The sequence below is a fragment of the Eleutherodactylus coqui genome, chromosome 8 (genome assembly GCF_035609145.1).
Source record: "Eleutherodactylus coqui strain aEleCoq1 chromosome 8, aEleCoq1.hap1, whole genome shotgun sequence".
Lineage (NCBI taxonomy): Eukaryota > Metazoa > Chordata > Amphibia > Anura > Eleutherodactylidae > Eleutherodactylus > Eleutherodactylus coqui.
In genome coordinates, this window is record NC_089844.1 from 121,932,382 (window position 1) to 121,993,329 (window position 60,948).

Below are 60,948 nucleotides of genomic sequence, written 5' to 3' on the forward strand. Positions count from 1 at the left end.
TAGAGCATGCCGCAATTTTTTTCTCTCGCAAGAGAGCATAAGCGAAAACCGCTAATGTGAAGTAACTCATTGGAAAGCATCAGCTTCACATACATGTGTTGTCTCACGCTATCGCTTTGCGGCAAAATCGTGCAATTTTGTCACCCATGTTAAAGCGGCCTTAAGTGAATAGGACTGAGCTGCAGTATCAGATACATCTACACTCACAAAGAAGGGGAAAGTCGCTGGCACTGGAGAGCCGTGCTACTTTTATTCTCCACCATTCTATATGCTAACATGTATGCGTGTGTCATAAATACATTAAGCCCTTAGTGACCAGCCCATAGTGTTTTTACGTCCTGGCCTGCTGGGCTTAATTCCATGAGGACATAAAAACATGCAGCCTCTGGGAATGAAGGCCCTGCAGGCTCAGGACGTGACAGCACCATGCTGCCGGTTACCGGAGGTAGCCGACAGCATGGAGCCGTCATCCCGGGCCGCGGGACCCTAGTCCCCGTCATGCGATCGCCGGTATCCACCGGATACCGGCGATCGCGTTGAAGTCTATGGGCAGTTAAAAAAAGTAACGTTTCAGCTCCCCTTACAGATCCCCACGTGCATGCGCAGAGAGTTGGGAGGCCTGGAACATTTAAAAACTCCCTGCTCCCGGCTAGTATGAGTAGCCAAGAGCAGGGAGCTGACACCGAGAGCCGCTGTATGTGGTTCCCGGTCACATGATCGCTGTTATCCAATAGATAACAGCGATCATGTAAAAGTTTTTAAAAAGTTTTTTAAAAGTGTAAAAAAAACAAACAAAAAAAATGTTTGTTTCATCTCCCCTCATGGATCATATCCGTGAGGGGAGATGAAATTAGGTACCTAAGGCCCCAGATTTAACCGCAGACATTATCCCAGCTTCTGCACATGTGTCCGTCGCCAAAATGGCGGACGCAGGCGCAAAAGCTGCAGATTGCGGGGGTAATTTAAAATCTCCCCGCATCTGACTACTAAATGCAGCCAAGAGCCTGGAGATTTCATGGGGGGGCCATGGTACGCGGTCCCCAGTCACTTGATTGCCGTTATCCATTGGATAACGGCGATAGCGTAAAAGTTAAAAAAAAAGCTAAAGTTTCACCTCCCGTCATGGGTCCGATCCATGAGGGCAGGTGCAATTACTGAATTAAGGCCACCGGCAATGTTCCCCGACAGGATCTTTAACCGTGGACCTTTCCTCAGCTTTGGCGCATGCGCCCGTTGCCAAAGCTGCGGAGGGCAAGGGGAAATTTAAAATCTCCTTGCTCCTGGCTACTAAAGGTAGCCGAGAGCTTGGAGATGTCACAGGGGGCCGCAGTGATTGTTCCTTGGTCATGTGATCGCCATTATCCATTGATAATGGCAATCACATAAAAGTTAAAAGACAGTTAAAATTTGATGTGCCGTTCAGTTTGGGCCCCGTTGCGCATCCAGACAGAAGATTAGGGCCACAATGGGTATGTCTCTGAACACGGGACAAACGGGGGTATCCATTTTGGGGTTAAAGTCTTCATTCCTATGTGTGTTGTACTAAAAAAAAACTTTTTAAAATGACAAAATTGCCAAAAAAACTAAAATCGTAATTTTCTCCTTCTGCTTACTTTTGAAAATGGGGTCATTTGTGGGGTTCTATATTGTTTTGGCCTCTCAAGGGCTCTACAAGTGTGCTATGGGGCCTAAAACGCCTTCAGGCAAAATGTCTGTCCTGAAAACCACTGACTGCTCCTTTCAGTTTGGGCCCCGTTGTTCATACGGACAGAAGATTAGGGCCAGAATGGGTATATTTCTAAACACAGGACAAATGGGGGTACCCATTTTGGGGTCTAAATCCTCCTGTTCATGGGCACTATAGAAAAAAATCCTGTGTTTAAAGTTACATATTTGCAAAAATATGACATTTTATTTTTTCTCGTCTAAATTGCATTAATTCCTGAAAAGAAACTGTGGGTCAAAATACTGCCCCCCCCCCTCAGTGAATAAATTAAGGGGTGCAGTTTTCAAAATGGGGTCATTTGTGGGGATATCATTCTGACACCTATGAACGTTTACAATCTTGGCTCGGTGCAGGAAAATAAAGTGTTCCTCAAAATGTTAATAATTAGAGATGAGCGAACGTGCTCTTCCACGCCCCTTTTTCGCCCGAATACCGCGATTTTCGAGTACTTCCGTACTCGGGCGAAAAAATTCGGGGGTCGCTGTGGCGGCGCGGGGGATTGCAGCGGGGAGTGGGGGGGAGAGGGAGAGAGAGAGGGCTCCCCCCTGTTCCCCGCTGCTACCCCCCACGCCGCCACGGCGACCCCCGCCCCCCGGCGCACCCGAGTACTTTTCACCCGAGTAGTGAAGTACTCGAAAATCGCGGTGCTCGATTGCGAAATCGCCCTTACCGAGTACGTTCGCTCATCTCTATTAATAATCAATGTTAAATTTGTATGTCTCCTAAAAGGTTAAAAAGAAAAACGAAAGTTTTTCCAATCTGCGCCCAAAATAAAGTGAACAGTGGAAATTTATATCTTATCAAAAATTTCTATATTATGTTTGCACATATTTGAGATATTACAGTTGGAAATGTGAAAAAATGATGATTTTTTTCAAAATTTTCCTAATTTTGGCACTTTTAATAAATATACACAAATTCTATTGGTCTATTTTTTCCGCCTAAATGAAGTACAACATGTGGCGAAAAAACAATGTCAGAATCGCTTGGATATGCAAAACCTTTACGGTGTTAATCCATCTTAAAGTGACACATGTCAGATTTACAAAATTTGGCCTGGTCATTAAAGAGGTTGTCCCGCGCCAAAACGGGTTTTTTTTTTTTTTTGCATAGGCCCCCCGTTCAGCGCAGGACAAACCCAAGGGATGTGTTGCAATTTAAAAAAAAAAATTTTACTTAGCCGAATCCCCTCACTGCAACTTCTTCCTTCTTTTCCTCCAAGATGGCCGCCGGGATCTTCACCCACGATGCACCGCGGGTCTTCTCCCATGGTGCACTGTGGGCTCTGTGCGGTCCATTGCCGATTCCAGCCTCCTGATTGGCTGGAATCGGCACACGTGACGGGGCGGAGCTACGTGATGATGCGTAGAAGGGGGCGGAGCCAGAACGCCGCTCGTGCCCGGACCAACCAGAAGGGAGAAGACCCTTCTGCGCAAGCGCGTCTAATCGGGCGATTAGACGCTGAAATTAGACGGCACCATGGAGACGGGGACGCCAGCAACGGACTGGGTAAGTGAATAACTTCTGTATGGCTCATATTTAATGCACGATGTATATTATAAAGTGCATTAAAGGGGTTGTCCCGCGCCAAAACTGTTTTTTTTTTTTCAATAGGCCTCCCGTTCGGCGCGAGACAAACCCAATGCATGTGTTAAAAAAAAAAAAACGTTAAGTACTTACCCGAATCCCCGCGCTGCGGCGACTTCTTCCTTACCTTACTAAGATGGCCGCCGGGATCTGCACCCCCGATGCACCACGGGTCTTCTCCCATGGTGCACCGTGGGCTCTGTGCGGTCCATTGCCGATTCCAGCCTCCTGATTGGCTGGAATCGGCACACGTGATGGGGCGGAGCTACGAGGACCAGCTCTCCGGCACAAGCGACCCCATTCACCAGGGAGAAGACCGGACTGCGCAAGCGCGTCTAATCGGGCGATTAGACGCTGAAATTAGACGGCTCCATGGAGACGAGGACGCCAGCAACGGAACAGGTAAGTGAATAACTTCTGTATGGCTCATAATTAATGCACGATGTACATTACAAAGTGCATTAATATGGCCATACAGAAGTGTATAACCCCACTTGCTTTCGCGGGACAACCCCTTTAATATGGCCATACAGAAGTGCTTAACCTCACTTGCTTTCGCGAGACAACCCCTTTAAGGCGCAAACAGGCTAGATCACTAAGGGGTTAATATTAGTATTCTGTACATCCCAGTACCACTGTACTAAGCACTGTCAACAGCTTATGTCGCAGTAAGTCCCAGGAGAAAAAAAAAATCTACCTGTATGTAAATGTCTAACTCTCCCTCCCTAGATTCAGGAAATAGAGAGATTTCATTGAGATATGAATGATATAAATGCTACAGCTCACCCACTCAAGAGTTCACAAAAATATAGCAATTCTCACGGTGAGGAACATCCTGCTGGCAGGTACTCACATTACTGCATGTTTCTTTACCAAGTTTTTAATTAGTATTATTTTTTTAATATTTCAATTTGACATTTTTGTTGGATTTTACATTTTCAAGCAAAATAATATTTCTACATAATTCTAATAGTTTACTTTCTTAACTTTGTAATTTGCCAGATTGAAGCTATAGTTTCTTTTTTTGTAGATATAATGTTTTGTTTACGCCAAAAGATTGCAAGTATTTTTTTGTAATATTTTAGTGTTTTACTACGTCTTAACTTTTATTATTAACTTCATTTATTATTGTATCTATTATTATTATTGCTTTATATTACATTAATATTACATGAATTTCCTATTAGGCTCTTTCCACACTGCACTCTTCTATCTAGCGCAGGCTCTATCCTGATTTTCCTTATATGCAGAAAACTGCATGGGAATGGACAGAAAGATGGTGTCATGTCATGATTGTATGTGCTCCTGGGTCTTGTAGTTGTAAGCACATCAGGAGCACAGCGGTGCACGTGTGGGCTGATTTGGCTGGCTGGAGCAATCCACACAATCAACTGGGGTCTGTGCACATAAATACCAGCCCCTCTTCCTTGAGGGTGTTGGTTATTATACAGTGTCTATCTGTACTCAGCTGGTAGGATGCATGCTGTGCGGATCTTTGCTTGTGGTCTGCATGCATATGGTTCTGCTCAGTTTATGTTTATTGTGTCTGAACTCTGTCAGATATAGTGTTGGAAATTTGAATTCCCCTCCATCTGCAGTCAGTGTGAACTATGTTTTGCTTTTCCATGTCGGAATCCCTTGATTCAAGTCCTGCTTAGTTCATGTCTGAATCCCTTGAACAGAGTCCTGCTTGGTTCATGCCTGAATCCCTTAAACCAAGTCCTGCTTGGTTCATGCCTGAATCCCTTGAACCAAGTCCTGCTTGGTTCATGCCTGAATCCCTTGAACAGAGTCTTGCTTGGTTCATGCCTGAATCCCTTGAACAGAGTCTTGCTTGGTTCATGCCTGAATCCCTTGAACAGAGTCTTGCTTGGTTCATGCCTGAATCCTTTAAACCGAGTCCTGCTTGGTTCATGCCTGAATTCCTTGAACCAAGTCCTGCTTGGTTCATGCCTGAATTCCTTGAACCAAGTCCTGCTTGGTTCATGCCTGAATTCCTTGAACCAAGTCCTGCTTGGTTCATGCCTGAATCCGTTGAACCAAGTCCTGCTTGGTTCATGCCTGAATCCCTTGAACCAAGTCCTGCTTGGTTCATGCCTGAATTCCTTGAACCAAGTCCTGCTTGGTTCATGCCTAAATCCTTTGAACCGAGTCCTGCTTGGTTCATGCCTGTATTCCTTGAAGCGAGTCCTGCTTGGTTCATGCCTGAATCCCTTAAACCGAGTCCTGCTTGGTTCATGCCTGAATCCCTTGAACCGAGTCCTGCTTGGTTCATGCCTGAGTCACTTGAACCAAGTCCTGCTTGGTTCATGCCTGAATCCCTTGAACCGAGTCCTGCTTGATTCATGCCTGAATCCCTTGAACCGAGTCCTGCTTGGTTCATGCCTGAATCCCTTGAACCGAGTCCTGCTTGGTTCATGCCTGAATCCCTTGAACCGAGTCCTGCTTGGTTCATGCCTGAATCCCTTGAACCGAGTCCTGCTTGGTTCATGCCTGAATCCCTTGAACCGAGTCCTGCTTGGTTCATGCCTGAATCCCTTGAACCGAGTCCTGCTTGGTTCATGCCTGAATCCCTTGAACCGAGTCCTGCTTGGTTCATGCCTGAATCCCTTGAACCGAGTCCTGCTTGGTTCATGCCTGAATCCCTTGAACCGAGTCCTGCTTGGTTCATGCCTGAATCCCTTGAACCGAGTCCTGCTTGGTTCATGCCTGAATCCCTTGAACCGAGTCCTGCTTGGTTCATGCCTGAATCCCTTGAACCGAGTCCTGCTTGGTTCATGACTGAATCCCTTGAACCGAGTCCTGCTTGGTTCATGCCTGAATCCCTTAAACCGAGTCCTGCTTGGTTCATGCCTGAATCCCTTGAACCGAGTCCTGCTTGGTTCATGCCTGACTCACTTGAACCGAGTCCTGCTTGGTTCATGCCTGTATTCCTTGAAGCGAGTCCTGCTTGGTTCATGCCTGAATCTCTTAAAGCGGGTCCTGCTTGGTTCATGCCTGAATCCCTTGAACTGAGTCCTGCTTGGTTCATGCCTGACTCATTTGAACCGAGTCCTGCTTGGTTCATGCCTGACTCACTTGAACCGAGTCCTGCTTGGTTCATGCCTGACTTACTTGAACCGAGTCCTGCTTGGTTCATGCCTGAATCCCTTGAACCGAGTCCTGCTTGGTTCATGCCTGAATCCCTTGAACCGAGTCCTGCTTGGTTCATGCCTGAATCCCTTGAACCGAGTCCTGCTTGGTTCATGCCTGAATCCCTTGAACCGAGTCCTGCTTGGTTCATGCCTGAATCCCTTAAACCGAGTCCTGCTTGGTTCATGCCTGAATCCCTTGAACCGAGTCCTGCTTGGTTCATGCCTGAATCCCTTGAACCGAGTCCTGCTTGGTTCATGCCTGAATCCCTTGAACCGAGTCCTGTTTGGTTCATGCCTGAATCCTTTGAACCGAGTCCTGCTTGGTTCATGCCTGTATTCCTTGAAGCGAGTCCTGCTTGGTTCATGCCTGAATCCCTTAAACCGGGTCCTGCTTGGTTCATGCCTGAATCCCTTGAACCGAGTCCTGCTTGGTTCATGCCTGACTCACTTGAACCGAGTCCTGCTTGGTTCATGCCTGACTCACTTGAACCGAGTCCTGCTTGGTTCATGCCTGACTCACTTGAACCGAGTCCTGCTTGGTTCATGCCTGACTCACTTGAACCGAGTCCTGCTTGGTTCATGCCTGACTCACTTGAAGCGAGTCCTGCTTGGTTCATGCCTGACTCACTTGAACCGAGTCCTGCTTGGTTCATGCCTGACTCACTTGAACCGAGTCCTGCTTGGTTCATGCCTGACTCACTTGAACCGAGTCCTGCTTGGTTCATGCCTGACTCACTTGAACCGAGTCCTGCTTGGTTCATGCCTGACTCACTTGAACCGAGTCCTGCTTGGTTCATGCCTGACTCACTTGAACCGAGTCCTGCTTGGTTCATGCCTGACTCACTTGAACCGAGTCCTGCTTGGTTCATGCCTGACTCACTTGAACCGAGTCCTGCTTGGTTCATGCCTGACTCACTTGAACCGAGTCCTGCTTGGTTCATGCCTGACTCACTTGAACCGAGTCCTGCTTGGTTCATGCCTGAATCCCTTGAACCGAGTCCTGCTTGGTTCATGCCTGAATCCCTTGAACTGAGTCCTGCTTGGTTCATGCCTGAATCCCCACCATTCGCATGTGTGTGGATGCCTATTTCTGAACTACATCCTGTTTGTAGTTTGCTGTGTCTGAATCTGCTCTGATCCTATCTGGTGTCCCCTGCCTGATATGGGTCTTCTGCCTTTTCCCCTAATTCCACCCAGCGTGAGTCAGGTTAACACTAGATTCCTCTGTGGGGCTGTCCTTATTGGGATGATCGCCCTGCTCTTAGGCAAGATTCCCGTACTTCTATGATGTAGGGTCAGATTTCCCCCTTCCTCTTACTTTGTTTCATGTTTGGTGATCTCTGTGTCCATTCTTGAGTATATATTCATCCATCTAGCTATAAATGTATTAAAATCATGTAGGTCGATGTTCACATGTCCTTCACAAATGTAACAGATGGAAGCTAGATAGAAGCACAGCATTCAATATGTCATATGGATACCTCTTCGGTCTCCATTCCATATTGTTTCTGTCTCAGCCTTTATTTTTAACCAAGGAAATCTTGATAAATGAAGAACAAAGAGCCTGCATTGGAGAGAAGAGTGCAATGAGAAAAGAGCCTCATCTATCACATATGATCGTTGAGCCAATAAAAAAATAATTTCTACTTTTTAAATGACTAATTGCCAGTCAGAACTTTTTCAATTAGAATAAAGTTGAAATTGTTATAGCTATGTCAAAAGTCATCAAGTTTTACTGCTGTTAGGCTAGGAACACACAGTGACTCTGGTCGTATGGTAGCAAGTTTAAGGCAGGTCGCATGACCAAAAACATTTATGTGACTTTGTGTGACTGTGGTGCCCTCCACAAGGAGAAACAATACTCACCTGGACTCACATTGATGGCTTCTCACCCAGCCAGAAACCTACTATGCACCGCTATGGTACAAGAACCTGAAACAGACTTACGTGCATGAATATTCTGCTTTGACATTTTTTCCTAGTCGTGGTGCAAGGTCTGTTAAAAGGTCAGATATTGACTCATAGGGTAGCGACCTTCCAATGACCGGCACAGTGGAGAAATTATTTCACCTCTCATTTGCATTTGGTAAAGACCATTATTCATAATTTCATCAGTGATGGCAAGACAACATCTCCCATGGGTAACTAAAACGCCCAAACTAAGCTTTAGCCCCTGTGTATGGAGAGCTTGGGAGCCGAGCCTGCTCCATACTTGGTGGGAATCAGTTGTCTTTCACAGCAGACACCTGACCACAAGAGCCATAATCAGAGTTAATTCCAATTGCAGCTGTTAACCATTTAAATGCCATTGCTGTCAATTCTGACAGTGGAATTTAAAAGTCCTGGACACCCCACCACTATTAGAACGCAGGGTGTCATGGCATCGCTGGGCCTTGTGAAGACCCCCTCTACTACCATGGATATGTGCAGATTAAAACATGACTCTGGTACATCTTTATGCAATAAATACTAAATACTGAACATTGCAGTATGTTGTAGGAGCAATCATACAATTGCAAGCCCAATTTTCCTCAGGGAAAAGAAAAAAGTGTCAATAAGTGAAAAAAAAAAAATCAGATTATTCTAAAAGATGAAGAATATTAAGTTTAAAAAAAACAACTTTTCCCCATAGCTATAAATCAAACAAAAAAACATATTTGGAATCACCACGCATCACTGCAATTGCTTTTTTCCCCATTTAACTCCACTTAGCAATTTTTAAAAGATTTTCTGTACATGATAAACAGTACCATAATAATATACAACTTGCCCCGTAAAAGAAAGCCCTCAGATAGCTACATTGATGAAAAAATAAAGTTAGGATTTTTTTTAAAGTGAGGGGAAACAAAAAATGAAGAAACAATGGCTGCATCCTCAAGGGGTTAAAGTTGGGATGAGGAATTCTAGCTTTTGGACAAACATAATATTTCATATTCCAACCAAAAGTTTAATTTTATCTTACCTTAACACAAAAAATTCTTCTGTTCGACTCATCTGTATAGAAAACTATGTATATTCTGCTGTTTCTTTGCTACCCTCCCATGTTCATTGTTCTGTATCTCTGTCTGCCCCGTTAAAATGAATTGAGCCACAGCTGCGTATGCTCCCTGCCGCTTTATTGATTTCACTGTGGCAGACAGAGATAGCCAAGCATGGTGCTACATTGCTCCATCCGATCCAATGAGCTGATGAAAACAGAAATGAATGGAACCACTGCCATGCATGGGTGACTGGTGGCCCAATTGTCTCTTCACTAGGGACAATAGGCAGAATCCATCCTGCATAAGGAAATGGGGGGGGGGCACGGATCCCCCGTTTTCAGGATTGGTCGGGGTGCCAACCATCTGACCCACATCGATCTATTAGTTTTCACCTATCTGATAAGTGGAAACATTTAATTGCATCAACTAACCGGATAACCCTTTTAAGTGTTTCTGTTTTTTCCCTATTGATTTTAATGGGATTTCAAACAAATAAATTGCCTTCAGTTTGATTCCGCTTCATCTTCTAAACATACAAAATAGCACAGTTTGCAGCACTTTTTGTTCCATTAAATAAAAATGGAGCCATAACAGAAAGCATTTTTTTTTTCTAAAAAAAAATGAATTAAAATCAATGGAGAAAAAAAAATGGAAACACTCAATTGCATTTGAATTGTTTTTTCTGTTCCAAAAATGGAACAAAGAGATGGAATTCAAACAGAAATCACGATCACGGATGTGAAGAACCCTTGGGCTTCCATCTTGAACTTTTTCCCCAACCCTTGAAGCCTATTCCTGGAGTGCTGGATGTGTACCATGCTGAAGGTTCGGCTCTGTATTCCATACTGTAAGGTCGGTTCTGCTATTAATGAGTTATTCCATGATGTGGCACATACTGTCTTGTGCTACAGAACCCAATCAGATGTTTTGAGATTGCAATTCAGTTTTATCGCTTGTGCTGTGACTCATTTTTGCAATAAATAGGACTAATATTGAAGCTTTGTTGTCTGCCTCACCTACTGGACTCCTTACCCACAACCAATATTCTTACAACAGGACTATTGGTTAAACCAATACACATGCCCATACCCACCCACCCCCAATTAAGAAATGAGGAATCCCTATTAATGAGGCAGGTGGATGGGGGGGCATAGTTTCTATTCCCAAGATAAAGTTAAGTGTTCTGTTTTTGGTTTGAGTGACAGCAAACATACTTTGGACAAAGTTGCGTCATTTCCACTAAAATGTCTATGTTTCAGGTATAATTACAGAATGAAAAGACGTGTAGTGCTCCTCAATATGTTGCTTTACATGAATCTGGTGCTATACAGTAAAACCGATGATTGCATAGAAGGTAAGAAGCAAAATCTGCATCGAATGTTTCAAAAGACTATTACAACACATACAGTATTAGGAAATTGGCTAGTTCACAAAAACATTGTTCTATTTACTATGATGACCAATGTGATGCTCTCTAAACTTGCAAGGAAATTTTATATACTTTTCTATTATTCCAGTAATCCAACATTCCTTATAGCCGGCGCCCACGCTGAATGAAAGGAATTTTACTGTATATGCTGTAAACTTTTGTATATTGTATTGATATGTGTATATAGAGAAAGACAACATATGTACAAATCAGCTTCTTTGAGGTCAGTAAGGGCTAGAAAACAACTAAAATTGGAATTAGCTAGAAATATTATTGAATTACAGCCCTACAAAACTAAAGTAAATATCAAGTCCAACTCTCAGGACTATGGGACAGTTCTGTGGCAGTCATGGAAAGATATATAATGTCTATTTTGGATGATCTAAGACAAGGGTATACATACTATGGAGGTTCATCATGCAGTTGTTATGAAGATGGGGCCCAGTCTTTGGTGGTTCCATTTCCTTGCTATTGGATAGTGAAAATTAGTGCAGACACCCTTCTCTACAGAAATTGTATTGTTAACAAACAAAGGGGAAAAATTGGTCCAAGGGTCGTAGCAAAAGTATGGAAGGGGATAACAACACCAGATCCTTTTATCCTGAGTAACAAGACCCAACACTATAATGGTGCACCATTTCTGTATTTGGTATGCAGCCATCTTTTATGTGCAACACTGTTTAAAGCAAGCGATGCCAATAGGTGGGTATTGAGCGGCTAAGGCCTAATAAGTAGATAACTGAATAGGGTGTAGTATCACAGGTTACTGATCCAGCAAGAGACCTCCTGTAAACTGAGTGTTCTGCCAGATCATATCGAACATCTCCTATCAGACAGATCTTATGTTCTTTTGCTCTTTTACCAAAACCAGGAAGCAGCAAAGGGTGGCACTGATGTTTTTATGGTCTCTACTCTATCGGTTTTGCCAAACGATAAAAATCATGGCAGAAAAAAATTTGCAAGTTCAGCCATTTAAATACATCTAATATATATGCATGTATGTGTGTGTATTCCTATCCTCTATCCCATACCTTGTTGAACTTGATGGCCCTCCAATAAGTTCAGTGGCTGTATTTGAGTCCTACAATGGGACCAGTTGACCACCATTGGTCAAAAGGCAGATTTCAGGATGGTTATTTATATCTTCACTCCTGTTAAGTTGTTTAGATGTATTTTAATTTTTCATTCATGCCCCACTCACAAGTATGTGCAGATAAAAGATGGCTATTGAAGTGGCTAAAGTCTCTCTTATGGGGTGGTTTTAAGGATTCATGGTCTATGAACATACGTTAATGATAGTGTTTAATCTAGACGAGACAAAGTTACTCAACTTTGGTGTATAATGAACTATGTAAGACGGGACTCCGAATGAATCCCAGACTGTTGCAGGTGGATAACACAGTTTTTGTTCAATTCCTTGTTGAATAGGGGGTTACATGTTTGTAGGAAACCAACTTAACTTGTAAGAGTAGTAAAGGCAGCAATACAGTTTAAAGTTCAACACCAATAAATGATTGCTTACAAACCACAGGCCAATACTTGAACTTGCACTTTATTACGCAGGAGGAAGGAGGATTCACTTTTCCTCGAACTTGTCTTCCAATCACTCAGTTGGAATATTCTTGGCCTTCTTTGCCCATCAGTCCACTAATTAAACAGGAACAATGATCCGCGCCACCATATGATAAAAATGCAGTAACTCACCTGGTTCGTAACGGGGTTCCCGTGGAGTGAGCTGGGACACCCCGTCCGCACCCGTGGTCCAGGTTAACTCGTAATACAAGTAAAAGTCCCCAGGAATCCTTCAGCAAGAGGGAGAGCCGCAGACGGAAAAAAACGCAAAGGAGAATGACCAGTGGGTTAAAATCAGAGGTTTTTGTAAAAAAAATTCCTTTCCGCGCTCCTACTGTGGACTTTGAAACGAATCCACTGTCATGGCAGACAGTATTTTAGCAGATTCAATTTATTCACGAAAGAAATATATGTAACACAAAATTGCATACAAGTGTCATCACTTTGTAGCACATAGACATGCAACGCGTTTCGGCGTTTCGAGAACGCCCTTTTCAAGCATAACCTTCATCTGAACATTTACCTTTTAAATAGTGTGTCCTACCTTGTGGAGGTGGGAGTCCCTTGTGTGGCGCCGCCATGCCGTGTCGCTCTGACGTAATCTCTAGGTGTCCCGCAGCTTGTCCAGGGATCCTTCATTTGCGCATGCGTACGTCGAGCTTCAACGTATTTTACGTAGTAGGGAAGGAGAGTACGCTTTATGCGTAACTCTCGACGTAGCGGCTGCCTCCGGGACTCCGATGTCCATAGGGAAGATTTCAATCGCCGTTCATTCGGCTCATTCACATGATGTTATATGCATTATCATGTGGTTTTGTGTTCGAACATACAGTAATGTATAACCTATGTTTTTAAAATTCATTTTTCTACGTATATATTAAAATTAACTATATGGCTTTATATCTAAAAAATATTCTATATACACAATCAAATTTATATTAAATCAATGCCTATAATTTATCTAATATATGGCTTTATATCTAAAAAGTCTTTTATATGCATAACCAAATTTATATTAAATCAATGCTTATAATTTATCAATTCATATATATATGGCAAAGAGGACCCCAAAAAAGAGAATTTTGGGTCCTATTTGCCAAAATTTTTTACAAAGTCCATTAATTAAAGATAGTTTGGGTCAATAAGGCTTTATCAGGGCTCAGGGCAGCCAATCTCTTACTGCTGGTAACTCCATATCTGGGCTAGTACCTCCACAGCCCAAATCAACCCAGCAATAGCTCCAAAAGTCTCTCAATCTCCATTAGATCATTAGTTTGTCTCACTGAGCACCACCAGGCCAGCTCCTCAGGACTAAGGATCTTTAGATCCAGCTCACCGTCTTCTCTCATGGTGGCTACACTTTGGCTTTGCTGCACAGCTCCCACATCACATTTCCTCCGCATCAATGCATCACATGATGATCACTCAGGCGTATTTGCTAAACGCGCCCTCACTAGGCCCCTATGGTAACATATGCCTTTACTATGCACAGTGACTACTGGCGCCAGACTGTCCCTTTTATCAACCCTCTTGTTCCCTAATCTCATTATACTAGCACAGCACTCAGTTCCAGTATAATTGTCAACTTGCCATCATCAAGCTCTGTGCGTTCCAGCTCTGTCAACTCACCACCTCCTTCTCCTGGAAGCTGGGAAACCATGTTTCCTGGTGCCCAGAGACACTGACTGTGTTTGGCAGTTTCACCATTTGCTGTGGCTCACCAAATCTTATATCATATAGGTCACATGTTTTTGCTAGCCGTTTAGTCATTGGTGACCCTAAAGGCAAGCTCCCTCCATGTTTTTCGATTTTGCGCTACGTCTTTCAGTTGTTTGATATCCATACCAGTATCGGCTTTGACAGTATTAAGTGATTATGCTCTTTGGCAGCCAGATCAAGGGTCACAAATGCACATACAAACATGAAGGCATATAAACAGGCCAACAATAATCTTCACAAAGGGGAAATCTGGTAGCATGTTATTCCCTGTTCCCCAGCGAAAATACATGCACACTTGACCAACAACATTCATGGCCATATTTACCAATGACAAAAATTGAAATGTGCCCGTGATTTTGGTCTGCTTTCTACTACCACGTCCCCATCCTGTGATGGGAAATTGATGTCTCTTTCATATTCTCAAAGATTGCACATACTCTTGGTTTGCTAACATTGCTGTAATCCCAAAAAAGGGAAGCCAAGTGCAGGTTCCTCATAGAGGAGGAGCTTTAGGGCTCATGTCCACGGGCAAAATGTGATTTAAAATCCGCAGCGGATCTCCCGCGCGCGGATCCGCACCCCATAGGGATGCATTGACCACCCGCGGGTAGATAAATACCCGCGGATCGTCAATAAAAGGCATTTAAAAAAAAATGGAGCATGAAAAAATCTGGACCATGCTCCATTTTCGTGCGGGTCTCCCGCGGGGACGGCTCCCGCGGGCTTCTATTGAAGCCTATGGAAGCCGTCCGGATCCGCGGGAGACCTAAAATAGGAATTTAAAGCATTTACTCACCGCAGCGGACCGCGAAGCTCTCCTCTTCCTCACGGCCGCATCTCCCTTGCTTCGGCTCGGCGGATGTGCCCGGCGCATGCGCGCGGCACGTCGACGACGTGCCGGCGACGTGCCGCCGGCGTCAGGAATTCATCCGCCGGCCGAAAATGAAGATCCGGCCGTGAGGAAGAGCAGAGCTTCGCCGACCGCTACGGATAGGTAAATGCTTTTAAATTCTTATTTTCAGCACTCATGTCCGCGGGGCAGGAGGGACCCGCTGCAGATTCTACATGGAGAATCTGCAGCGGATCTGATTTTCCCCGTGGACATGAGGCCTTAGGCTTCACCTCAGGTAGGCCCCTTCCTTCATGAAACCCATAGCAGTCACTTCCAAAATACAAACATGATTCACAAGTATGCACAGTGGTTTGTGGCACTGCAACAATTGGGGTCCACATACAACCAGGGCAACATCTACGTAGACTTTGTATGTTGTCCCTGTGCTTGCATACGTGTCACCCAAGTACACTGCGTCCTCTCTAGATCTAAAAGACATACATATAGGTACATTACATTTCTGTGCAATTAACCCGAGTGTGACTGCTTGCTTGAGTCTGAAAAGGGAAAATTTAGACTGAGTACAGGGACTGATGTGAGTGACAGATTACAATAGCTGCAAAGAGCAGAATGATACATCGGTGATATAAACAGTTCAGTCTTACACATTTTTAGATTCATATCATTGAAATGGTTTCACTGTAAGCATATAAGAAAAAGTCAGACGAAGATAGTCATGAAATTCTAAGAACTGCATCTCTATTGATTAAAGGAACTATTTCAACACCTCTTCTAAAAGAAGGCTGTATTTACATGGGCCCCCGCAATATTGCTCCAAGAAACTCGCAACGCACGAAACTCACACAGAAAACTTGCCTGTGTAAGTACAGCCTTAGACCACATTCACACGGGGAGCGCAATATCGGATCGGGAAACTCAGCCCAATATTGCGCTTGCCAGCATGCATTTTTTAATGCCAATGCGAGGTATTTTTCATTGAAAAAGTCACGCAATTTTCTCATGCGACAGTGAGGACCACTCCAGGTAGATGAAAAGAACCTGTCCGTACCAAACAGAGAAATGAGGAGTCCCTGCCTGCAAGCAGAGTTATTGTCCTGATAAGGATAGCCCCTCTGTCTTCCTCTGGGCCCTGACTATCCCTATAGGAACCCCTGAAGAGATGGACTGCCACAGCAACACAAACCAAAGAGATAACCAAAAACAATAGAAAGGATAAAGCAGCACTTAAAGGAGATGTCTCGAGGAAGCAGTTAATTTTTTTTTTGCCCAGTCCCCCCCATTAAACATACATTACTAATTACCCCTGTAAATGACATTTCTAGCTGGTTCGTACTTACCGTTCCAGCGTTTCAGCAACTTATAAAAGTTTCCTCAAGATGGCCGCCGGCTCTTTCCCCGTCGCTCGCTGCAGCCCGACGTGCGCGCTCCCGAGACGCCGCCAGCTGTGTCTCCATGGCAACCGGACGCCCCGCAGCCGCCGACCAGACGCCCACCGCCAGGCAGCAGGTAACCGGCGCTAGCCCCCGGCTCCCCAGCGCTAAACCCTCAGCCCAGGTGAAGGCCCCGGAGCCCAGCGCTAGTTCCCCCGGCCTAGCGGCAGCCCCCCCCCCGGCCTAGCGACAGCCCCCCCATCGCAGCGGCAGCCCCCCCCCCGGCCTAGCGACAGCCCCCCCATCGCAGCGACAGCCCCCCCGGCCTAGCGCTAGTTCCCCCATCACAGCGGCAGCCCCCCCCCGGCGCAGCGACAGCCCCCCCGGCGCAGCCCGGCGCAGCGACAGCCCCCCCGGCGCAGCCCGGCGCAGCCCGGCGCAGCGGCAGCCCCCCCCGACCCATCACTTACCTGGGAGGCTTCTCGGGGCTGCTGGGCTGGGCTTCTCCGCTGGGCAGCTCCAGTTTCTGCACCTTCCTCTAACAGAGGATGGTGCAGAATGGCCGCTCCAGCGCGCTCCCGAGCAGTGACAGCTCGTCTGCGCATGCGCAGAAGAGCTGTAGCGGGGAGCACACTGAAGCGGCTCGTGCTGAATGGAGAAGACCGGACTGCGCAAGCGCGTCTAAAAAAGCAAGCTGCCAGCGAATTTAGACGGAACCATGGAGACGAGGACGCTAGCAACGGAGCAGGTAAGTGGAATAACTTCTGTATGGCTCATATTTAATGCACAATGTACATTACAAAGTGCATTAATATGGCCATACGGAAGTGTATAACCCCACTTGGTTTCGCGAGACCACCCCTTTAACTGAAATGGGAACTTATCACCAACTCCAACTTCTCCTCTAGAGAACTGAATAACCAGCAAAGAGGAAAGGGAGGGGTATGAATATAAAGCTCTCTACACCTGCTGATAGGAGGGCAACTAGAGAACCACAGCCCCAACCCTCTCCCAGGTATGACTAATAGTCAGCTTGCAACTATGCAGCATACAGAGAGATAGCAACAAGCAATCTCTGCACAATGTGCATTAACCCTTGTCCTGCATAGAAACAGGGTGACAGGTGTGACCCTGCGTCGCGGCTACCATGCCACGACACTGTCGTGAATGACAAGCCGCGACAATTGCTATGAATACTGGGAAGATCACCCAACTACTTTCACTATAGTTAGTGCAAGCATAGTGCACACTATAATTAGTACACACATATAGTGCACAATATATTTCTTCTAGGTTGAACCTTTGATGGCAGATCACTTTAACTTAGTTTCATCAGTCTAAAGGCCCATTTACACTGGTTGAATGTTGGGCAAATGATACCTAAAACTCGTCCCCACACATACTTGCTCCCATGCTGTCACACAGGAGCGAGTATCGCTGGATTGGTCACACAGCGGCCAGCAGGGGGCCAGGGCGGCTGGAGGAGATTTCACTCCTTGCTCTCCCCCGCCCCTCTCCATTCACTTTATACAGTGGCCATTCAGTATTGAACAGCTGCTGTTTACACTGAACGATCATCGTTCAGGATTATATGCAGCTTAAAATCCTGCTCGATGAGCATTCAGTGTAAACAGCAGCTGTTCAATACTGAACAGCCTCTGTATAAAGTGAATGGAAAGGGGCGGGGGAGAACAAGGAGAGAAATCTCCTCCAGCCACTCCGGCCCCCCTGCTGAGCAAGCCAGCGACACTCATTCCTGTGCAGCAGCACGGGAGTGAGTACACACAGGGACTAGTGTTGGGCATCGTTTGCTCGACATTCGTCCAGTGTAAATGGGCCTATAGATTGGTGCAACGCATTTTGCTTAAACCTAGTTCAACAGTTGATCGCAGTTTATCTGAACTGGAATAAACACCATGGCTTGTGCGACTGGTTATAAATAGGCTAAAGTCTGTCGTGGCGAAATATGTCATATGAGTGCTATTGATCCTCTATGCCCCTTCTTTATCCTTCATGGATTGTATTCATTGCCAGTTCAGGCTAGAATAAAAGACCAGAGTGATCTCAGACTAGTCGCTATGAAAAGTTTCACTTGACAATCAGATATTAATAGTTGTAGCTGTAACATAGCTCAGGAAGGAAATTTTATTTAACCCATTTATGTATTTTTTTTGTTATTCTTTTTTCTACAATCCAGCAACCATGCCAGAAAACCTGAACTGCTATTCAAATTATGCTGAACGTATAAATTGCAAGTACCACGTATCAGGTCCTGGAAGTGGGTCATTCTTCCTGTAAGTATTTATAATTTCTGGATATATTACAAGCATATGCATTCAATGTTGCAAGATACATAGTGGTAGATATAAAGATAGGACATATATAGATTATATATATGCTGAATACCCACTTAATCAGAGACACCTTCGCTTTCTCTTGTGGGGTTGTCTGGTGTAATGCAGTATATCAAGAATGGTGTGAATGAGGAAAAATATCTAGCATAACTAGCATCAACTTCTTGATGAAAGGGGTCAGAGAAGGATGTCAAGAATTGTTCTGACCAGCAGACAGTACACAGTCAAACAAATTAAAGCTGAATATAATGCTGGAGCTCCAACTAATGTGTCCAAATACACAACTCATCATTTCATAGTTGGGCTATAGCAGCAGACGACTACTTCCAGTGTCTTTGCTGTTCAAGAGAAACAGAAAAGTGAGACTCCAGTGAGCAAAGGGACACAAAAATAGCATCAGTGAGCAGTAAAAAACATCACCTGATCAGGTGAATCCAGATTTCTGTTGCTCTGTACTGATGGGAGGTCAGAATTTGGCACAAGCAGCATAAATTGATGACAGTCAGGTGTCAACAATTCAGGTTGGTGCAGGATGATGTAGAAAATGTTTTCTTGGCACACCCTGGGCCTCCTGATACCTGTGGATGAACATTTAGACAGTAGCTAGGTTCTGAAGGCCATCTAGATGGGTGCTGTGTCTTTCTGACTTGATAAATAATTTCATTTTTGCTGCGTGTAGCCATCACTGGAGAGCCTAATTACATGTCAATTTCTGCATTTGGTATCAAACTCAGTGTGAGATTTATTACTCTGTATACAGTGAACTGCCCCCTAGTGACCACTGCACATAGCTGCTATGCCAGTGTTAGTATAGCGCCACCACAGGCCCAATAGCAGTCACCTTCCTTTCCTCTACAGTAGGTATGCTACTGGACTGTCAGACAGACATAACATAGGGACTGACAAATGACCAAAACACTCACCTTGCCTACTAGTACATATAAGCAGATGGTATAGCTGTAAAAGTACGAGGTATTGGTTCGTACATTAGCCAATGAACTTAAGCTGCAAGGCCACGATAAGGCTCCTAGTGTCTTGCAGTCCCTACACTAGTAAGACACATCTACCAGAGGACCCTAAGGGCCACCCTAGTCCAGATATGGCAGACAAACTCAGCAGGACAAAGCAGAGATAAACTGACATAAATCTGACAGAAAATAAATGCAAGAATGAACATGAACCAACAAGACACCAAACACACAGCAAGCTGTGCAGGACAAGGATACATGACTGCTCACTCTGGACACCAAACACATGGCAAGCTGCAATGGACAAGGATACATGACTGCCCTCTCTGGACACCAAACAGACACTAACAGGAGCTGGGTTTATATGTGAGCAAAGACCAGGGGGTTTGGCTAGCAGGAGATCACCACACCAAGCCAGCACAGTCATGCCACACCTGTGGGGCTGTGCTGCTAGAAACCATAGTATTACAGGTCCCAGCAGCACAACGTAACAGTACCTCCCCTTTAAAAACAGGGCCTCTGGACCCTTTAAGCTTAAAAAAATAATTATGCAACTCCTCCAAACCACGCACGGGTACAGGGTTTATCTATAAAGGCCCTGACATGAAGGCAAAGATGGCAAAATGGGAGAGAGAAACAAATAGTTCACCTAAAATGAGGACCACTGTGCCCTACACAACCGGCCTCAGCCACAGTAGCGTGCAAGGAAAAGTGCACTAGTCCAGAGGGGAAAACATGGCAACCCTCCTACTGACACAACAACCCATAGGACTTATCCATATGGGCCTATTACCGGACATACAGCAGGAGAGGGCCAAAAATACAGGTACATACAACAGGGGTATACAGCAAATTACGTCTGCTGGGCGTACCTCCCCGCAGGACGGACACCGGGACAGAATTCAGGCTGCAAAACAGAGGACGGGTAATGGAACAAGCTGGAACTTAGACACAGACAAGGAGACTGATCCTAGGCTGTAGGGAGGATGGCAGGTCCCTACCTAATAGGCGGGGTGATCGCCTCAATAAAGGCGGCCCCACGCTGGAGCCTTGGGCTTGCTATCCCTGAAAGGGTGATACACTGAACCAGGCAGAAACTAACAGCAAAGCAAAAACAAGACAAGCAAAACAGACCAAACAAAGCCCTAACATCCGCCTACCAACGTACAAAGGGAACAGGATTCGGATTGGGCGTCCGCCCACCAGCGGACGGGTAGACATACAGAAACAGGAAGCGGGCATCCAACAACCAATGGACGGGTGGATCATACAGGACGGAATACAGACATAAACCATGACTGACACAACATAGTAACATAAGAAACAGACCATTCAACACAATGCATGCAAACATATAACATAGCATGCCAACATATGCATAACAACATAATTATGCATGCTAACATAATCCATAGCAACATACGTAACATAATGCAACCCCTTTTGTAACTGGGGGGGTATCATGTTACGTTCGTGTGGGCAAATAAGCACTGGCCCAAACAAACGGGCCCAAACACATAGTTATAACCAACACAGGGAACCTAAAATGAATTTCAGACTGGACGTGCTGACGGAAACACCAACTGGACAGAGAACTGCATACTGCGGACTGGACAGATGGACAGACATATCATAGGGTCTGACAAATGACCAAAACACTCACCTTGCGTACTTGTACACATAAGCAGATGATACAGCTATAAAAAGTAAGAAGTATTGGTTCGTACATTGGCCAATGAACTGAAGCTGCAAGGCCACGACAAGGCTTCTCGTGCCTTGCAGTCCCTACACTAGCAAGACACATCCACCAGAGAACCCTAAGGGCCACCCTAAGCCAGATATGGCAAACAAACTCAGCAGGACATAGCAGAGACAAACTGACAGAAAATAAACGCAAGAACGGACATGAACCAACAAGACACCAAACACACAGCAAGCTGCAAAGGACAAGTATACATGACTTCTCACTCTGGACACCAAACAGACATTGACATGAGTTGGGTTTATATGTGATTGGCTAGCAGGAGGTCCCCACACCCAGCCAGCACAATCATGACACACCTGTGGGGCTCTGCTGCTAGAAACCATAGTATTTCAGGTCCCTGCAGCACAGCATAACAAGAACTGATCTGGGTCTGCTAGGACCCTGCAGCTCTGCCTTTTCCTGCTCCTCGGGTCCTCAGCTGTGACTAACAGCCAAGAACCTGAACTGATGTATTGCAGGAGCTTTAATCACACGTCGTATTTTTACTATCGACCAGGATTAAAGCCCAGGACCAAGAGCCGTGAAATTACAGTGCTTGGTCCTTAATGGGTTAAAATTGAAATGAAGACTTAATAGGAAATCTGTTTAGAAATTTATTACCATGTACTTCCTCATAATACTCATAGTGGTATAGGTGGTGCCAAATCAAAGATTCACTAGTATTTTAAAAACATTCCATTTTCCTACTTTTTCAGAATTTATTACGTGTAGATAATTGCGAGATTTGTTCTTTCTCCATCAGTGAGAAGTCATAAAGTGGCTCAAATAAATTGATAGCAACTGGGTTTTCCCCAGTACACCGCCATTAACTAGATTAGGATATGTGCTATATAAGTATTAACACTATGAATAATTTCTGTCTCGTTTTGACAAAAAGGTGCACCTTTATTTTATGACGAACCAACTGTTCTAAGAATTTTATTAGTCAATAAACCACTGAATAACATTTTATAATGTTACCATGCAGTGCGGCGCGGGGTCCCGCGGTCAGCGCGCGCCGCTCCGGCTTCGGCTCCGGCGTCCCGGAGCTGTGACGTCAGGGCTCTCCTGGCGACGTGGGGCGGCCGGTGTGTGGCGGCATGGGCGGGTCCGCCCGTAGGGCGCCGCCCGCACTCCTTCCTCTCTCTTGTACTGTGAGTGGGGGAGTTGGCTTCTCCCACTCTCCGCCCCTGGGCGGAGTCTTGTAGTTATAAGGCTGGCAGTGACCTGAGCCCACTGCCAGTTATTGGTTCTGTCAGCTTCTAGTTAGTTCTGTCTGCAGTTCTCTCCAGTCAGTCCGCTAGTCTGCTTGTCCGTTTCCTGTCCCCAGCTTTGTCTTTAGCTCAGCATTTTCTGTTTGGTAACTCCATCTGCCTCCCTTGTCGGCACTCTGTCCCCCATTAGTTAGTTCCATCTGTGCAGTTGCCAGGTCCCTAGCCAGAGTGGGGACTGCCGCCCAGTTGTCCGCCTGGGGTTAGCCAGGTCGAGGCAAGTAGGCAGGGACAGTGGGGTGCGGTAAGTTCAGGGCACCCCATCTGGCGCTCAGGGGGTCGGAGTGTCGTAACATATAAATTCAACAGTTGTCACCCGTTATCAGGACTTACCTGTTACCAAATGTATGCCAACCTATCAAATGTGCATGTAGGCATAATCAAGCGCCCATTGCGAGGGGCCTGTTATTGCCATCCAGCTGCCTATGGCAAATGACTACCGCCCTCTCCCCCTTCCCCTCCCCACCTTCCTGGCTCTCACATAGCGAGGGATTCTAGTGTTAAACAACCTTCTTGCTCGTTAGACTGCTGTGGCATCCCCTTCCCCATGACATACTGCCCGGGGTATAACCTCCGAACCATACAATTACCACATTGGGAACAAATTCTTTGAACCTGTCTATGCCTGACTTTAGCAAGAAAATAAGCTCGACCGGCCATACATGGCAGAGGTAATTTCCTCCGACATGAACTACAATGGGCTGCTAATATCAACTACAGCAGTCAATACCTGCAACCAGCGCAAGCCCCAGCTACCTCTCCAATGCACTTCAGCCTCCTGGGATCTCAGTGAAGTACCATCAGCTGAGATCCATCAAGGTCCATAACTGCGGTTGACAATCCGACATCATTACATCCGCGTGATGAAGCAGGCTGCGGAAATATTGCCTAAGGCAAATTCACGGAATTGATTTCAATATCCGGGAAAGACAACATGGTTTGAGACCCTTTGTTTTTCTCAAATGACAGCAGGTTCTTAAAACATACCATCAAACAACAAAATGTGTTCAGCAAAAAGAGGCAATGAAGGGACTCAGCTCGACCAATAAACAGGAAATCTAGGTAGTGAATGAATCTTATCTAGGTGTTGAATGAGAGCTAAGGAACCTGTCTCCACATGAACTACCCACTCCAGAAAACTTCAAAATAAAAAGAAATAGAACATGCCATAGGCAAACATCTATCATAATAAAACTTACCATCAAGCTTGCATCCAAGGAGATGAACCAACAGCTGCCAGAACGCTGATTCAATGTCAGACTTCGCCATAACGGCACCAGCTTTTCTAATTAGCTGAATGCTGTGGTCAAAAAAACTGTATGAAACAGTGGTCAATGCCTTGTCTATACCATTGTTGACTGAAGAACTATGCGAGTACAACAAATGCTGAATCAAGTGAAATTTTCCTTGCTCCTTCTTGGGAATTACCCCTAGAGGAGAAACCCGTAGGTTGGGAAATGGCAAGGAATCAAAAGGACCAGCAAAGCAACCTAACTGCACCTCCTTGGAAACCTTTTTGCGAACTGCATCTTGAAACTCAGTAACAGACTTCCTAGAAAAAATTGGAAATGGTAAGCACACAAAAGGAATGACCATCACCGAATCTGTGGACAGCAAAGACCACAACTCAACATGCTCTCCTTTACAAATTTGCGGGTGGTCGGTGCCTGAGCCTTGCCTTGGCGGTCAGTGCCTGAGCCTTGTCTTGGCGGTCAGTGCCTGAGCCTTGTCTTGGTGGTCAGTGCCTGAGCCTTGCCTTGGTGGTCAGTGCCTGAGCCTTGCCTTGGTGGTCAGTGCCTGAGCCTTGCCTTGGTGGTCAGTGCCTGAGCCTTGCCTTGGTGGTCAGTGCCTGAGCCTTGCCTTGGTGGTCAGTGCCTGGTGCCAGTTGCGGCAGGTAATGCACCCAGTCAGATCCCTCTGCCATGATCCTGGCACACAGCTCAGCGAGAAAAACATCTCTGAAGGCCATGATTTACGGGAAAGAGAGGTAGTGGAAACGCAGCCTTAAAATCCACTGTCTGCCCCAGCCCCCTTCCAACTCTACTATTTAAGGGAAACCCCAAGAGCCAATCACTGCTCAACCCAGTAAAACAAGCCACATACCCTAACCTCCTGTGTGACCATGGGCTAATGGGGCCAATCTGCATGCCTAGCAGTACTGGCCCCTAGTGTTAAACACTAAAGGGGCATCAAAAAACACAGTGGGGGAAAAAAATTAGAAGTGGGAGCAAAACAGTACACGGTTTACAGGTGCCATTGAAAATGTTTGGTTATATCGTGGTTACCCGGGGACATCACTAGGGTGGCAGGTTAGGCGGCCTATCACTCACATTCATAAGCAATTTTTCATTGCTCTAATTTAGATAAATTAAAGAAAGTGCAGCAGCCATATTATGTATACAGCGCTGATGTAGATCGTGTGCTTCTATAATTACAAACCGTGTGTGTCGCGGGAGATGGTATCACGACGTTGGTTCAGAGTACGATGCAGCAGACAGAATTACAAAACATGCAATATTTAATTGCGAACAAAGAAATGAGAGTGAATAATGGGCTGACAGAAACAGTTTACCTTTTACTACAGATTTTCCCTTTGCTGCCTACAGCTAAGTAAATTCTGAAATTAGTAGTTTATGTGCAATGAGAAAACAGTAATACTTTGTTCTTAGTATGGAACAGTTATAATGTCAGTAAAACACAATAACAATAATGTGGTTTGTCACTAAAATAGTAACACTGTGCGGCTTGCAGATTGGCAAGGCAGGAACATAACTTGAACATGGCTTGACTCTGGTAAATGTCATAATAATAGTCCAGTTCTGACTTCACAAGCCCAGAATTTGCCGCTACTGTCCAAATAAGTATTGTTCAATTGCTTACTGGAGTCCCTACATTGACTCACAGCAGGTTTGCTGACTGACTATTTTGTTTTTAGTGGTGTGCACACTTATGACTTTGACTGAGGCCGCTCTCACTTACAACCCAATTCTGACAGACTCCTCGATATCCCCTTTAGGGGTTGAGGCTCCCACTGTCTTTTACTCTCTGGCAGCAGCAGTAGTCTCTCTGCAGATTGTTGCGCCCTTTCATAAGGAAACTCCAGCAGTACTTCAGCTTTACACAATCCTTGAGCTCTCTCTTGTGATGCAGCAGGAAATTGTCATTTTATAGTGCTGACATCATTTCACCAGAAAGTTATAGGACCTTCCCCACATGTGATCTCCCAACAACCAATCAAAGCAGAGCACATAGGAGGCAATATCTGGGTGAGATTTTTCAAAATGGCCACCAGAGTTCAGTGCAACCCCTGATTTCCCATGTTCATAGCAACTTAACTCTAATTAACCCCCTTTGGGGTCAGTCCATTACATAAGTTTGATCTTGCAGTCATGAGTTACTCTCTTCTACTATCTGTAGGTTGGTGAGGTGAGAAAAAGAAAGTGTGTAGAGCATCCTAAAGGTAGAAATAGACTAGAAGTATGACGTGCCAAGATAGTCAACAGGAAATAGGTGCTGTTGGCCTAGCACACTGGTCAACCAAAGGTCATATAAGCGCTGCAAGCTGGAGTGAAAGTGCTAGTCCTAAATACACCTTTGAAATTTATTCTCATCGAAGTCATCACCTACCATCAGGTCGAGCCAGATCTCTAGATCCTTAAAGCCATTTTCACTCCTATTGTCTGTAGGTTATCATGAAATAGCTTTGAAGACCAAGTATCCTATGACTATGGCATCAGACTATGCACAGTTTTTTTGTAGTCTGTAACCATGGAGACAGTGAAGTCTGCATAGGGACTGCATACACAAAACAGAATTTTTATCAGCAAAATAATTTTAAAAATTGGCAATTTTTTTATATTGGTTACTTAATCATTTAGGCAAGACAAATGGATGACTTCAAGGAGTTATAGAACCAGTGTAGTCATAAGTTCTAAGCCCTAAATCATCTATTCTCTCAGTTATAATGATTCCCCTACTCCCCAGTGTGGTCACTAATGAAGTCATATTGATCCAACTGCCGGATTTTGCCAAGATTATCTCAATGTATCTGACCTGAATAGATGTTCTTAAAGGGATTGTCTAGGAAATGAAAAATTGTCTGCCGTTTGTGCAGCCTACTAGAAAGAAAACCTGTCCTAGAATGTAACTAGGAAGGGTTCATGAGACCTGAGAGGAAGGCATGTAGCCCAACATCTCACTGTTCCTGTCAACCTCATAGAAACAAACAGTGTGGTGTTAAGGCCATTTTATTGTTCAGTTAATCGTTGGATCGTGCAAAACTGAATGATAATCGTTCAGAATAAACACTGCTAGCGAATGAACGACAAACTATAATTCATTCACTTGGTGTCGGTCATTAATTTTATGCAAGCATAAATATAAACATTGATCGGCCCATGCACATAGGCAGTTATTCGAAGGATTGTTGATCCAGGGATTATTCCGATTACCAGATTGGAGTCAGGAAGGAATTTTTTCCTTCAAAGGGGGAAAATTGGCTTCTACTTCATTGTTTTTTGTATGCCTTCCTCTGGATCAACATTGGGGGGTACTGGATGGACATGTTTTTTTTTCGGCCTAACATACTATGTTACTCTGAACAGGCGCAGGCAGCCGAAAGAGAACTTTGGAGCACTCCATCTCCATTCAGCGATCGTTTATCGCACCTGTGTGAAATCACAAGAGTGATAATCGTTAGGACGACTGTCAGGTGCTAAAGCACACAACAGTCGTCCCATGTAAAAGAACCCTTAGGCCACACCCCCACTCATGACTGCACCCCCTCCCCCTTTTCAGATCTCATCAACCCATTCTAGTTACATTCTAGGACTGGTTTCTTACAGACTGCATAGACATGTACAGGTTAAAGTCCTTGTACCAAAATATCAAGTTATCCCCTATCCACAAGTTAGGGGATAACTTGTTGATTAGTGGGGATCTCACTGCTGAGACCCCTGCTGATGTCAAGAATGGGGGTCCCATGTCAAATAAATGAAGCGCTGACTGCATCCTCGGCCAGGGCTCCATTCAGAGTGATGTCACTGTGGGCGGAGGGGAGGGGTGGAGAAGAAACCCTCCCCAGTGACAGGAGAATGGGTCCCATTCTCCAGATCGGCAGGTTTCTCAGTGGTGATACGCCCACTTGAAATTCTTATACAACCCCTTTAAGTCTTACAATCTGTCTATATTGTTTTATCAAGTTTTGAGTTGGCACACAGAGTCTCTACAGCACTTTATTACGCTGTATTGTGCCTGTGAGGCATTGTGTGCTCTTCTACTCCTAGAGAATACCTCCATAATATGACATGGGGTGCAGTAAGCCATAATACATTTGGTGGCATATTATGAGCTTAAAGCAGTGAATAGTCACAATATTATGGATCCTCACAGCATAGATCTATTATAGGACTGTATGCATGCGCCTTCATAAAGATGCATTTCTCTATCTTATTTTGTTAGCAAGGTCAGTCAATGACAAAGCAACGACCAATATGACAACACATTCTGTGGTCACTTGTGGGAAAAATGGCTGTACCATTAAAAACTGAAAAATGCCAATATGTCTGTAAATTACCAAACTTATAAATCTCTAGATTTCTAAAGTCTCAAACTGTTTTTGTTCCCTAATTTTATTGCAGGACCTTAGCAGATATCAGTGAACAGGAGATAGAGCAACCTGATATGATGTGTAATCTTGTATCCAGCACATACGACGACAGCTTGAACTGTAATATAACCAACCTGAATTTTAGTGATGTGGACTATTATAGAATAACAGTAAATGACTTGTCCACTGCAGAAATTCTTGCAACTATTGATGAATTTGAGCCATGTGGAAACAGTAAGTTAAAGGGGTTGTCCCGCGAAACAAAGTTGGGGTATACACTTCTGTATGGCCATATTAATGCACTTTGTAATGTACATTGTGCATTAATTATGAGCCATACAGAAGTTATCAGAAGTTATTCACTTACCTGCTCCGTTGCTAGCGTCCCCGTCTCCATGGTGCCGTCTAATCTTCAGCGTCTAATCGCCCGATTAGACGCGCTTGCGCAGTCCGGTCTTCTCCCTTCTGAATGGGGCCGCTCATGCCGGAGAGCGGCTCCTCGTAGCTCCGCCCCGTCACGTGTGCCGATTCCAGCCAATCAGGAGGCTGGAATCGGCAATGGACCGCACAGAAGACCTGCGGTCCACCGAGGGTGAAGATCCCGGCGGCCATCTTCACAAGGTAAGTAAGAAGTCACCGGAGCGCGGGGATTCGGGTAAGTACTATCCGTTTTTTTTTTTAAACGTCTGCATCGGGTTTGTCTCGCGCCGAACGGGGGGGCTATTGAAAAAAAACAAAACCCGTTTCGGCGCGGGACAACCCCTTTAAATATATAAAGTACAGATGTTGTAGAACTGAACTTGTAATTTCACTACTCCTTTTGGCCACCAACGTAGAATTATCTCAAGTCCAGTGAAACTCAAGTCAAACCTGCTAATAACAAATGTGACACATTTGGCAAAAGACAAACTCAGCCCTACTGCGCTGACAATCAGAACTTTTCTAAATCTGTGTATATTTTAAACATATGTTACTTGAAAAAACAAGTTGGAGCTCACCTGTCAGTAGTCTCTGCTGCTTGACCCAGGGGCATACCTAAAGGTTCAGGGGCCCGGGTGCAAAAGTTCAGCTCGGGCCCCCCCTGGGCCCTTTTTCCCCCTTGCCCCGTACCTATGCCTGAGGGCTAATGTCCACGTGCGTATTTTATTTATAAAATCCGCACGTGGCCCCCCCGTACGGGAGATCCGTGCATCTTGCTGCCCATAGGAATGCATTGGCATCAGAAGGGCAGCTAAAAGCATGCAGATGGTATTCCTTCCCGGAGTGTGGGTCACACGCACAGGAAGAAATCGCAGCATGCTCCATTTTCCTGCGGATCTGCCACACGGATGGCTCCCGCGGCTTGAGACCCCATTGCGACCCTGGCACCCCCTACCGGTACGCCTATGGCTTGACCGCATCGTTGAGCAATTTATTTTTCTATTTCAAGTTTCTCCGCCTAGTCACAGCGGCATAGTTTAGTGCATCCAAACAAATGGGAACTTGACAGGCCAGGAAAAGTGCTTTCAAGTTTATTAGAAGAGTGCCATAAAAGAACTACAAGCAGGTCACTGAAAACGCGTTTCAGGTTGCGTACAAACCCTTGCTCACCTCATACTAAAATCATGTGTGACCTCACTTAAATAGCTATCCACCAATACCCATTAAAAACAACCTTTGTAGTAACCCCTTGGGGATATTTTAGCAGCAAAAATGGGTCTCATGATTTTCACCACTGTGGCTAAATCTTACTTTTAGCAAAGTAAATTTTTAATATGTGACATGTACAGATGTGACTGTTGTTGCAGCGGTTCTGGGATTGCTGCCATGCTGAATATTCTGGTGCAGGTGTTGCAGGTGGTTCTCCATATTTTGGCTTTGTGGGGTGTGGTATTAGGTGAGACATGCTTAGCAGCACCTGTGGGTAATTGTCAGGGCTATTTAGTCTGGCTGATGCTGGACTGAATTGCCGTTGAATCTTTAGTCTTGGTCTTACTGTGTTCTTAGTCAGAGCTTGGTCCTGGACCTATTATTTGCCTGCTGCGTGTCAAAGCTAAGTTTGTGTGTCTTTTTTTTTGTGTTTCTTATGTTATTCCCCTGTCCCACGTAGGGTTCACTAAGGACCGAGGTACGAGGTCAGGCACGTCCTTATCAGGGCGAATTGCCTGTGATTAGGCAGGTCCCCATCCCTGAGGTTATTTAGACAGGGAAAGAGTTCCCATGTTTTGGTTTATTATTGTTTTGACACAGTTTGTGTGTTTTTTGTGTGAGATCTGCGGGTTATGGATCCAGCACGTTCTGGGTGGACGTGACAACTTCTAGGACCATAACCAATCTAGCGACTTCTTCACAGGTTTCAGTGGAGAGGAAGGTCTACATGCAAGCTCGTGAATCTAAATGACCACATATTTCCTAACCCTCACAGGAGGTTTTCAACCTAAGAGACCACAATCGAACTGGTAAAATAATCACTTAATTTAGGGGATACTCAACAGGTATCGCAATCTTATCGATCAGGTAATATTATTACAATGCATCAGAGAAGGAAACACACGAAACAATATGGTTTCTCAAGCTTCTCTTCTGAAGGACGTTTATTGAGTACATCTTATATGGTAAACTTGACCTGAGCTGATCACATACTCGCCTTGCCCCTCTCAGCATCCAAACAAATTATAATAAGTGTTTTACAGTGAATCATAGTAAGGTTATCTTGTGTGCATTAATAAGCATTTCATAAAGAATTCCTTACCAGTAATATAACAATCAAAGTTAGAAGATGTAGCTTTGAAAAAACACATTTTAGCCCTTAATGTCAGTACATAGTTTGGGAATAATGCCAGTACATCTGGGGTATATGACTTTTTTTTTTTTAATACAAAGAACAATTCACTACACCCGTTGTCTTGTGAACCAGATAAGAAGTAACAAGTTAGAGCACCATAGCATCAGAACTTATACACCTGTAGTCAATGGGTCCCATCAGGCATCGTTGGGTTGCATCATTCTGTGAGATCTGGCATGCTGTTTTTTTGTGTTCAGAAACACTATCTTTTCTCCTAGACGGTGAGTGAGAAGACTCAAAAGGACATTTATGCTCCTCTGGGTAATATGCAAATAAGGGAGACGGAACAATACCTCCACAGTGCCACCTACTGCAAGGCAGCATTCCTTCAAGTCAGTTTTAGACTCTTTATACAAGCCTCGTAACAATGACTGGGAATTGAAAGCAAAGCCAGATTCTATGCACAGACAGCTGTTTCAGGGTGTTTGCCCTTCTTCAGTGTACAGCAGGATTCTGACTTTGCTAGAGAGAGGCCTATGTTCTTCTGTTCCATGATGAAAGACTGTGATACGGAGTTAATGAAAATCTATGAATCTATTTACACAGGCAATGTTTTAAAAATGTAGCATGTGCTGCTTCGTCAATTTTTGACGGAAAGGGCAATAAAACAAGGATGCATCTGTATTGCCTCACTATTTCATCAGTATATGATCTGTATTTGTATTCATTTGTATTATTATCTCTTGGGGAGGAAAATAAAACCAATGACAGCAAATATCAAGACAAATACAGATCAAATCCGGATGAAATACGGATGCAATTTCATCTGCTATATATCAATATTACAGACATATACAAATGCGCTTGTTTTTAACTGGCTTCATAGTGCATGCTTAACACTGACAAATTGTAGCAGACTATCAAGAGAGAAAATCGTGTTCAGGAGAGTGTGAGATCTGTGAGAACCATCTTTAGGAGCTGTAATGGCTACAATAATGATGACTATTCATCTTACGTGAAGTTAACAGAGTTTGAGAGGCGGCGCATTATTGGAAAACTCTAAGCTGGATGGGCGGATTTTCTGCTCCCTGGGCCGTTCTGACCAGATTGTTAGGAAGTATTGGGACCAGTGGATGTGTAAGGGGACGCACATAAGGTGGCCGGCCTCAGGACGCCCTCGACAGACCACCAACAAGCATGAGCAGCTGTAACTGGTGTAATCAGTATAGGCCTCTGTGTCTGTCGGAACCTTTTTCAAGCACTTGGCTGAAGGACATTTGGTCACACAACGCCCATTATGTGTACTGCCTTTGATACCCACCATTGGCTCAATTTGAAGTGGTGTTGTGAGCGACGAAGCTGGACTGCTACGTAATGGAACGGGGCTGTCTTCAGCAACTAATCCAGGTTTAGTTTGGGCACTGACGATGGCCATGTTCATGTCTGGAGACCTCGGGGTGAGCGCCTCAATCCTGCCTTTGCTGTGGAGCGGTACACTGCCCCCTGCTGGTGTGATGGCTTGGGGGGCCATCGCATACAACAGTCGGTCACCCCTAGTAGTGGTACGAGGGACAATGACAGCTCAGTGATATGTTCAAGACATCCTGCAGCCACATGTGTAATGCTTGGCCGCACACACAAGGGGGTCACAGGAATGGCTCCACAACATTAGATGAATAGCTTTGGCAGGTAGCAGCACAGGCATCCAGAGAATAATATGAAGAGTAGATAGGTCACTTGAAATCCATCATTTATTTATGAAGCAGTGCCCAGCATGAACACATTGTGTGTCCAGGACCCGGGTGGCGTGCACGGCGAGTATATTGTTTGCCTCTACACTTTTATAGTGGTGTTTTTGGTGCTGCTGATTGACTTTGATTTATTGAATGTCTCCACAACATTGTCACACTTCCGTGGCTGCCCCCTTGCCAGATCTATTGCCAAAAGAACATGTATGGGACCATCTGAGACGCCAATTTCAACAGCCTTTGAGTCTGCACTATCTAAAAGCTTAGTTGCAGCAAATGTGCAGCAATATGCAGCAGAATACCATACGGAACCTGTATGCCTCCATGCCTGTCTGTATCACTTCTTGTATCCAAGCTAGAGGCAGTACAACAGGGTACTAGAACCTCCATGCCCACCCGTATCACATCTTGCATCCAAGTTAGAAGCAGTGCAACAGTTTACTAGAGCCTCCATTCTCACCCGTATCACATCTTGTATCTAAATTAAAGGGGGTACAACAGGGTAATAGAGCCTCCATGCCCACCTGTATCACACCTTGTATCTAAGCTAGAGGCAGTACAACAGGGTACTAGAGCCTTCATGCCTACCTGTATCACATCTTGCATCCAAGCTAGAGGCAGTGAAACAGGGTACTAGAGCCTCCATGCCCACCCGTATCACATCTTGTATCTAAGCTAGAGGCAGTACAACAGGGTACTAGAGCCTCCATGCTCGCCCGTATCACTTCTTGTATCCAAGCTAGAGGTGGTACAACAAGGTACTAGAGCCTCCATGCCTACCTGTATCACATCTTGTATCTAAGCTAGAGGTGGTACAACAGGGTACTAGAGCCTCCATGCCCGCCCGTATCACATCTTGTATCCAAGCTAGGGGCGGTACAACAGGGTACTAGAGCCTCCATGCAAATGTTCAGTTTGCCGCAATAAATTCTCCTTTTGCCCTAATACTGTAATCACTTACTTATATTAGCGTTACAATCACACATAGAAAGTTTCATTTGATTCCGACAACTTCTAGGGGAGGGATTGCTTTTGACAATGAATGTATGTAAAGGACACCTCCACCACATTTATTAGCCTTGGAATTGTTTTTAGTTTAAATGAAAAATAAATATTAAGTTCAACCCCAACTATTTTTTTTTTTTAGTAAAGCTGGATCCACCTTCTAATGTCTCCTACTATTTCAATGACACTGCATATTACATAATGTGGAAAGGAAATAATAAGTTCAAAGGAGTGACTGATATACATTGTCAATTGCAGATCAAGAAAAAAGCATCTGGCCAGGTGAGACATACTACACCAGCACCATTTTAGCATATTACCATTGAAGCAGCTCTCCTGGACAAACAAAGATGGCTGAACCACTTCTCTGATGCACACTGTATGTATCCGCAGACTAAAGTCCCTTTTTCACAGCATTATTATGAAAGAGATCGCTAGTTAGTTAATTGTGCTATGTGAACGCATGTAGTGAAGGACCAATCAGTGATAAATCGTTGACCAGATCTTTCATGCAGACCATAAAATCATTGTTGGCCTGCCGCTGCATCATTCAGTTTAAACAGGTAGTCATTCATTCATGAATGACTGCCTTTTTGCTGTGACTGTTCGACACGCTCCGCCTCCATTCACTGAACGATGATCACTAACATGTGAAAGCACAGGAGCGATCATCGCAGTAATGGCTGCCGGGACAGTCGTCCAATGTAAAAGGGGCTTTAGACACTACACACTGCTCTGATTGGCTAGTGCTGTCATGTGGGTAGCACTGGCCAATCAAAGCAGCATATATAGTGTCTCAGACTAATGAAGCTAATACACAGTGTACATCAGGTAGTGATAGAAGCGGTGTGGCCATCTTTAACCGCTTAATGCCACAGGACATGGCAAGAGAATAATGTTTATTCCGATATGCAAATGAGCTGGCAGGTGCTCTATGGGTGTTCCCAATAGCGCCAAGTACTCTGTTTCTGTTTGAGTCCCAAGGCATTTGTCAAATCGCCCCTAGAGAAAAAAGCTATATACACAGTAACCACATAATATTCTTGCTGATATACAAGGGTCAGACCCTACCACCATACAGTAATTAAATATTCTCATCTGTTACTGAACAAAACCACTTTATGAAGGAATATTACCAATAATATGACTATAGAAGGCCATGGTTTACTGCTACATTATGACCGCGACTGTTATCACTGCATAGAGACTGAATAGTATTACCCTTATGTTACTGAATAAAAAACCACCATACAAAGGCCAATATTATCTCCATACAGTGACAATTTAACAGTAGATACCAGCTCTACATAGATGCTCTATGGACCATATAAGTGATTACAGTACCGTTATAGCAAGTGACCACAGGTGATGTCTTCTTTGACTGAGATCGTTGACTTTTCTCATCATTTCCAGCTGGCCCAGACCACCATGATGATCTCTTTCAGCCACGACTTGTCTCTATAAAATTTGCAACGTAATAGTGCTCTCATTTTGTACTCTAGACAGTAAAAATGCTCCCTGAAAGTAATAATGTCTTTTATGTGTCCCTTTAAAATTAATAAGGTCTGTGAGTATGCCTTTAAAAAGCACCCCTTTAGGGGTAATAATGCTGTGTGCCCCTTTGAGTGCATTAATGTTGCAGTAGTGCACTACTCAGTAATGATACCTCAATTAAGTATAGTGCCCCCACAGTCAACATTGTGCCCCACTAGAAAAACATGTCCCTTTAGTAACTCCCCAATCAGTATACTGTCCTTTAGTAATAATGCCATCATTCAGTACAGTGTCCCTTGGTAATAGTGGTAAGAGGGACACCTCTCATTTGTCATAGTGGCCCTCAGTAATACAGCACCCCCTTAGTAAATATTACCCTTAGTAATACCGCGCCCATTTGTAAAAGTGTCCCTTAGTAATACTAGTAATACAGAACTGCCCCTTTGTAATAGTGCCCATTTGCAATACTACACCACCCTCTGTAAAAGTGCCCCTATTAAAGTAAATACACGACTCGCTTAGCCTTGTTTCCAAGCCAAATGGAGCTTGGCTTCCCCAACGCTGCAGTCTATGAGGTGCCAGGAAGAGATTGCTGTACGGCTGATGCGATGCAATGATATTATTGCTCTGGCCCTGTAGCGCTGTGGAGACCAAGCTCTGTCCAGTATGGGAATGGGGCTACGCGAGTACTGTATTTATTCATTTAATAGTGGCACTGTTACATAGAATGGCGGGGCAAGGAACAGACAGCTTTCTGAGGCCTCCCTTACTTACTATTCCAACGCAGGAGTACTCTTGGTTCCGATCCGGCTGTTATGTTAGCGCACTCCTGTGAATTCATTCCTCTCAGAATATGCTCCTGGTTCCTCAGGGAATGGGAGAGGGATTGGTAACTACCTGTAACAGAGAAAAGGCTGGCAAGATTCTAAGAAATTCCAATGGTTTCTCCAAATGTGTTCACATCAAGGAAAACTCATAGAAAATCATCTCTAGATGGTATAGAACGCCAGTCTCTATCGCGAAAGTAGAACATGGGAACTCTGACATCTGCTGGGGATGTGAATCCCAGATGGGGACACTCCTCCACATATGGTGGCATTGCCCAACGATCAAAGTGTTATGGCAGTCAATTCTTGAAAACATTAATAAGATATGTGGAACACCTAAGAACCTCACACTTGAAGGGGTCCCATTAGAGAACGTGCCAATGTGGAGGGATTGGGGACATCTGTGGTGAAGAGATCCTTGGGGGGAACTGATATAATTTATCTAATTATTTATCTCGTTACAGACAAATATCAAGAAAATAGTCATAGCAGAAGAAGCCCTAGAGAAATATGTTGAGATTCTGCCATCAGATTTTGATGAAGGCTCCAACTATATTCTAATTCGCTGTATGACAGATCCTATAAGCCAATACAGAAGCCATTGGAGCGAGTGGAGTTCAGAGCTCAAGATTGGTATTTTATAATCTTAATATTTAGGTGCTATGGCGTTGTCTAAAGTTAGTCTGATTCTTTCCCCCAAGTAACTGCGCCATTTTTACATATAGGATGTATCCAGTATTGAAGATTGCCATTATACCTGAATGTGGATAATCGGCAAAACCAGTCACAGCCTATGAAGAGTGGCACTGTTTTTGAGGAAAAAAGACCATATCCATTTAAATGATCGTCTTAGGAGAGTTTTAACTTTAACCCCATAATGACTGTTGTTTAATATTTTTTGGTGGCCATTCATGTGACTTCTTTTGGTGTGCCACGTTTTTACAAAGCTGCACAGGAATAGCTCCACAGAGGATTGTGCAGCCACAGCTTTTTAAAGACAGCATCTTGGTTGCATTAAAAAATCCCCTTTATTCGAACCAGCTTTCTTCCTTCGTCATACATGCCATCGATGTAAATTGGAGATGTGCTGAGACTCTATGGGTGAAGAATGATCATATGAACAATTGCTCATGCTCCTGTAGAGTGTGAATCGGCCTGTGTGAAGGCCAGGTAGACGAGTGCCAAACTTACTAATAGGCACTCATCAAAAAGAGAAATTTAAGTAAAAGGAGATTTAAAGATTTTAATCCTTTAAAATAAAATTCTGTTTGGTAATTGTAGCACATTATAGGATTTCGTCATCAAAATAATGCTGTGTGGTATATATGGGCATTTCAGCAACATGGTCACAGTTGGCACCCTGTCCACCTCATCTTTGTTAAACAAGCTTAAGATGCTCATATGCCTTAGAAAGTTGTTGGCCGAATGCTCATTTGACAGATGGCTATTCCTCTTGACTTTCCCCTATACTAAACATGAGAATAAGCTGCTGCTAGTCATCACATTCCCACAGGATTTAGGGCTTCTTTACATGGAACGATTACACTGTGCAACACAATTTTTGTAACCGATAAGCAGATAGGCGGCTTATAGTAACTTTAGTGCGCTGAATTCAAATATGATATCTGGTTTTTTTCTGCTGCGTAAGGTTTTCCAGTTATGGTGAATAATGTAATCCAAGTGCCGTTGTATTGTAAATTTTTGGAAATATGCCTGTACAATTAACCCCTTAATGACGCGGGCATTTTTCTTTTTCCATTTTCGTTTTTTCCTCCCCCCTTTAAAAAAATCATAACTCCTTTATTTATCCATCCACGTCGCTGTATGAGGGCTTGCTTTTTGCGGGACGAGTTGTATTTTTCAATGGTGCTATTTAAAGTACCATATAATGTACTGAAAAACTTTTAAAAAATTCTAAGTGGAGTAAAATGAAAAAAACCCGACACTTTGCCATCTTTTAGTGCGTCTTGCTTCTACGGCGCACAAATGGCAACAAAAACGACATGATAACTTTATTCTATGGGTCGGTACGATTACTACGATGCCAAACTTGTATAGGCTTTTTTTTACTATACTCCTCTTTTTTTTTTTTAAAGACATAAAATTTTTTTCAATTATTTTCTGCGGTCATTTTGTGCGCGCAATAACTTTTTTATTTTTCCGTCGACGTAGTTGAGCAAAGTTTCATTTTTTGCGGGATGTCCTGTAGTTTCTGATAGTACCGTTTTGAAATACATACGACTTTTTGATCGCTTTTCATTGCGTTTTTTCTGGGAGACAGGGTAACTAAAAAAATGCATTTCTGGCGTTCTTCATTTCTTTTTTCGAACGACGTTCACCGTGCGGGAAAAATTATGTGGTACTTTGATAGTTCGGACTTTTACGGACGTGGTGATACAAAATACATATTTTTAATTTATTATTTAGATTTTTTAATAATAGATATGGCAAAAGGGGGGTGATTTAAACTTTTACAACTTTTTTTTTTTTTCAATTAAAAAAAAACTTTATTGATTTTTTTTTTTTACTTTACTTTGAAGTCCCCCTGGGGGACTTTAAGATGCCATGCTTTGATCGCTCCTGCAGTATGACGTAATGCTATAGCATTACGTCATATTGCTTTTTGACAGGCAGCCTATGAAGCCACCCCACGGGGACGGCTTGATAGGCAGTCTGCTAAGGCAGCCCTGGGGCCTTTCATTAGGCCCCCGGCTGCCATGACACATGCACGGCTCTCCCGATCTCACTGCGGGGGGGCCGTGCGGGACCCCCGAACATCGTTCGGGGGATTTAAATGCCGCTGTCAGAATTGACAGCGGCATTTAAATGGTTAATAGCCGCGATCGGCCGCGCGGCCGCTCGCGGCTATTGCCCGCGGATGTCAGCTGTTATAAACAGCTGATGCCCGCACTGTATGAAGAGAGGTTGCATCACAACCTCTCTTCATACATACCCTGACGCTCCATGACGTACCAGGTACGTCATTGGTCGTTAAGGGGTTAAGTACTTCGCAATCATTGTTACACACTGTGTGCTGAATGAACACTATAAGGGTAGGTTTATGTAACATATAGGGTATGTTTCCACGTGGCATAAACACTGCGGAGTTTTTACAGGTCATTGGTTAGGCTAAATAAAAGAATCAAAATCATAAAACAAAAATACATGTTTAGTATTGCTGCATCGATAAAATTCCGATCTATCAAAGTAATGCATTATTTACCCCGCATGGTAAACGGCATCCGAAAAAAAAATTAACGCCAGAAATACGCTTTTTTGGTCGTTCTGTCTCCGAGAAAAAACACAATAAAAAGTGATCAAAAAGTCATATGTATTCCAAAATGGTACCAACACAAACTACAGGACATCCCGCAAGAAACAAGCCCTCGCACAACTACGTAGACGGAAAAATAAAAAACTTATTGCGTGCAGAAGATGGTGGCAGAAAATAATACAAAAATAAATTAAATGTCTTTGAAAAAAAAAATAAAAGTAGTACAGCAAAAAAAAAAAAACTGCATAAGTTTCATATCGTATTAATCGTACTGACCCATAGAATAAAGTTATCATGTCATTTTTCTTGCAAGTTTGTGGGCCGTAGAAACAAGACGCATCGAAAGATGGCAGAATTTTGGTTTTTTTTTACTTTACTGCACTTAGAACTTTTAAAAAGTTTTTTCAGTACATTATATGGTACATTAAATAGCACCACTGAAAAATACAACTCGTCCCGCAAAAAAAAGAGCCCTCATACAGCGACGTTGATGGATAAATAAAGGAGTTACGATTTTTTTCAAACGAAAAAAAAAAAAAACCGCTTGGTCACCAAGGGGTTAAATAACTTGAAAATGAGACTGGCTGCTATTATTGAGGTTTTACCAGCATAATCAGCAGGTTTTAATTTTACAGAAACGTATCAATTACTTTCTGTTATGAAAAGTTTTTAACGATTTGTTGCACAGTGTAATGGTTCAAGTAATCATTGCATCATGTGAAACTGAACATTCAGCGGTAACATGGCCAACAATTGAATGCTGAACGGCAATTTGTTTGTCTTTCGTTTTATGCATACATAAAAAACAGGCGATAATCGTCCCATGTAAACAGGGAGTTGTTCATCTGTGAACGACTGCTTACTTATTTCAGAGACAGGCAGCCGAAAGAGATCTTGCGCACTTCCCCTCCATTCAATGAGAAATTCTTGCTCCTGTGTAAAGAGCGATGAACTTTGGGACAACTTTCGGATGCTTAAACACTCGATAGTCGACAAGCCATGGGCAATTGGGCAAAGATTTTTAGTGTTTGTGCAAAATATCATGAGGGATATTTATTGAAACATTACATTCATATAGGAGTAGATTTTGTACCCTATCAGGCCCTCTAAAACAAGGTAAACCATAGAGTGATATACCAGATATGTTGCTACTTCTGCTATTATAATTTCTGTATTGTATTGTTCTGATTTAGATCATCATCAAAAAAATGCACAAGGCCCAATACAAAGACGAGACTTCATTCATATCATCACTGTAGTAACTCTGCTAGCATTTACACTTATTTTGCTGTTCCTGGCTTTACGTTCTACAAGGTAGGTAAGAAAACAATGACTAGTTCTTGGCAGTCCTACAGAAGTTTAAGTACTAAGAGATTTTGATTAGCTAATGACAAGGCCACATTGCCTTGCACCATAATAGTATGTTGCAGCTCATATGTGCTTACCACAAGCCACCGTACTGTTATGGTGCTGTAAAGGCTGTTTAACCCTTTAGATGCAATTAATAGTGACTGGGGTATCTAACAGGTTAAGAGACAGAGGGAGCTTCCTCTCTCAGCCATGGCAACTGGACGACTAAGGCTGCTCTCACCCGGCTGCGCTACAACTGCGGTACAACGCCTCCATTGATTTCAATAGGGCCTCGCAGGCCGGCGCTCGAACTCAGCGTTTCTAACACTGCAATGTTGGAGCACTGACTGCTCTATTTTCGAGCGCTTTAGTGTCTTTTAACGCACCCCATCACAATAATGTGGTGCACTAAAACAGCTGTCAAACACTGCACAATGTGTTCGAAAACACCATGCAAAATCATGGTAAAACGCTACAGTTTTGAACATCGCGTTTTGTGGGAGAGCGGTCTAACAGTAGACTCGGAGCCTGCTATGGCTGTCAGTGAGTAAAAGAATAAAGATAGTACACTGCAATACAAAGCTAATGCAGTGTATTATCTGAGGAACACGTGTGTTTAAGTCACTGCTGAGGCATTGAGGCCAAATTAAAAAAAGTACAAGTAAAAAAAAAATGTAAAAAGTGCAAATATCCCTTTTTTCATAAAAAAACTGAAAAAAAATATACATATGTGCTATCACTGCATTGAAAACTAGCTGTACAATAAATGTTTTGACCCCGTCCCCAAAAAATGGGATCAATAAATGCTATAACATGCCACACAAAAAATATAGAATTATCATATATAATATAATTTTGGTATCGTCGTAATCGTACCGACACATGGTGAACACCATGGAAAAACGCTAGCAGAATTGTTGTTTTTTTACATTGTGCCTCCTGCCGAAAAAATTTCAGTTATGCACTATGTATCCCTAAATGGTATCAATAAAAACTACGGCTCACCCTACAACGAATCGATGGAAAAATTAGACAGTCGTCCCAAAAATCACCACTTCCATATGGAGTTTGTCCAGAAACTGCCACACATGTCCAGGGGCTGTGTCTTGTATTGCAAATCAACCTAATGGAGCTGATGTGCACCACTATAACAGACTATGAATAGATGCTCTCTTGTAAGTGTTAGGTCTTTGATACTATATTTTTTCTATGGTCCTTCCAGCATTATACTTTTTTGCTGATATGAACTATGAGACACAAATTAGATATTAGAACAAACTTTCTGACAGGGTGATCAATGAGTGAAACAGGTTACCACGGGAGGTGGTGAGTTCTCCTTCAATGGAGAGGCTGGACAGACATCTGTCTAGGATGATTTAGTGAATCCTGCTCTGAGCAGGGGGTTGGACCCGATGTCCCTGGAGGTCACTTCCAACTCTACCATTCTATCATTCTATGAATACCTATTGTATGCTTGGTGTATAACTATTTCTGGATGACATCCTATCCTTTGCACAGCTTTTTCTTTTCAATTATTTTTTACTGGGTTTTCACTGCATTTTCTGTAGTGCATGGCTGCCTTACTAAATTCCGTTATCTTGCAGACTTTAGTAGTTTTTTGCATTTAGCTTTTAAGCGATTTTAACCTTTTTTCTGTTTTTTTGTAACTATTTTTGTAATGAAGGATTTGCTATTTTTCCTATATTGGAGTGTGCGATACTTTCTTATGGATTTGCTGTTTCTTAGATCATCATGTTTTTGTAATCTCACACATCCCCTTTAATACTCCACTTACAGTTTTGGCTATGTAAAACCAAACATTGAAGAATAACAGTAACATCAAGAATAGAGATGAGCGAGTATACTCGCTAAGCCACATTACTCGAGCGAGTAGTGCCTTAGCCGAGTATCTCCCCGCTCGTCTCTAAAGATTCGGGGGCCGGCGCAGGTGACAGGTGAGTTATGGCGGGGAGCGGGGGGGAGAGAGGGAGAGAGAGATCTCCCCTCCATTCCTCCCCGCTCTCCCCCGCCAGCCCCCGAATCTTTAGAGACGAGCGGGGAGATACTCGGCTAAGGCACTACTCGTTCAAGTAATGTGCCTTAGCGAGTATACTCGCTCATCTCTAATCAAGAAACTTGAATCAAATAACATGAAATACTATCCAATCATTTGTTTACACTTCTCACGTGACACACATTTTCTTTTATGTTTCAGAATAAATGGCATATTTATGAAGAACATTCCAAAACCAGATGGCTTTTTTCATCCTCTCTATCACATACATAATGGAGATTTCCAGGTAATATCAGACATGAGGTGGGGAAGTGGACTTTGCTGTATTCTTTCAGCACTCCAACTAGCTAGACAGCAGAAAATGCGTGTTGTGCAGCTTTCTGCTAGAAGTACGGACCTGTAAACTCCTGTAGCTGACAGATCCTATTTAACACTTAAAGTTGACCTGTCGGCTCTCATGACATGTTTGTTTTAGTAAATACTTGTATTCCCTATGACATAACGATTCTAGACTCATCACTAGTTTTTGCGTTCGTGCAGAATGTTTAGCCTTGCAGATGATCGCTGAAAATCGCTAACTTCTCACTCAATGCTTTACATTCTATGTGAAACACTGAGCGGAGATCATTTAGACGCAGCGAGAAGTGAGCGAAGCAGCGATGATTTTTATGCTGGTTGAATGTGAGTAACAAACAAAAAGTGAAAAAATAGTGCATGATGGCTTTGCGCTTAAACATAATGATTATTGTTCATTTTTGTTCATTTGAGCAAATTTTGCCTAACAATCGTCATGTGTAAATGGCCGGTAGGCTGCTCCTCAGCCCTGGCTAAACAACATTGCTGAGTGTGGGGTTGAGGCTAGCTGTGGTGCAGAGCAGCCAAATATCCAGGCAGGTCCACTGGTTTAGTAGATCCTTACCTAAAGTTTGACCGTTTCCACATGGGACTGGATCCTGGGTGAGGCGCAGGGGATCCGTGGACTGCCTCTGAATCTCATGGCGGCTTCCAGAGCCCTGTTTGCGGGCAGCTGAGGTCCAGCCTGGTTGTGGCCTAGTGGTTCTGAGATCCAGCGCAGCATAGTCAGGAGAGTGGAAAGAGGAGGCTGAGAGCTTCCCGATTGATTTTCTCCAGGCTCCCAGAGACTAGGAGTGGCTGCAGATTGGACAGGCCTAGGCCCTTGAGACTTTTAGAATCCCAGCATGCAGACTGCAGGTGGACCCCGAGCAGGACTCCTCAGTATCTACTCCAGCTCTTTCAAACATTGCTTCCATCTCTACCCCCATCGAATTACTCTATTGATAGAGCAGATAGGATCCCCAAAGCCCGGTCCATTCCAGGCAATACACAATTAGATTTTCTGGTTCGTATCCATTTCTAGCAGATCAAAGAGAGGCTGCTGAATGATAGGAGGCCAAAAGGATCCTTACCAGCATCATATACAACCATTCTGATGTTCCCTGATCCTTCTCCAGAAACGCTACAACTCTGTGAACATTTTTTTCCGGTCACCTTTATGCTTCATGGAATTTTTATATATAAATGGGCTTCCCTACGAAGTTTCTTATTTCAAGAGATGGACATCCAATTTGGTATAGTTGTAACGAATCGGCTGTCACTTCTGATGAAATGGAACATTCACACTCCCAAACAAGCCACACTTCCTTCAACATACAATTCCCCACCTCAGGTCACACAGGAATGGTCCTCTATTAGCAAGCATGCTCGTCACTCCTAAAGTATTTTTATGACTATGTTAACTTTTTCTCCTTTTTTTTTTGCTCTACTCTTGTGAACAATATTATACTTCTCAATTTTTTAGGTTTGGCTTTTGTTATATTAATGAGAAGTAACTTTGTATGCTACATGTCCATCACGCAAGCATGTGCGATTATACGCTGGCGCTCACGGTCGAAAATTGCAGTAGAGTAGGACAGCTGCTATCTAATTTCGAAATTAATTACAGTTTTCCCGTCTATTCACATGAGCGCATCGCATGAAAAAAACGCTGCAGCGCAAAATTCCATCAGTTGGCTGAATGGCTTCTATTAGATTAAATAGCTAAAATAGAGCACAGTTGTTCTACAATCAGGAAATAATTATTTACTGAAACAAACATGTCAGAGCAGCATACTAGTCCTCTTTAATATTATATAATAATATATTTATATCGTATATTATAATATTGTTTGGAGTGATGAATGGGTTAATGGCAGTGCTCTACGGCAGCAATATGTAATTATAATTTAATATTATTTACTCTGAATAGGTTTAAAATTTTTAAGGGGTTAGACCGTGTTTTCTCTCTGTAAGGGCGCCTGCACACGAGCGGAAATTCCGCGGTGGGATTTTCCGCGGAATTTACGCCGCTGGAAGCCTGCATAGGATTGCGTTAACAAACGCAATCCTATGCAGTTGGTCGCGCGGCAAACAAATCGCGGCATGCGATGTCACTCACACACCGCCGGCTCCAGTCTGCGCATGTGCCGGCTGCCCGGCAAGCCGGCACATCAAACAGCCGGAGCCGCGGGCGCGGGTGAGTATGTGCTGTTTTCTGCAGGCGCACGGCTTGGGTCCCGCGGCGAGAATCCCACCCCATTCAAACTCCTCTCCACTTGCGGTCATACGGTGTAAAATACTTTATAAATGTACTTTGTAAAAAAAAAACTATTGTCACGCTGTGGGTGTGCACCACTGCGTCACTGATCGATTTGATGTAGGGCTGCTCCTGAGGACAGCTCCAACAAGTCCCTGGTCTTCACCCTTTAACCCATTTTAGAAGGATCTCTGTAGGCAACCTTGTGGATGTTATCTCAGGAGTAGTCTCAGTACAATGAGAGTTAGGTAAAAATGGTAGCGATGTCTGTTACCGAAGGATCAGGCTAGGACAGAGTCAATAAGCAGGCTGATTGGGTCAGGTAGAGTTTTTGAAATATGGTAAACAGGCCAAAGACTAGGGCTTGCAACATTTAGGTAAGACATTGTTGCAAGCCCATATCACGCTGGATCTGTCACCCGCAGATCTCCCACAAATGCAAATGAACAAATAACAAAACAGGGATAGAACCAAAATATGGGAAACACTGTCCTTATATAACCAAACACAGGGAAGGGCCCTGCCTGAACGCAGGGTGATCACCCCGATAAGGACAGCCCTGACCACGTACCTTGGCCCCTAGTTGACACTACATGGGAAAGCGAAAACACAAGTTTAAAAAAACTAGAAATGATAACAAGTGCAGTACTTAGCTTGAGATGTAGCCAGTAACTAAACGCTCCAGGATCAAGGCTCTGAATGCTAGTTCAGCCAGACAGAGACTGAAAACCAACCGCAGTTCAGCTCAGTATCAGGCCAGGTTAAATAGCCCTAGAATTACCCACAGGTGTGACAAAGCACATCACACATAATACCACACCCACTAAGCCAGAAGATGTAGAAACACATCCAAAACCAACACTAGACTATCAGCAAGGCAGCAATTCCAGACCCGCCGCAACAGACATAGTCAGTAAAGAGGCTAAGCAGAGAAGCAGAATTTGAGAAAGCTGAATATTCAGGCAAAGGGTCAAACTGAGAAACAAGTAGCATACAGAAACACCTTTACTGAAAAACTAGGAACCTATTGCTCAGGCACCTTCTATGCGGGGAAAGTGCCTTAAATAATCCCAGAAGGGCTCGGGACAGGAAAGCTGGGTGCACACTGGACCTTTGTAAGGGAAAGCTGAGCACGGGCCATACAGGTCCAGGTAGTATAGTAGTAGGAATGATGCAGTGCTGGCTGCATAGCAAAGAGAAAGGCAGAGTATGTATACCAGTGACTAGCGGCAGTGGGGATGGGAGCAGGTGCCATTAGTGGTGGTCGGCAACCATCGCATCCATTGAGTACTTGAACCAATTACTAATTTTCTTCTTCCTCAGGATTGGGTTAAATATCCAAAAAAAAGCAGAGAGAATAAGAAAGAAGAGCGCGGCTTCTCCAGGAACTTCGATCTTTACAGTACCACTGTATTATATGTACAGAAAGAAGCAATATCCCCTGTGAAACTTGAACCTCCACTCTCTGAAGAAGACATCTCTCTAACGCATGACACCTCTAACTCCATGTGTTGGTCTGATCCACTAATAGAGAAAGAAATATCTTTAAATGGAATGTATCCCACATTCTATAACCATTTACCTAGTTTTGGCAATGACATATATGATGACAGTGGCACTATTTGCAGCTTGGATTGTCCAGCAGACTATTTTTCCTATGAAGGAAATTATATTGCAAATTCTCAAGAAATTGTTGACTCACCTTTATCTTAGTCATCTATCTCTAACTTGAACTGTACAGAATATAGAGCACCAATCAGGTCTAAAGAGCACTGATGAACTTTAAAGAGGTTGTCTATTTCTTAACTATTGATGTCCTTTCCTCAGGGTGGACAGGAACAATATTCTGGATGCGATTCTGCATTGCGTTATCCGCGGCGATAATCCGCATGTGGGTAACGCAATGAACACTTTCCATAGGCTAACTATGGAAAGCGCAGCCTGATGTACACGTGGCGGCTCCCACAGCGGAAATCCGCAGCGTTAAAGCACAACGCCCGTCAACAGGCAACCTAAGTCATCGAAAGTTAATCGGTGGGAGTCGACCATGGAGGGAACCCTAGCGATCAGCTGCAGAGAGCTCCATACACATTGCAGCAGCCCGGATTGGTATTGCCTTTGAATTCAATGGAAACTGTGCCTGCACACCAACTCAGGCCGCTGCCAAGTGCTTGGAGCAGTCAAATCTTTAGCAGTTAATTTGAAATTTCTTATTATAAGATTTGGCGCGCTCTAGTATACATAAACTCATTTGTGTTACGTCTGCAAAGAAAGAAGGATGTTTTTTCATCCATGTACAGTTCTGTAAGTCATCCGCATGCAGTCTGTTTTTACTGTTTTAACTTCAGTATGTCATTCATTTTTCATGCTTGCAAGAAAAAAATCGATACAAGCCCAATTCTTTTTTTCCTGCATCGCTTATGAAACATACATAGCACAGGGATGGCATCTGAATTATTTCAACTTTCTTTTGTTTTCACATTTTCGCTTCAATGGGAGAGACTCATCTGCATATCATGGAGCTTGACAAAGGCCCATTTGGTGGCCAAAACGTTGCCTGTATTTCTTGGTCTTATGGGAGAATAAAGGATATCTAAAACTTTGTACACCCATTGATAATGCTACATTTCTTTATCGTCATCTGTAAATCACATCAGAATAGTGCATGTCATATGTTTTTTCTTGCAATCCATGTATCCTTGTAAAAAAAAACTGATGCGTGTCTTGCCACATTGACTAATTGTATACTGTCCGAGTCTAGTCCGTTTTTTAATCACAGCACACAGACTGAGAAAACGCTAGTGTGCTACTAGCTTAGGAACCACTTCTATTGGAGTAGGGGAGCCCTTGCTATATGGACTATTAGATTGAAAATACTTTATATACAATCAACCATAGTAAACATACATATAGTTGTTGCAGCCAGTTGCTAGCACTATATTACTTAATTAGCACTAAGTAATGTGCTGATTACTTCAGTCATCATCTAGTGGTTCTCAGAATCAGAGTTGGATCTTGGTCTCCTGTCTTTCGCTACTCATCTCAAGCTGAGTACTGTGATTATTGGTGAACGTTGTATGCCTACTTAGTTGTTTACTTCTGTCGCTGATAAGGACAGTGAGTGGCCAAGAATCGGGAATCGGGTGCATATTTATTAGGATGGGACATCTGCTATAAGCAGGTACGGTCTCTTATTCTGAGTCGTATAGGGAAAGTTCCCCTCTCCATCTGTTATTCCACATGTTACCTGTGGTGGTTTATGTTCTTTGTTCCACTGAGTGAGCATAGCCCAGGAACTGTTAGGGGGAACGATTTCAGTTAATGAACCTAAACTCAAGTTACAAGATCATTTTGCTGGAAACAAGCAAGAGTTTGTATCATTTATAGAGTCCTGTAAACTATATTTCAAATTGTGCCCGATATCCCTGGGAGATGATTTCAGAGGGTCGGATTGGTTATTTCTTGATTGCAGGGAGACGCTCAGGCCTGGGCCTTTACCTTACCACCCATTTCTGAGGCTTTATCTTCTGTGGCTCTAAAGCCCCTGCCAATGCCTCCTGTATTGTGTCGCCAGCTAGCAATGGCCCCATATTGAAAAACCAGCCAGAAACAGCTCCCATAATAGGACACTAGCCAATGATGCTTTCATGAAAATGCACAGGTGGTTCAGGTTTGGGAGTCACCTTAGTGTTACAGTTAATAAGAGATATGGGATGATAACTCCCACATGCAGAGGGTTCTTCCTAGGCTTTGGTGGCACCATAATGTGTGCTTCTAGGGCCTGTTGGTGAAACCTATTAAGGACAGTGAGCATAATAGGGGGAAATTGAGAAATGAGTGTCTTATAAAAATGGGTGTTGAAGACATCAGGCCCTGGTCTCTTGCCAGAAGACGAAGATTTTAAAGCATTTGGAACATCCTCAAGTGAGAAGGTTTTATTCAAGTCCGTAGCTATCTCCTCAAAAAATGATGGATTATGGGAAGCTTTGTCTCAGAAAAAGTTATCAACCTTTACCGTTAAGAGCATATCAGGAAAGTAGTTACTTTGTTTTGCATATAGCCTCATAATCTGATTTCAAAGTTTGCACAATTTGAGTAGCACTATGGATAGGATGACCCCCAGGACGGTACATAAGTTGCAAGAGACTGGGGATGAAGGGTTCTAGCAAATGATTTTCCCCATTCATCTGAGTGTTCATTGAAATGTTTACAGATGAGATCCCAAAGGGAAAGGTGTTTTGATCAATAAGCTTCCATATTGGCCCCTTCACATCCAGTAGCTCTGCTGCAGTAGCAGAAAGTATGGCAGCTTTATGGACTGTTTCGAGATGTCTCAGCTGATGTAGTTCAAGGAAGTGTTCCCACTCGAGGTGGGTTACATACTTAAAAAATAGAGAAAAAATAATGTATCCGCACTCCAAGGAGGAATCGGTATGAATTTTGATAACGGTAATAAAGTCTCCACACTGAAGGTCCAAGTTCACTTCAAGGGGTGGTCAGTAACACCAATCTGCACCAAGTCTCAGACAGGCAGGGAGAGCGACAGCGGAGGTACCCAGGAGTGGCACGCCTCGGTGACAAAGTAAAGATAAAAAGAAATAAAAAGTTCCTGTGCTACTAGATTGGGAGAGGTGTAAAATCAGTAAGATCATGTGAGTTCCGATTGAACTTTCAATTTCATTGTTGCAAAACTAATCTTTAAGGAGGGCACCATTGAGACACCATGTCCAAGCAGCCTTAAAACCTAACTTAGGAAAAAGTGAAGGAGAGATAGGAGCATGGATCTGACCAGAAGGAAGAACTTGTGGATGCCACAAGAGACACGTTGAGGGCATGGTAGCTAAGAAAGAGCTTGTCAGTTTGTCTATAAAGCTTGTGAGGGGATGAATAGTACGAGTAAATCATATCCATGGCATGCCAAATGTATCTACTATAAATGCCTCTTGCAGGATGCATTTTATGTGGATAATGTGGGTATACTGGAATGACCAGAAGAAGTATCTGTGTTGGATGTATAACTCAATTAAAGTCCCTTCCCAGTATAAGGACACCCCCTGCAAACGGAGGCGAGAGATCAAGGTACCTTTGACAGTGCTTAAACTTTTCCTAGTTAAGGAGATAAACAGTTACTTGAGTAAATACCTTATTATAAATTGAGATTTTGAGAAACAGAAAGTTTCCTTCTGGGTCCAAAGAGGGAGTAAGAGAGATATTAAAGAGGTAAAGGAGAGAGTAGGAAAGAGTTTAACACCTTTGATACCCCCCATATACCATTTTCCAATGCATCAGAACAAGGCCAGCATGGTAGGAACGGGGACTCGGCTGTAATGACTGGGAGCAGAGAAGTCTCCAATCATACCCATTTAACCCCTTACATGCTATCACCCATCAGACACCCGCAATGTGATGTGCTGATGGGTTGCTGTGGCACCTGGAGGTTTAAACATGGCCTCCAAGTCAGCCATCTATGGTGGCCTATGAGGTCCAGCTTGAGATGGGGTCAGATAGGCCAATTTAATAAAGTGCAGTACTGAAATATGGCAGTGTATTGCAACAAAAACATTTGTTGTTACAATACACCTCAAAGTTTAAAAAATGTAAAAATATAAAAAATGATTGTCAAAACTTCACCTAAGGTGATGTGGTAAGTGATATATGCCTACTATATGAGTAATTTGTGTTTTCATATTGGTAATACTTTGCACATGTGTGTATAATATATGCATAACTTTCCAGAGCTTTTGTAAGCAATATATTGGGGGATATGGTGTTTGGGTGTCACTCTTTATTATATGAGTGTTTAATTCCCTTTAATACGATTTCATGATGTTAAAATATTTTTAATTGGTCTGTGGTTGTTTATATGTGCTGCTAATAAAATTTATTACTATTTTGGATACTTTCGAATTCTTTTTTTCCTATGAAGTTTAAGCGCGCCTTCTTGTTCTCACACACATATATTTTTTGTCTATGTATTCATTTTTGTAAGCCATCTTGTTGTTTCTGTTATTTGGGGGGTACCCCCCCTTTACTATTTATTATGGGACAAAATGGGGGTATTTTCTGGTGAGTATTTTACCTGCACTTTGTCTTCTCTGCTGGTTTCAGGTCTAGTTTTCAGTGATCCAAGATGGCCACCACAATTTTCTATGTAGCTAATGCAGACTGGGCAGTGCTCTTTGATTGGCTTGCCAGTGTTGATTATGTGAGCAGCCCTGGTAAATCATAGAGCAAGTAAAGTGCACTGTTAGTCTAACATTAGCAATGCGCTGTGGGTATTAGGTAGTCTGAAGATTACATCGGCCATTCAATAATGAATAATCGGAAGGCAGTAATAAGCAGCCTGTATTTATCACCATAATCAAACGGAACAGTCTTACCGCATCCTGTAGATACTGTCTGCAAGAACTATGTAGTTATAGTGTAAACTGACAGTTTCTTTGCCATATGTAGTATGTCTTGTGCTACCCTGATAGTATATAGTACTATTGATTACCTGCCCCCTGATGAGCCTTCGGATTATTCACTGTGCATAGTGGTCCTGAGCTATTAGTTTAACCACTTTGGTATGATTTGCTGCTGTATTGGTACAGCAGGTTTTGTGTAGCTATTACAGTAAATCTGCATTGACTTTATAGCATACTAGCTAGTATACCCGCTAGAGTTAATTTCGTACAGGTGTTTACCTGTTGTTCGCACGAAAAATTTTCACGAAGTCATGGTTACTTTAGAGGGACAGAGGAATGAAATATGTATACACATAGAGGAGCATTAGATTCTCCTCAGGCTGCATGTACCGATGTCCATCTACAGAATGTGCCACACCTCCCACTCTCCTCACTTTTTAGACTTAAAGGTATCACCCCTTTTTTATTCAAATTTAACCCCAGACTGGAGGTTGCAGCCCTTTCTTAGCCTTAAAGGAATGCTCCATCCCTGCAGTCCATGGCCGCTTCCTTATGTACTTTACAGCATTTCAGTATATGCACATAGAGGTGATTTTTGGATTTTTAATTATGCCAGTATTACACAGACCTCCTGCTTCTTAGATAATAATATGTTACACAGACGAGCTCCTCCTCATATACCAATATATTACACAGACGACCTCCTTCTCATGCAGTACGATATTACATAGACGACCTCCTCCTCATATACTAATAGATTACAGAGATGACCTCTTCCTCTTCATATACTAATATATTAAATCAGTACACACACACACATATATATATATATATATATATATATATATATATATATATATATATATATATATACACACACACATATTAAATTTTTTTTCGTGTCTAAAAATAAAATACACGGGCAACGCTGGGTAATCAGCTAGTTCAGTATAAATGTCACTGTCACGGGGGTTTACAACCTGGCAGCTTGATAATGTCACAAGAAATTCTCCAAACCACAGTACATGTTTTTATTGAAATGTCCAGATCAGTATCTCCCTTATACAGATCATCACCGATAGCGCACCAGTATATCGGTAACTTCATGCAGTTTGATGAAGTGCTTCAGATATCATGGCAACAGATAAATTATGCAAATTTGATAAGATATGGACAGGCTGATCAGTTATTTATATATATATATATATACTGTATATATATATATATATATATATATATATATAGGAATAGAGAGGAAAGTGCCCCCTCACCCCCACCCCCCTGTTTTTTTCCTCCTTTGTGTTAGGTTGGGTGGCTTAGGTTGGGGTAAAAACTTATAATATGCTTAACTATTTCATAGTTTATCTTATAAATAAGAATAATTGAAAAGAACTTGATGCAGGTATAGGGAGGGTCTATACCTTACATTTTAGTCTAAAAATCAAATTAATAAGGCTGGGCTCACACGGGCAGACTGGATTCCGCAGCAAAATAAAGAATGCTGTGATTTTTCTTCCACTAGTGGAATACGCAATTCGTATCCACAACTGTGAATGAAAAAGCGAAAATGCATGCCTTTCAATACCAGCATTTTACCGTGGATTGCCCTCGCAGATGGTGATTGCGGAATCCACAATCCAAATTGGCGAGTGTGAGGCTGGCCTAAGGCAATAACGGGAATATAAAACTGCAAAATCAGCCTTGTGTTTAGAAGAAAACTCTAGCTGCATTGGTTATAAATAGAGATGAGCGAGCATACTCGTCCGAGCTTGATACTCGTTCGAGTATTAGGGTGTTCGAGATGCTCGTTACTCGTGACGAGTACCACGCGATGTTCGAGTTACTTTCATTTTCTTCCCTGAGAAATTTGCGCGCTTTTCTGGCCAATAGAAAGACAGGGAAGGCATTACAACTTCCCCCTGTGACGTTCAAGTCCTATACCACCCCCCTGCAGTGAGTGGCTGGCGAGATTAGGTGTCACCCGAGTATTAAAATCTGCCCCTCCCGCGGCTCGCCACAGATGCATTCTGACATAGTTCAGGGAAAGTGCTGCTGATGCCGGAGCTGCTATAGGGAGAGTGTTAGGAGTGATTTTACGTTTCAAGAACCCCAACGGTCCTTCTTAGGCCATAGAAATCGCAGATCGCACCTATGTGCGATCTGCGATTTCTGTTCTCTTCTCTATATGCGCTCAATGGGGCCGGCGGCAGCAGCGCCGACCCCATTGAGAACATATAGAAGACAAATCATTCTTCTCTGCCACAGCTGTAACAGCTGTGGCAGAGAAGAACGATGTTTGTCCATTGAATTCAATGGAGCCAGCAATACAGCAGGTTCCACTGAAAGCAATGGGCTGCCGGCGTGCGCGGGATGAATTGTCGGGAAGGGCTTAAATATATAAGCCCTTCCCTGCAATTCATCCAGAAATGTGTTACAATAAAAATATATACCGGCGTATAAGGCGACGGGGCGTATAAGACGACCCCCCAACTGTCACCTTATACGCCGGTAATACAGCGGAGCAAAGAATAAAAATCATTACTCACTTCACCGGGCATTCTGCAATGCTCCTGCAGGCTGTCGCTCCCTCCTGGTCCCCGGCAGAGCATTGCTTTCTCTACGAAGGGCTTTAAATCCCCGCCTCCAGAAACACACATGCCTTCAGCCAATCACAGCCAATGACAATGATGTCATTGAATGGCTGTGATTGGTTGAAGGCACGTGTGTTTCTGGAGGCAGGGATTTCAACCACTGCGTCCAGAAAGCAATGCTCTGCCTGGGACCAGGAGGGAGCGACAGCCTGCAGGAGCACCGCAGAACGCCCGGTGAAGTGAGTAATGATTTTTATTCTTTGCTCCGCTGTATTACCGGCGTATAAGGTGACAGTTGGGGGGTCGTCTTATACGCCCTGTCGCTTTATACGCCGGTATATATTTTTATTGTATCACATTTCTGGATGAATTGCAGGGAAGGGCTTATATATTTAAGCCCTTCCCGACAATTCATCCCGCGATCGCCGGCAGCCCATTGCTTTCAGTGGAACCTGCTGTATTGCTGGCTCCATTGAATTCAATGGGCTAACATCGTTCTTCTCTTCCACAGCTGTTACAGCTGTGGCAGAGGAGAACGATCTTTATGCTGACAGTGCGGGGGGGGGCCCACTCTTGCCGCTATTGTGGCTTAATAGTGGGACCTGTGAACTTGAAATGCAGCCCAACATGTAGCCCCTCGCCTGCCCTATCCGTTGCTGTGTCGTTCCCATCACTTTCTTGAATTGCCCCGATTTTCACAAACGAAAACCTTAGCGAGCATCGGCGATATACAAAAATGCTCGGGTCGCCCATTGACTTCAATGGGGTTCGTTACTCGAAACGAACCCTCGAGCATCGCGAAAAGTTCGTCCCGAGTAACGAGCACCCGAGCATTTTGGTGCTCGCTCATCTCTAGTTATAAACATACCATCATTGATACATAATAATATTGTGATACACTGAAGGGGATAATAATGGATGGTCGGTATGTTCCGCCTCGGGTCAGATGTTTCGCCCAGTGGGCATGAAGGGAGTTCGTATCTTACTATGTGAGACACGGGAAAACCAGGGGTGACGGGATCTCCAGAAATGTTAGTTGCTGGAGATGTTTGTGTAAAACATGTTTGGTCCTGGTTTTTTTTGGAATGGATGGCAGACTTGGTAGTGGGGCTGTCCATTCCACCCCTTCCACTCCAGGTCTTATTAGGGGGAGGCAAGCTCCCCTCCCCAGGTGTAGAGGCTGGGTAATTAACCCAGCACATAAAGGCTGCAGCCATGCAGACAGAGGAGAGGCCGGGTGCAGCTGGATGCTGGAAACTGGAAGCTGCTGGTCTCCTGAGATGCCTTATCCCTTACTAAGGGACAAACTGGACTTTGGTACAAGCGTGTGGTTTTTGTACGGCTGCAGCAAGCCGTCTGTATATTCAGGGACGGACTCTGTATAGAAAGTGCTGAATAAGCAGGTTTTTGTTTTATGCCTAAAGTTAAGGCTGTATTTTGTTTATTTTTACGCTTTTCTAATAAACGCAGCCCAAGCATGCATGGACTTTATATGCTGTTGTGGTCTCTGACTGCTGCTCACATTGCAACCCCGTGCTCTACCTGAGCTAATTCTCTCACAATATATAAAATCTTTCCCTCCCTTATAATTAACCCTATATTGTAGGGGCAACTTGTTTTCATAAACCTTAAACATTGCAAACTAATGTAAGTGAACCCAGTCCAGCTGTGACTGGCAAGTTGTACCGACCTATCAAGCGCTCGATTTCTGGCAATCATTGGGTCACTGCAACATTCGCTGTGTAGCCCTAGCCATAGGCCGTATTGAGAGAGAATTGGGCAATCTTGTGTCTTGGCCAAAGTCGCCATGTAGCCCAAGTCTTATATGGAGAACCTCTTCCAAGGTTAAGAAAATAAATTGCCCTTACAATGTGGGGTTAATTACTGATGAGGAAAAGGTTTTATGTATTAATATGCATCAGTGATTATATATTTATAACCTGTGCAGCTAGAACTTTCTTCTAAACACAAGCCTGAATTTGCACTCAGATGAGCATAGAAAAGTCCATAATATTCCCTTGGTGCTAGTAGGCACGGACGCTGAAAAAGCGTTCGATCGCGTGAACTGGCTCTACATGGAACTTGTTCTCCTCCATTTTAACATCCCACCCAAATTCGTCTCTGCAATCCTATCCCTATATGCTATGCCCCATGCCAGACTTAAAATCAATAATTCACTCTCCCCCCCTTTAACATAAACAATGGTACACGCCAGGGCTGCCCCTTATCCCCTACCCTTTTCATACTGGCTCTGGAACATTTTCTTCAAAAGATAAGGAGGGACCCCTTGATTCTGGGACTGAAAATTGGCAGAGAGACCTTGTCTGTGGCAGCTTATGCGGACGACAGTCTTTCTCATCACGAATCCTGAACAGGGCCTCCCCAGACTTACGTCACTCTTAGAGGAATTTGGAGTCCTCTCTAATTTTAAAATTAACTTCAGTAAATCTACAGTTCTCAACATCTCCATCTCTTCCTCCAGATACAAGGTCCTTAGCAGCAACTCCCCTTTCTACTGGTCTAACTCAAACATCGATTTCCTGGGAATAAGTTTCACTAAAAAAGCAGAAGACCTCTTCACGGCAAACTTTCTCCCTCTAATAACCAAAATTAAAAGTTTACTAAGTTCTTACGACTTACACTTTATTTCCTGGCTAGGTAGGAAAAACATTCTAAAATCGTATGTCATCCCCATTATCTTATATAAGATCAGACTCCTTCCTATTTTCATCCCAACCTGTTTTTTTAAGACTCTCAGATCAATTTTCTCGAGGTACTTGTGGATGGGAAAGAGACCAAGATTGGCCCACTGTCTTCTGGTCAGACGACGCTGTGAGGGAGGAGTGGATCTCCCCTGTGTCCGGGAGTTCTACCTTGCCAATCAATTGAATTATTGGATGGAACTTTCCCGTCCGAGCAGTGATCCTCTTACCCAGACATTAGCTAGAAGAACGTATGGCCCTTCTCTCATAGAAGATCTATGGTTTCCCGGCAGGAAAATTCATAGGGGCCGTGGACTCAACCCCCTATTAAGAGGCCCTCTTGAGACATGGGAGACTCTGAGAGAGACTCTGGCTCCTAGCACCCCCTTATGTGCGCTATATAAATTCATGAGTTTAACCCTAGACCCATGTTCGGCTGGTGCTTGGAGGATCCTTGAAGGTAAATGCTTTCAGGACATCCTCTTTCGCTCCCATAAACCTCTTTCCTCCTTATTGGAAGATCTCCCAAACCGGAACTTGCCTTTTCTAGTAGCAACTCACATAGTGAAAGTCTTTAAGGACTTTTTCGGGATACACAAATCGTCCAGGCCTCTGACCCCTTTCGAATCCGCAATCAATGGTGCTTCCGTAGCCCCTAGGAGAATAGCTTATATTCGCAAACATTTCATCTCCCCTCCGCTGATATCGAAACCTGCATTTTTCATTTCTTGGGAGAGGGAGCTCCGCATATCTCTATCCAGAGATGAAACCAAGCTCATCCTTAATTATGCGTTTGGCCTGTCTCCGTGTGTCACCTCACAGGAATCCCACTATAAACTCCTGGCGAGGTGGTACCGGACTCCGCAATGGTTGTTTGACCATAAGCTGGCCTTACAGGACAGGTGCTGGAGATGTGAATCTGCTACTGGCTCATTTCTGCATATATGGTGGGATTGCCCGGTTATAACTTCTTTCTGGAGGGGCACAGAGATGGTGCTAAAAAAGCTTTCCCCTAATCTGGCGCTCTCCCCTGAGGTGGTTCTTCTGTGGAGGCCATCCCCTGCCTTTCACCCTCGTAAACACAAACTGATTGCCCTTTTGCTCGATACAGCGAAAGCCCTGATCCCTCTGATGTGGAAGCAGCAAGATGCTCCTACTCTGACTCTCTGGAGGGACAGAGCGGATCTTTTGGCAAACTTGGAAGAGCTCTCCAGTTGGTCTAAGAGGACCCATGATAATTTTCTAAAAATCTGGAGCCCATGGCGGGCTATTAGGAGCAACGTGGTCGGAGGGTCTCCCAGTGCCAGCGACATGCAGCAGTCGGGCTGAGAAGAGAATATTTCTCTGGCCCACACACAGGAGGGAGACAGCCTCACTATACCTCACAGCTCAGGTTCTACCTTAGCCCTACTGGCTCCAGAGGGTCCTTGCGCTTAACCCTTCCTCTCCCTCCTCCTCCATTACTGGCTTAGAACGAAGCTGACATCGGGAACGTCATTGGGGGGCAGCTGGTGAGAGCCCCAACGTTGGAAATAACCTTCACCCCTCTCGGGAGCTCACTCTCCCCTCACCCTCCCTCGTTTCCCCCCCCCTCACCCATCCTCTCTTAACCCTTCCCATTCCCCCCTTTTGTCTTCCACAGTATGTTCTGTTTGAACAGGTCCTTGCAATAATTACTCACAATACTGGCCTCGGTTGAGACCTGATGATCCCCTCTTTCTCTTTCTTAACCCAAAGATACTGTACATGCCCCGCGGTAATGCCTAGATATAGCAGATTGTTAATGCATATGTTTATCCTTGTCTACAGTTCTACATATGTACGGTACGCTGTAAAATTCTCTTTTGTCTTTTATTGTGAAAATTTCAATAAAAATTGATTTAAAAAAAAAAAGGGGGTCAATAAGACCAAATAGACACGTAATCTTTCCATTATATGTTTGGACTAATATACCGGTATCAGGCGTAGACTCTCTCCTAAATTGCATCAAGTTCTCTCCATTATATTTTTTATTGGAAAAAGTATGAAACACTAAATAATCTAGCATATTATCCACATTTTTACCTTACCCTAACCCAACCCAGACATGAAGAAGAAAAAAAGGGAATCCAACCACATCCATGGAATACGCAGACAGCACATGGCCCAAATATATGGCAGTTTGAATGGCCTCTTAGTGTTAGGGCGGCTTCACACTGGGGTATTTGTGTGCATAAAATATACACGCACAATATCTAGAGAACATAACCTATTGCTGTCAATGGGTTCAGACATTTCCGAAAAAAATAAAGCATGTTCTACTTTCTCCGTATATATGCACCAAAAGCAATGCGCAACAGAATGCGCAATACACTTCGCAATTATGTGAGAAAAAGATCACACCTGGAGCTCATTAAGCTAAATAGCCATTGGGTCATGCTCATCAGCCGTGCATAAATGAATATTCCCTGCAAGCACAAAAAGTACTGTTAAATGTGCCGATACATGAGCAGAAAAGCCTCATTCATAGCGCAAATTTGTTGCACTAAGTTACAAATGCGCCGTGTGAAGGAGGCCTTGCTATAGACTATTCACAGGCCAGCACAATGCTACAAACACAAACTGGTGTACACAATCCTGGCCTTCACAGCACACAAGCAAAATACAATGTTGTAGTTTGTAGAAGCTAGCTAGCTCTATGCAGAAGTCTGCAGTTGCCAAAATTGGAATTACCTGATATTCTGCATTACTACAGTAGGACTATACAGTCTGATTGTTATCTAAGGGCTCATTCACACGGGTGTATGGGTAAAACACTGCATGTGGTCACTCAGCTTTTTACCACCCTGGCAGCCAGCGGTGAGCCGGCTATCGCTGCGTATAACAGAGAGAGTGCACTGCGCTTGGCTGCGTATCTCACGCATGCTGTCATGAGCAGTGAGATTTGTTTCTTTTTTTTAAAATTCCCCCCTCTGTCTACTAACGGCATTGTATATGCAATGTCGCCCATAGGCAATGTATTGTGTATGGACAGCATTGCATACGCTACCCATAAAGAACAGGGCTGTTTGTGTGTGATACACATTGAAATAAAGCATGCAGTGATCTTTTCACGTACATATCTACATGCAATGTATATACGCTAATGTGAATGGATCAAGATGGGAAGCCGCTCTGAAAGATCTGGAAGTGACCCACAAAACTGTAGGAAATTGGTCCAGTAAACTGTTCACCCCCTACAGATTCACCTTCCCTGGCTGACTATTCCCACTGCCCTAGCAGACTCCATTAATTTGCGGAGCAGCGGTCGAAGAACCAATCAATAGCCATCACATTGTAGAGGTGGGATTTATGAATCCCGTAACCAGGAAGTGATGTTGTATGAGCACAGAGGACTGCAGGAAATGCGTGCCAGAGCTATGAAGAGACCTGGACCAAGCCTGCTAGGTAAGTATAATAAGATGTTTCCCGAAAATAAGACCTAGTGCCTCTTTTGGGGCAAAATGATTATAAGACAGGGTCTTATTTTTGGGAAAACACGGTATGTATTTGGTATATCCGAGTGGTGTCTATTTATGCTCAGATATTTACTGCTCAGTTAGGGGTTGTGTGCTCATGCAGGAAAGGTGAATAAGCCCTGGATTTGTATGTAACACTCTGCCTCTCCTGGTGCTGTGTTTGTCTGTATGTGTGTATGTCTCTGTACATACATTATATTGGGTTTACTCATTATTTGTCCAGAACGCTTACATCATCCTTGGACATCAGAGGATCAGGTATTCAAATACTGTTCCTCCGCTGATTGGACCACAGATGCAATGTGGCATGGGAAGTCAGAGCAAGGAAGTGCAGGACAGTGAACTACTGGCAGAATGCTAAGCTTG

The 60,948-nt window shown here is 43.7% G+C and overlaps 1 protein-coding gene across 1 annotated transcript; it reads left to right on the top strand.

The window, feature by feature from the left end:
- The first annotated feature begins 18,572 nt into the window (after nucleotides 1-18,572).
- On the top strand, nucleotides 18,573-51,234 carry LOC136576770 (interleukin-21 receptor-like). Its single transcript, XM_066576328.1, has 7 exons — nucleotides 18,573-18,665; nucleotides 28,348-28,550; nucleotides 33,976-34,115; nucleotides 36,619-36,787; nucleotides 40,622-40,742; nucleotides 42,994-43,078; nucleotides 46,709-51,234. The coding sequence occupies exons 1-7, from the start codon at nucleotides 18,574-18,576 to the stop codon at nucleotides 47,096-47,098; spliced, it is 1,200 nt and encodes a 399-aa protein (XP_066432425.1). The 5' UTR covers nucleotide 18,573; the 3' UTR covers nucleotides 47,099-51,234.
- The last annotated feature ends 9,714 nt before the right edge of the window (nucleotides 51,235-60,948 follow it).

Coding starts and splice junctions, on each gene's coding strand:
- LOC136576770 (XM_066576328.1), top strand. CDS start 18,574: ATGCCAGAAAACCTGAACTGCTATTCAAATTATGCTGAACGTATAAAT. Junction 28,551..33,975: donor ATTTGAGCCATGTGGAAACA/GTAAGTTAAAGG, acceptor TTTTTTTTTTAG/TAAAGCTGGATCCACCTTCT. Junction 43,079..46,708: donor TACATAATGGAGATTTCCAG/GTAATATCAGAC, acceptor CTTCTTCCTCAG/GATTGGGTTAAATATCCAAA.